Source organism: Pagrus major, chromosome 2 (assembly GCF_040436345.1).
Source record: "Pagrus major chromosome 2, Pma_NU_1.0".
NCBI classification, from domain to species: domain Eukaryota; kingdom Metazoa; phylum Chordata; class Actinopteri; order Spariformes; family Sparidae; genus Pagrus; species Pagrus major.
The window spans coordinates 4,069,312-4,141,400 of record NC_133216.1 but is presented as its reverse complement, the minus strand read 5'-3'; the positions used below and the strand labels follow the sequence as shown (position 1 = coordinate 4,141,400).

Sequence of the window (72,089 nt, the reverse complement as noted above, 5' to 3'; positions counted from 1 at the left end):
TGAAAAATAGAGAGAAAAATGATGAAATAGTTTCAAAAACACAGTAAGTAGAGCTGCAATCAGCGAACAGGCAGCTTATTGAAATATCTTCAACACAAAGCATCAACAAACAGTCAAGATGAGCGACGACAGAAAAGAGTCGGATAATCAAAATAAAAGAGCGTTAAATAAACTGACAAACGAAGTGAAGGAATCCAAACGTAACAAAGCCGGTAAATTCACACTGACGGCTTCAGGTGGTGTTTGTTTGTATCTCTGTGTGAGTGTTTTTCTTTATTATAGAAAATTATCTAATAAAATATGACTTCCAACACTGAAAACTATTATTCAGATCCAGAACAAATTACAGCCGAAGTACAAAACCAGATATGACAACAACTATGGGGGTGGAACAAAATATCATTTAGCACTATAATATACAGACTATAGCGCCTGTGAGGAAATCTGAAAGTCAGTAACAAGCGGGATGGAGTCTGTGTGTAGACGAGCTGCACTTTAATTACCATGGTGTCTTCTCAGTAGACAGATGTGGTGACGAGGGTGCGAACAGTAAACAGTGGAGTCGTCCCTCGACATGGCTGGTCCTGATCGGACCTGCCTGATGGGGCCCCACTACATATTTAGAACTGGGTGGATGTTACTTTATGATGGATGGATGGATGATGAATGTTGTGTCGTATGTCGAGTTAAGATTTTATAACGTCTACAACAACCCAATGGCCGGAACAAATGTTGCCAATAAACGACTTTTCCTGTTCAGGACAAGATCGTGTTTTGGTTTAAAATACCCGGTTCTGTCGCCACAGAGACGGCTGGAAAATGTCCCGAGTATCATAAAAAATATCCAGCGGTTTCATGCTTACAAATGTTAAAACAGATGAGCAGTGTTCTCTTGTTAAAAGTATTCAGTAGTAAAGTCGGCTCTTATAGACATGTCATCTGCATGTATTGTAAAAATGTTGATATGATACGTGAACATACAGATTTAACATTTCCGCGTTTGCAGAAACAAACGATGCCAACATTTTATTCTGGCGACTTGCTGAATAAGACAGTAACAGTATTTGGGTTGCCAGGTCGCCAAATCCCTTTTGACGGCTCATTATAAACTGACATATCTGTGACACTTTATTAATAGCTTAAGAGCAGGTTAATTAGAGAGTAAGCAAGTCCTTAATTAAGGGCCACAAGTTTCTCACTTAATGAGTCATCAGGCCTGCAGTTATAAATTGTAAATTATTAATAAGGGTTCTTCCGCCGTAACACTCATTAGTTTACAGTAATGAAAAAATGTTTTAACAATTCAAAGGAACGCAAAAAAAACTATCATACTAATCCTACTAATCATTAAGTGATTATACTATTAAATTACATAAAGCTGTCCCATGACAAGATGAGCTGTAGTTCATCCATTGTGTTCAAACTGTCTGCTGGAGCTTCTTCCTGCATGAAAAGAGACAAAGCAAATGAATGTAGACGAGCGTACACCAGCCAAATGTGTTTTCAGGTTGCCAGGTTGGTTTCTGTCGTGTTACTAGTCTGTAAAAGATTTAAAACATATTCAAATCATAAAGATTTAGGGTCGTGACTTATCTTACAAACCCCTGATAAACCCTGCCTGGTTAGAGAAATGACTGTGACCTTGTGCCTTTAAAGGTATAAACCTGTTTTAAAACAAAACTCTTGTGGTGTCTGTAGATGTGACCGGACCTGCTGCCAACAGTGACAGTGAATGAGCTGCAGTCGGAGAGAGAAGAGAGCAGAGAGAGCAGGCAAGTGGCTCAAAGATGTCTCTTATACTGCATTATATGTGACCTTAGGTCTATCAGACACTGTCTGTCCTTGTGACTGTGAGTGTGAATGCTGTCTGTCTGTCTGTGTAAAGTACTGTGCACAGACTGGCAGCATGAAACGTCTCTCTTTACCTTCAGGAAGTCACAGTGTGTTTAGTGCTGATTTTAACTGAAGGACTCTCCCTCTGTCTCTCCTCCAGGCGTGATCAGTATCAGCAGCACAGAAGAACTGCAGCATCACATCCAGCTGGATTTATCTTCAGACTGGATAAAGATACAGCAGATTTGTTTCAATGTATAAGCTGGATGATACCTTTAGACAAAACCATGACAAATATACTCAAAAGTGTCATTGTAGAAATGGTGGACGTGCAGAGAACAACACTATAAAACAATTCAAATAAAAGCCTTAATCATCTGGTGGCCTCCCTTTTTTCACTCCTCGATCATTTCCATCCTCTCCTGAGGGATTCGATTCATTCGATTGGCCTTCGATTCGATGGATCTGAAGTGCCGACGCCAACCTGTTACACAAGGTGGTGACTCATTCAAGGTTTTCCACTCATACTAGATAGTTTTTTAGTATGACCACCAAAGAGGATTGGCAAAAAAAAAGTTGCTTTCCATGATGTCCTCGCTAACACGCCTCTTCATAAAGTCTGCCACTAATCCCACATGGTGATGCTGGTGTTGCCAGCTAGTAAAAACCATCTACTTGTTGAAGCAAAAAACAAATATTTGCAGGAAAAGTTATTTAAATGTGTTACGAGGAACTTTTACCTGGTTATGAAAGCTACATAAGCAAACAAGACCATCAGCGAGAATCTGTATAGTTATTAGTTATTCTTAATGCTCGTCACCAGGACAGATTCCGACTTTTCCGGGTTGGATAAGTCAGACAATTAAGTATATTTTTAAGGTGGAGTGCTGAGGATGAATCATATCACACACATCACATCCTCACAGCCCGAGGACAGAAACTACTCTAGTCTGGTGGTTCACAAAAACAGAGTTAACTTTGTCTCACCATCGTCATCGTTTGTCCACAGAGGCCAGCAGATCCTTAAAAGTTCCTTTTAGTAGCTCGAAGTATCAAAAGTAAACTGAGGACAGTCAGTTAGTTCCAGTAAACATTGCACCTCCACCTCAGATCACTTGATGAAGAAAAGAGAGGAGGTAAGAAATAAAGCAACAAGAGAAGGATAGAAGGAGGAAACTGGAGAAAACACAAAACACTGAAGCCTCTGTGAGGTTGTACTGTCAGTCACAGCTGTGGTTTCAACACTAAGATGCTCATGTTTACCATTTTAACCATCTTAGTTTAGCATGTTAGCATGCTATCATTTGTTAAATATCTGAAGCTGAAGCTGACGTGAAAGTCATTAGTTTCAACCAAATTATTGGACAAAGTGACGTCTTGACGTGAACATGGATCATCACAGCTGACTGTGTCGTGGTTTTGGGTTTTTGGTTTAGTTTTGTGTCATGTTGTGTTACTTCCTGTCTTGTTTTCCCTCCCTTGTGATTGTCCTGATTAGATTCACCTGTCCCTGATCAGCCTCCTGTGTATTTGAGTCCTCTCTTTGTCAGTTAGTCTGTTTCATCCCCGGTGTCTCCGTTTCTCCTCGTGTTTTCTGCCCTTGTGTTTCTGGATTCCTGCCTGCGTTCCCCGGAGCTTCTGGTTTGTACTTCTTTTCTGGTTTTTGTATTTCTCTTTGGTTCTTTTTGTATTCGCCTGTTGCTTTTGTTTTCAGCCTGCCTGCCTTTGTGTGTCTTGCGTTTGGATCCTCATCATTTTGCAAACTGTAACAAACATGTTATGGTAATCCATCCTGTAGCTGAGATATTCCAGTCTGCGCCAAAGTGGTGGACCGACCAGCAGACTTGCCTTCCCTAGATGCCGCGAGTATGGCTGGTAAGATTAGGAAAGAAAGAAGCAGTGTAACAAGAGAAGAAAAGAAAAAAGACGATAGAGTTGTTTAATAGAAATTAGCTTTAGAAATGGGTTAGTCCATTTACCAAATAATTCAGTCAAATTCATCAAAACTTGAACTATTTACTTCCCACTGTATAGTTCAGCAGACTGGTCAAAGGTATTACTGTGGGGCAAGTTTTGATTGTGCACACAGATGGAGGGTGGATGTCCTCCATCACAGGGAAACTACTTTGGTTTCAGAAGTCCCAGAAGTGTCTCCGTGTCATTGCCCCCAAAAACCACCATGAGATGTGTCCAGAAAACAACAACAAACAGTCTGGTTTGCGTCCCTGCTCCCCTTCGAGTGGCCTTTCTGACGGCATAAAGTTGACGACTCGCGGCTCAAAACGAATTATTCATCTGTCTGAGCGGTGGGAAAGTAGAGGAGTGCTGTCAACAACATTTTTTATCTTGAAGGTCTGAGCTGTGAGTGGGCATCGAGAGAAGAAAACCTGTGTGATCCTTCTGAGTCACTTTCTGTTAAACCCACAGGATTCTCAGGGCTTTAGCTGTGTGTCAAGTGTTTGTGTGTGTGTGAGTCTGCGTGTGTGAGTGTGTGTGTGAGTCTGCATGTGTGAGTGTGTGTGTGTGGCTCCATCCTCGATGACTCAGCTCTCAACTACTCTGCACTTTGTAGGGATTAACTGAGGCATGTAGCGGACAAACACAGTTTCTAATGAGCACAGAAACTACATTTATCACCCTGAGACCGGATGAAGCCTCACACAAGAAATCACAAATATATATATTTTTAAATTAAACTTAAAATGGCTAGGGCTAAAAATAAATTCAGATTTTGGAGCTTTTGAAGGGAAGGCATTTAAATATTGGATATGTTGCAAATTTATATTATTTATATTTCTTATGCTGAAACTTTACGTTTCTTTAGGTCCAATTTTATTTGTAACAACTCTGTGGGGCTAGGAGAACCATGTTTTAGATCACCTGGTTCTCTCGCCACCAACATGGCTGGAAAACGTCTTGACGCAGTGGTTTCATGGTTACAAATGATGAAACGCCATTTTGAACAGTGGTCTCTTGCTCGGCAGCCGTCTCGCCGAGCTGTAACGCATCCGTACCTTGATATCTGAGAATATCCTTCCAAGAAAAGTGAGAGCATCAGTCATTCCAGCAAAATGCTCGAGAATTATGAGTCTTATCCACCGGGAGCAAGGAAGAAAGTAGTATAACACGTTTATAGATCCACAAAATCCTCAGTGGGAGGACGTTTTTAACAGTATGAAGGACGCAGACATAAACATCAGGGCAGAGAAAAGCATTAATTTGGCGTTTTATTTGTGCAGCTGACAGGATACCACTCAGACTAATGGCTACACTACAACCACAACTACATGTGTGGGCTACACAAATGACTTGGTTCAGGTAAGGACAGTATTGTTGTCATAGTTTAAAAAATGATTAATACATAATTGCTGGTCGACCGGACACTCACTTGTGTTGTGAAGATATGTAAACTGCTCTGTGTTTAATAAAATACGTAACAACTGTATAACATTTAAATGAATCTGATCATACATGGAACAAATGACTCTCTGGATCTCCTGATGTTATGATGCAGCATCATGAAATACCTTCTAACAGGATGAGCCGGGCTGTTTGACAGAGCTGCAGCTGGAGGGATAAAGAAGGCTCAGGCTGAGGGATGGAGGCTGAGGGATGGAGGATGGAGGATGGAGGCTGGAGGATGGAGGCTGGAGACGGAGGTAATGACTTGGCCCAGAAACAGTGTTGCATTAACAGGCTCCTTAGATGGGCAGCCACCACAGACAATCCCATGGCTTCCTGTTTCTCACAAAAATTACATCATCGCCGTTAGTCTCACAGGTCAAATTATCACATGTACTGGAGCTAGAGATGGTTGCCATGGAAGCACACAAAGGTTCAGTCATTTTTTACAGCAAAACAGCAAATCTGGATCATGAGAGTTGTCGTCTTCACTGTGAGTCAACTGCCGTGGTAAATCTGTCTCTGTGACACAGGCAGAAATGTTAACAGACGAGGTAATGATTTAAAGTTTTATTCATGTTACGTTTAGTCACTTTCACCGACCTCCTTCCACACGCTGACTCTCCCAGAAGTAACAGCGACAAGCGACCAAAACGCACCGTTACCTTGAATAAAACTGGGATTTTTCTGGATTCAAACATTGTTGGAAACATTTTAGATAACTGAAGTACACAACTCAACAAAATAAATAACAAAGTTTTGGTCCTTTTTTACACATTTTGATGCAGAAATGTTACATATTATGTATTTAAATTCATTTTCCGATCACTTGGTGATAAACACCCAAACGCAGAAGTTGTGTTGCCCCATTCGAGGTGTGTTGGCTGTGGTTGTGTCTGACTGGTATCCAGTGTCCAGCCCCTCTAAGCCCAGTAACAAGGCCCTGCTGGGCCGCGGCTAAAGCCTCCAGCAGCGCAAACAATGGAGCAGGGCTTTACATGGGGCTGGAGCAAACTGCTGACTGTCCACTAGTGCTAATACACCCCTATTCTGTCCTGTCTCGCTGCTGTCGCCTCTCCCTCACACACACATACATCTATCTCTCACTCTATGGTGGTTTGCAGCGGAAAAAGAAAGTTCAGTGGTCCATATGTTGATATGTACACACACTGATGAGACAGTCCCTCTCTTCTTCTGTCTGTCTGTCTTTCTGTTGATCCCTCCCCTCCTCTCTGTGCTCTCCATCCATCCATCCATCCATCCATCCATCCATCCCTCTCCCTCCCAACCCCGGGACCCCTCCACCCTCTGTCTCTCTTGCTTTCTTTCTATTTGTGATCCACGCTGACAGTGTTAGCTCGGTCTCCCGTGGGCCCAAACAGTCAAAGCGACCCCCAGATCGCCTCAGACACCCACCTGGCTCCCCCAGCTCTGCCGCCCAGCTCTACCAGCCCCACGGCCCGCGTGTGGGCTGCTCCATCGGTGTGTTTCCTCCAGCGACTTCCTGCTGCGGACCATGTGTGAGTGTCTGCGTGGAATATTCAGAGTCACCTGGACGCCTTCCTCCAATGCAGGTCAGGACGAATAAGTCTCTTCCTCTACTACATGGAGCAACACAACCTCCCTAAAGGAAGCACAACATCCTTTTAAAATAACTGTAGAACATTTTAAGTGGGTACAAAAAGTGGAAAGCAATCATCACATAATGATGAATTGGATTATTTGACAAAAGCATTTCCATTTTCTCCTGAAATAGCTGAGCTTTGGGAGTTATTTTGGGTAGGATTACCATCAGATTTAATAAAAAACATGAGCGATAGTTTGTTCAGAATTCAATAAATAACCCTTTTCTGTAAAAGCTCAAACAGTCTGACATGAGTTGAGAATCACAGTCTTGTCGTTGAAGGCAGAACCCATCATCCACCACGATCACGACAACTTTTCTCCTGTTTTCACCTCAAACTGCTTTTTTAAAATGTTGTTGTTTATACTCCTGGCTCCTTCATGTAATATGTCTGTGGTTGGAAAATGTAGTTAGAAGAAGCTCCCTGCATCATATTTTGATTAGTTTGGACGTAGAGTAGCATTTACATACAAGGTCTTCAGCTGATGCAGATACCTGGAGTGGCCTTCAGTGAGGAAACAGGTGAAGACAGGTGGAGAGAGGCAGACCAGATGTGGCTCAATACTTGACTCTTGGTACGAGATATATTATTTATACCTGTGAGTAGTTGTTATTATGATATGGTTGTTTTGTGGTGACCAAAATATTGTAATACTTAAATTCTCACAATATTTTGGATGGATGTCGATCCAGGAACTGATCAATGCTCAATCTAAAGTCTCTAACAGTCACTATAACAACACATAACACATTTAGTACATATGGTACAGAAATGGTACAGCTTCAGTCTCATCCTTTGTGCACTGACTGTAATGTTAGGAAGTGGACCTTCCTTGGTCAGTAATGATTTTCCTGGTTTATGTTGAGTATTTGCTGATACTGTGTTTGATGCTTGATCACTTCTGTCTCTGCCAGACAGCATCATGTAACTCCTTATGATGACATACCATATAACATGGTGTCATGTTTGATAAGGTGACAACATTAACATTTGATAAGGTTTCTAATAGTTAAGTGCAAGTTTTGGTGACGACCATACAGGTCGACTGTGCAAGCAGCTTATTATGACCAATATTTATGTTTTTTGTTCGGTGGCGACCTCTAGTGGTTGTAGTAATTATTACAGCAGCAAAGGAGGAAGTCAGGTGACAGAGTTCAAAGAGTGTCAAAGTCCATGTGGGAGGATTTTTTGGGTGGATGGACGTAATGCACGCTACATATTTACGAAACTTAAGCTACATGAGTGACATATTTATTTTAACCCAAACTGCAATCTTTGCCGAAACCTTACCAAGTAGTTTTGTTGCCTATACCTTCGCAAACTGCAAGTGAAGGTCTAGCGTGCCTGTCGCTGGTAAACTGCAACAATCATGTCATTTTAGGAACAGTAAGTCGTCCTGGGTGTCACAGGATGTGTTGATAATAGCAGCTAATTTAGTAGCCAGAGTCACTTGCAAACAGGGAAGTGTCATTTTGATCTGTTTCAACAGTGTTGTACAAAGTTACAGACGCCTCGATGTTGATTTCCTCTCAGAGGTCTACGTGGCCTTCATGCCTGAAGCAGCATTTCATTTGATGTGTAATTTCACTCTTCACATGAACTCACACCACTGAACATTAGATCGTGATACAGCTGGAGGATGATGCATCGCATTGCTGCATTCCCAGAATTAAAATTACACTTTTATGTTGAATGATGTTCCCAGTTTTCGTGTTTTACTTTAGTTTTCCCATGAATCAAGCAACAGGTCATTGTTTTCCCTCTCAGATGTCTCCATTAATACCCAGAGGTCCAGTCAGAGGTCTCAACCTTCAGTTTGAGTGATGAATATTGTCAAATCCCAAGAGTAGATTATACTGTATAATAATCATTTTAAAAGGCTCCAAGTGTCTAAAATGACATTTAATTAACTACATTACAAAGTTATTAAATTCAGTGTTAATATCAAAATATTGTTTAATGTACTGACCCAGAAATACTTTTACAGAGAACTGCGTACTCCCTCAACCCTTTTTACAGAACATTCAGTAATATTTGATGATCTTCATGATCTCAGGTAGTGTGGATAAATCTGTTCTTTGTTAAATTCATTCAAATATTATTACAAACATAACATGAACCACACATTTCCAGAAGGGATGTATATATATATATATCGTGCATACTGCGGAATTTGGGAAAATGGACTCCTCACATTCGTCTCTATTAATACCTGGAGGTCGGGTCAGCACACAGAGAGGTCGTTCAGTTGCAGGTCAAGGCGAAGCAAACGGAGGAAGTGAGCATTGTGTCACTAGTTACTGTTTAGTTTATCTGCTCGAGCTGATGAGTTTGAGCTTAACAGACGCAAGCTCCTTCCTCTGTGCGTGCGTGTGTGTGTGTGTGTGTGTGTGTTGTTGTTGTCAAGTATCTTAGGAAACCCCCTCACCCGAAACCTTTTCCGACATTCTGATGTGCCCTGACAGAGGCTGCGTCTCCAAGATGGACAATTTTTAGGCATGCAATAAGAGCTTTTGATTGGCTGAAAGGGAGAGGTCGTTGATGCCTCACATCAGGTGCAAATTTGTTGTTTGAAATATCAACTGTCAGACACAGAGGAGGTGAGAGCTGGAAGGGCGGAAGTTTAGTCTTTCAGATGAATTAAACAACCCGAACGCCAGAATAAATGTGAGCTAAGTACGTTTCTGCAAAACCACAGATAAGTTAAAACTGAATATATCTTTATGTTGCAACTTTACGTTTGTTAAGGTTGAATTTTCTATTTCTCTCGCTGTGTTTATGCTCTGATTAGTCAGAAGCTCAAAAACCACTTTGTTAGCGTTGGGAAAACATCATGGTTTAGCTTAAAATACCCGTTTTGGGTTGCTACGACCACGGGAGGAGACGATCCAACTTCCTGTGAAAAGTAGCCAGTTTTGGTTGCTACAAAATCCGCTGAAAATGTCCCCAGGTGTCCTTACAAAAATCCAGTTGTGTGACTCGGAGTACAGTCAGCTGTTTGGCAGTCTTGTTGGCTGTAGCAACGCCTCACCACCTTCACCTCCTGACGTGAGAGTTAGTTAATAAGCATTTACGTTTGTACCACATTTGGTACAAAAGTCAACCCTGGGCGTATCTGTGGTTTGCTGAAACGTGAACTGCAAACATTATATCCTGGTGACTGGGCTGAGTACACTATGGTGGGCCTTTCCGACACAGTGCTACTCGAGCTGCGCTTGTCGCTGGGTTCAGTGCAGTCAGGTTGAACTTTGGCCGCGTGGTGCTTCGCACGACGCAGCAATAAGCCATCGTGGTGCGGCGCAAGCTTTTGGAAATAATGGGGTTCAGAGCGCAGTGATGCAGTTATCACATGTCCAAGAAGAGCCTTGACTCACGACGGTGACGGTGGTTAAACTGTTGAGTAGAACTAGATTTGAAGTGTCTTGATATATAATTTATAATGGAGACCTTGTAGCCAATCAGAAACAAGTATTTTCTGCAGCCACTGTGAACATGAACTGAAGTTGATAACCTCTTTCTGAGACCCGTCATCTCAGAACAGGCATGTTTTTCACTGTAACACACACACACACACACACACACACACATTGCCTGCTCCAGTTTCCTGGCCCATTTAAGCGCTGACGAGGACATAGCTTTGGTCTGGTGGGACCTCGTGCCCCATGCCAACCAAGCTGCCCACCCCCCCCCTCACCCTCCTCACCCGTCAACACACCCCACCCCTCCCTCACCCCTTCTTCATACCTCCTTCACCACTCTTCTCCTCCTCAGTCCTCCTTCAGCTCTGCCAGCGACCGTATTATCATATACTGTAAGCAGGTCACTGCTGTCAGGTGAAACCTTGTAAAAGAAAAAAGTTTGGATTTTACCCTGATGATGAGGGTTTTTGTTTTTTATAGAAGATGTAGTACTTCAATTCAAGTTAAATGAAGAAAAAAACTAAAAGAAGTGAGTAGCCACAACAGTGAAATGCATGCAGAGACTTCCCCCCTCTCTCTCTCTCTCTCTCTCTCTCTCACCCTCCATCCCTCCCCTGTCCGGCTCGGCCCTTATTTCATGGTCCCAGGCCTTCCCCATGTCTAAATCCTGGCTTTGTGTTGGAGCTGGACTGCAACAATGACCATGTTAGCTGACACAGTGCTGGCTGCCTGATCTGTGCTGACAGCATCTCCACCCGACCACCCCACCTCTGCACGGCTCGCTGGCAAGAGACAGATCCACCGCTCATCTGTGGGGCTGCGGTCTGGGCACAGGGGGGTAACGGTTTGGGTGGCAGGGGCAGTTGATTGTGGCTTATTAAGCCCCGGGTCTCCATAAAGGCTTAAGGGATCAGCACACCTATGTGAGCGTTTTTGGCTAACCAAACTTTATGAACTAATTGGAATGACGAGTTTGTAAGTTGTCCAGCTCAAACAAGTAAAACAAAACCAACAAGGGTGACGAGGTGATCCGTTTTCTGTCCCTGCAGCACTCCATCAGAATGAGTTTTATTGTATAATGCTAAAAGTTCATAATCAATAATAATCATTTTGTTCTAAAGACCTCTCTATTAGTCTTCATAAATATGTACAGACATTTGCAGACTTTGCTTGATAGTTGTGTTTACAGTGTCAGTTAAACTCCTTTTATCCACTGAGTTACTTCCACTGGACTGAACGCCTCTCCACTTCATTTCACCTCAGTGAGCCTGAAGTTGTGTCAGTCTTGCTTTGCTCGCATTAGTGCCACCTTGAATACTCTCTCTTGGTGGCAGGTGCTGAATATGAGCCTGGATACAGTTTATGTGGGTTTAACACTTCGGGATCAAGCCCTGTTGTGCAGCATCCACCATGCTGAAGTGTCCTTGAGAGAGACACTGAACCCAGACCAGCTCACTGGGCGACCTCTGAGCTCACTGTAGAGGAAGAGAGTTTAGCTACAACACAAAGAGACACAAAACAATCACAAAGAGGCTTAACTACCACAAAAGATGCAAAAACGACCACAAAGATACGCAAAACCACTACAAAGAGAGGTAAAACATCTACAAAAAGATACAAAACAACTACAAAGAAACTTAAAAAGACTACAAAAGAGGCAAAACTACCACAAAGAGACAGAGAACAACTACAAAAAGATGCAAAACGACAACAAAAAGATGCAAAGCAACTACAAAGAGGCAAGAGGACTACAAATAGATGCAAATGACTATAAAAAGAGCATAACAACTACAAAAATAGGTAGTAGACCACAATGAGATGCAAAAAAAAACACAAAAAGATGCAAAACAACCACAAAATGTCCATTGTCTCATAATCCATCCATGGGCAGATGTCCAGCAGGTCTAAACCCTCTTTTATCTACCTCAAGTGATTTACTACAAACCATCTGTAAATACAGCGAGGGAAACAGACATAGACAGACACAAGTATACAGACAGATACACACTGACACACTGAAATGCAGACAGGAATACACAAAGGCCAGCAGACAAACACACACACACACACACACACACACAAACACGTCGTTCAGCTAACAACAGCAGCTGTTCTTGTGAAAGGAAACGTCACACTCTTTCTAAAATGAGATCCAAGGCCCGCTGTTCCTATTTTCAGTCATTTGGGATAAAAATAACCTCCCAGCAACATCACTTGTTGGAAAGTTCATCCAGGCATTTAGATACCGTGGGGATTTTATTAGAGCCTGTTTTCAGGTTTATTTTGGCTCCTGGGTTTGAAGTGGGATGGTTCAGCTGGGACATAGAGATCTAAATCATCAACAGTCGACTTACTGGAAAGAAATCCCACGTGACACAACACACACCGGCTCCATCCAGTTATCCTTCATCAACATGAACAGAGTACGTCACGCTTTTGGAAACTGTCCCGCTGGTCAACTTGCAGAACTTAACAGCAGATCGATCGCTGCACACTTCATGCAAACTCAGCAGTATACAGCTGGATGGTAGGTGAGGAGGAGCATTATCCAAAGTAGAAAGACTGACCCTTGATCTTATATTTTATAGCCTGTAGCCTATGTTTTAAAAAAGATGCATCATTAAGTGAATATTGCTGATGTAGCCAGGTCTACTCATACAGCTTTCATTACTATATCACTTTAAACTCTTCCTGGAAACAGGGGAAGGAACCTTTAGGGTTATTTTCCTGATAATTGTGCTGATCTCGTGCTAAAGAAGAACAACACTTGGCCACAGATCATTTAAAATCAATGTACCAATTAGTGTTAGAGCTGCAACAAGTTCTCATTTATCGGCTTTAAGTCACCTACCAGCACAGCTCTGTTTTTGTGTATATTTTATGATGGATTTCATTTAGCTGTGCTGGTTTTTGTGTGGCGACATGCTGCAGTCATCTGAGAGACAGAGGGACAAACAGTCAGTAGGCTCACTTCTCAGACAGACAGACTACTATGTCACAAACTTTGTTATCTTCTTCTCCTCCCTCCTTTATCGCAGCCCCGCCTGTTTCTGCCCTAATATGGAGGGCATCTCTCTGCTCTCGGGCCAATCAGGCAGCCGGATGCGTCCGTCCCAGAGATGCCATGGGCCCGGGCCAGGCCTGAGGCTTCAGTGAGGGGAGCAACAGGCTGGCTGGTGACAAGGGGCAAAGGCCTTAGACAGAAAGAGAGGGGGAAAAGATCAGATAACCACCAAGAACAACAAGAACAAGTGAAGGAGAACAGCTGAGGACAGACAGGAAGTGAACATTAGAGAGAGGGAGACGTGAGAAGAAAAGAAAAAAGAGAGAGGCTGAGATTGAAGCTGTGCTGCTGCAGGTGGAGGTCTGTCACCTTTGAACTGCTGGAGGAACCCACGCCGAGGCTGAGGAGTAAGGTAGGCTGGATGGATATGGTCCAATAAAGTGTCTGTGCTGATGACCAGGTGCAGTCTGTTGATACCTGAAGGTGTTGCTCTGTGCAGAGAGGAAAGCAGGTGTTAGAAGTCTGAATGCGACTGAAAACTTAATTTCTGGAGAAGCAGCAGTATTGAGGCACCTTCAGCGGCCGTGCCTTTGTTGCTCTGAGTCTCTACTGTTTGTCTGTTTAATTTAGTTTTAAATCAGCCTGAGAACTTGTTTTATTTTCTGAGATAATGCTTCAACATTCGGCAGCTCAGGAGCTGCTAGGAGCTATGCAGAATAGTTTATGTAGCAGCAGACTGCAGACTGCACATTGCTGACTTGAGAGGATAACAATAGCAAGCTGTTTAAATGCAAAGACAGTTTTAGTAAGACAGCTGCCGCTTGTGTTTATTCCAACATGCCAGTTGCTGGTTACAAACACTTGAGTATTCACTGGGCTTCAGGGTAACTATTTGCAGTGTGGCATGTCACTATGACTCCAAGTTTATAAGAGTGTTTTGTAAGCAGACCGGGGTCGAATAACACTTGAAAATTATTTGTAGCATTTATTCAACCTTTAGGAGAGCCAGATGGGTGCGGCCTCCAGCACAGGACACTGAATCATTTATAAAAAAGCACCTAAACATTAGTGTCCCAGACAAAAATACGTTTAAGAAGCTTTTTGCTGCAGAGCAGAGCTGACAGAGCTGCTGGTGGCAGTAGGCGGTCATTTCAAATAGCCCCTGTCTTAATGTTACACACCAGCGACAGCTGCAGTGTGATGGTCACAGGATCTGTTTGCCCCCCAATTCCAGCTCCACCGCAGAGCTCGTACACTGGCCTGGTATGTTTGTTGGCCCAGAGTGGGTACAGGGACGGCTGGAGCCACAACACACCCACTCTGTACCTCTGAGTTACATAATGTACGCACTGGTTAGTTCTGGGGCCACAGAAAACATATTGGTGTGTACATTATGCCAAACCTTGTGATTTGATAAGAAGACCGAACACGGACCAGAACAAAATTAAAATAAGCCAAAATGTATCCGTATGCATGATGGATTATCCAAACTGTGACTTCCCTACAACACAAAATATTACATTATAATATTAATTAATTTACAGTCAGAAAGATTGTTTCTCCATTTTCTGCTCTGTTGGAGTTCATCCTCCGACTCAAACTGCCCAACAGCAGGACGGACTAGTGGAGCGCAGAGCTTAACAGGGCAAATACACAGCAGTGAAGAGCATGAGCCAATAAAACACATCTTACATTAACATGGCCTGTTATCTTAACTCTAGCATGTACATTCATTTCATGACAGAACACAACTTACTTTTGCAATAAGAACAAGTCCTGTGAATACACCTGCAACTTTTACATCAGGGCCTTGCTTGTCAGGTGTTTTTCCTGCCTCTCTGTATTTCCACTCGTTCAGGTCGACCTGTTCAGACTGATTCACTGTTTTCTGCTGATGATGATTTATTGCTTGTAATTGATTAGTGTGAAAGAAAACACAGAGCCTTCTGATACTTTTGTGAAAGTACTGAGCCTGAATTCACTATTAACTCTTTTGTAATGTCAGCTACAGAGCAATAAGTGACCCTGAACTTCCAGTAAACGCGACAGTATTAACGCCTTACTTCTGGTGACAACTTTAGTATTTTCTTTGTGTAAACTTTTGGAGACTTCTTCTGTCTCTGTACACTTTCAGCAGTCAAGACGATGCTTGAATATGTTTGCGGATATGGAAGTTAAAGTTGTTGATGTCTCTGTATCATAACTGTAGCTGCCAAACTTCTCTTTACTCCAGCTGGCCTTGTTTAAATGGATGCCAGTAACTGAACACTCCACTAATTCTGTGGGTACAGGCTGTCACAGGGATCGCAGGTCTGAGTCTGATGCCACAAATAAAATCTCCGGTTTCAAACTCTTGTGGCATTTTGTTATTGTGGATGAAGAACTTTATTTGGAGGCAACATGTCGCTCAGGAAGATGTGCAGCAGCGGGTGTAGTCTGTGTGTGTGCATCCATGAGCTGAGAGTAAATGACGTCACAGATGAAATGATGGATGATGATAGCAGTTTCCTGGCGACAGACCTCGGGCGGAGGTGGTTGCGGTTGTGGGTGGGGTTAATTTTAGACCAGGAAGTAAGGTCAAGAGTTGATTGGGCAACTCAGGAGGGATACCTCATGAGGAAACACTGCTTGACGTACATACAAGGGTGAACTTCCGTCAGTGTACACAGAGAGCGGAGAGGATTTTTCAGGAAGGAAGACTCGTGTAAACAAATGACTGGAGAGCGCCTGTCATCTAATATTCAAAATACTACTTAAATATATTTATTCCTATAAAATGAGAAATACAGTTGACAGTCTGTGGCAGATGTATATCCTCAGATGACCAGAGCCATGTGTGGTCACCATGTGAAAAGTGTATCTGTCAAAAATCTCTGTTTCCTGTTTACATGGAGGCATTTCCTGTCCAGAGGCTCACGCCTGCGGGTGTGTCTTGTTTTGACCATCTGATGTCTCAAATAGTCAGGAGACACCCTGAGATCTGTCTCACTCATCTTGAATGGTTTGGACGTTGAGCTTTTTGGGGGATGCTTTTATCTAAAGTGGCTCGCAGCTGCAGCACTTCCCAAACATTCAGCTCAGGTGGAGTCAAAGTCCTGACAGTGTCAAGGGTCTGATGTAGCCACCGAGCTCCACAGGCTTTCTCTGCCTTCTCCTGCTGAAGTGGAGCAGCACGCTTTGTCCATCCAATTATTACAGTCTGCTTCCTCCTGAACACCAACAACTTTCACAAACTTTGACTGTAAAAGAGGTGGTGTAGTGGTAGCTGAAGCATCCAACCCTTTTTACTTTTACACAGTTACTGTATTTGATGTAGACGGACACAGATGATCAATATTTTAAGTACATCATTAGTTATTCACTGAAACTTGCCAACATTTGCTCATCTGTAGACTTAAGGATCCGCTCTAGACATATTTTTAAGATGTATAGAAACACATTGATATTGTTTTTCCACAAAAAAGCTCTAATATTTTGTCAAATTCCTCAAAGTTATGTCCTCAGATGATTATGCAGATTTGTGTCATTTCAGAACTTTAACTACTTCAAACAAGATGTCTCCTTCTTCACTGTAAAGTCCTGTAGACTTAAAGGCTCCACATCGCACTACGTCTGCTGAATATTGGACCAGGATTGGCTTCCAAACTATTAGTGATGCCCCAAATCATGCCCACAGGCCTTCTAGTGTCAAACTGCACATAAATTATTCAACACAAGTAAAGCTCAAACTTTCAGCTGAAGGGAAAAGAAGAAAAACTCATCTTTGACCGCAGGGGGGCTTTAAGTTTCTTTGGCTTCTGACACATCACAACAAAAACAGATCTTCTGGCAGCATCAGCAGCACTTTACCAGAAGTGAAAACAGACTTTTTTAAAATGATCTTTTCTTCACCTCTGATGATGGATGTGTGACTGCATGACTAACAGCAGATCAGAAACACAATGCCATGTTGATGTTGGCTCTTGTGAATGAACTGATGACTGATAGCCAGCATCTTAAGAATCCCGTCACCTGATATGTACTTTGTGTTATTTCCTGCACCTGAAGCCTTGAAGCACTTGTCGGGTGGAACGTGAAACTTAGCGGTGAAGCATTGAGTACTTCTCCTTGATCGACTGTGGCTTGGATTGTTTGTAAGTTGGTTTGGACAAAAGCCAATTGAATAAAAGGTTTGTCTTCATCACAAGGACCTTAGTCGGTCTCATTTTTTCCTGAATCAGTATAGCAGACTGGTTTTGACTATCATAAGACTTCATGTTACTGTATAAGGAAACGATTAAATGTCATTTATGTTAAATAATGATGACAGACTGAAGTTCACAGTCATAACAAAGTATGGAAGTGTTGTTTGAGATGCCCATCCTGTAGAAAATCTTAATTTGAAGGAGTAAGTGATGCACTTCATTAAATTTTTTGGATACACGAGAGACAGATTAAAAACAGAGCTGAAGTGGAGATCGAGACTTTTGCAACACTGAGTCCTTTATTTCCCAGAGAAGCAACCAATAGCATATTTTCATCAGAACCTCCTGTCCCACATTTTTCAAATTCCCCAAGTATGTAATGCAGGTTCTCCATTAAAGATTTAAAAAGACGTTATGTAACTGTTTTCACTTGTACTCCTCCTGAGCTCAGTGAACTGACCTTTATCTGTAAAACCAAACCAGTGGAGTGTCTTTCCACAAACAATGTCCTTGTTAGTTTGGATATTACACAGACCTCACTGTAAACAGTTCAACGTGTATAACACTGCAGTTACTAATAAAAAGTCCCTCATAAATAATGTTGACAGAGGTGAAATTCTTTTCACCTTCATTGTATGTTGGTGGAGGCTGAACTTCTGCACATAACACCACAACTATTAGACTGGCTACTACAGTGCAGGTGGGAAGATGCTTTTGCAGTAATTTGGGTGAAGTGTCCCTTAAGTGTAATCTATCTTTGATATTTGTTCATGCTTATTGCACACTGCCAACATGTGTTTGTTATGTTGGAGTCGACCCTCATGTCTGAGGCTCCTGCACTGTTTGAGAAGAGAAGTTAAAAACTGAATGTTTGAAAACTCTTTTCTTTTCTTTATCTCACAAGACTGCAGAGGGTTATTCATTCCAGTTTCATTTCCTTTTTTGTCAGATATTGTCTTTATTCTTCTGTTGGTGATGTTTTGATTTGATTGTCCAGTCATCTTCGTGCCCATGCTCCTCAAACCAATCAAATGTCCGATACTGCCCTTTAAAGGTCACTGTGAAGCTGTCATTTGGTTATTCTGGCAATCAATTCAACAGTTCTGAGACAGAGTAAAAAAGAGATTTACAATTTTTAATGTAAAAAGACAAAAACTGCATTATACTGCTGCTTTATTCTCCAGAAGATGTTCAGTCTGGGTTCCCACAATTTCTTAAACATTAAATTCAAGGACTTTCCAAGACAAATTCCCTCACATTTAAGGACCAAATATGGCATAGTTTACAGAAGCTCACAGACAACTATTTAAAAGAGAGAGAGGCCTGAATGTGTGAACACTTCTCAATTGTGCTGTGTTACAGATATGGCTTGCTTGCCCTGCATCATTTGATTTCAGTCAGTCATGCACGCACATGACCGTCACACTTTCTTGAGGCAGGAGTCGTGTGAAACAGTGACACAACTGCAGACACATGCAGACAGCAGAGAGTCGCGTGTTTACTGACATTAAGTAAAGAAATATCAGAAGAACTTTAATTTCTATTCAAACTTTCAAGGACTAAATTCCAAGGACCAGTGGGAATCTTGTGTTCCTGCTCTCAGAGGACACTAGTGATGTGTTTTTTAGGAACCGATGCAGGTTGTTGAAGTATTTAAAGTCAGTCTGCCGTCTGCAATAGAAACAGTTTCCCTCCGCTGGTCGTGCGATTGTCCTAAAATTAGATCCAATAAGATTTGTGTTATGCACTCCGGCTGCCACCAATTGTGAAAAAGTGTTGCGGTATTTCCTGTGTGTGTGTGTGTGTGTGTGTACCGTTATGTAAGTGTGTGAGGAGAAAACCTATTTTTGTCGATATCTGGCCTCTGCTGATAATACTTCAGGCCACAAATAAATCACAAACACACATCCCCAGCTGTCTCTCATGTGCCGCATCACCGCTGCAGAGTGTGATGTCGAACCAGTGTTATCAGCTTCTTAAAGGGCAGTTAGGTGGTTGTTTTCTTAGGGTTGACACCTGATGCTCCAGTCCAGCCATTACTGAGCCAACTATAACATCATTAACTTGTCCATCTCTAATAGGCTTAGAGCAGCCGCTGGACAGGATTAGAGCAGCAGAGTTTCATGAGGCTGCTGCTGGAAGTCAGAGGAGGACAGTGCAGGACAAAACAACAAGCCAGTCACCAGAGTGAATGTTGGCATTGTGTTTCTGCAAACCACAGATATGTTGAAACTTTACGTTGCTTTAAGTTTCACAAAAAACACTGGCCAGTGCTAAAATGAAAAGGTTTGAAACAAGAGGCAAGTCATGGTCTGTAAGTGGTCTCGAACAGTGGTGCGAACAGGAAATCACAACTATCAGTCACTCTTCTAAAGAGACTGTCCTCATCAGGAAAAGTTGTTGAACTGTGGTGAGGATTTCCTGACGAGTGATTTCTTGCAGTTGTTTGAATGATCACAAATTAGCTATCTGTTGTTACACGGCTACAAAAACAGGGCGGATGATTGTGTGTATGAAGAGTGCGACCTTACACACACAAAGTCTGGTGTCCCAGCAATTATGTCCATAAGCCAATGTGCAAATGCAGGAAGTAGCATGCCCTTTAGTGGGGGTGTAGAGGTCGGAGTGGTGGACAGGCAGTTGGCATCCCATCACAGAAACCGCACAGAAGAAAGTGGTTGTGTTATGAATCTACTGGTACTGACATTCTGGTCTGATTAGGATGAACCTCCAAACTGGGGATCTCTTTTCATTCCCTCTTCATGTCCTTTACTAACTTTGTTTCTTTAACCAGAATGATCCTTCCTGAACGTCAATGATGATGAATCTAAGTCCTCTGTTTACTTTGTAGTGCTCTCTACCAACTTCTGGGGAAAATATCAGGTTCTTAAGCTGCTAAGTGCTTCACTATACACAAGCGGGCTCCTGTCTCTGCCTGCTGTTTAGTGCTGAGTGTTTAGACCTTTTTCTTTGAGAACAGCTGGCTGCTGCAGCCCAAAAATGACACCATGAGAGGCGAGAGTGAACCAAAACAGTAAAATTGTGTTTCACAGATAAACAATGACCTACAACTTGCAATAAAGCTCAGTAAAGCCGAAGGGTGCCGAAGATTCAGGTGATAATTCAAGTGACTCTTGACATGTTATTGTTAGAAATATAGATAAAGGTGATAAAATGCTCAGTTTTTAAGCATTTATTTAACAATGCACCTTTTAGTTTGGTGTTCATGTGAGCTACATACTATATACTGCACTGGTTGTTCTCACTTACCCACATTAAGAGAGAAATGTTGCAGCTGTGCAGCCTCTCGTTGTGAATATGTAAATGTCCTTAATCTGTGTGCGAGCACCCTCTAATAAAGAATGATGACATGTAAAGCTGACAGAGAAAGTAAAAAGGCATTAGTCATGTTGTTGTGACTAAGCCTTTTGCACAGACTCTGTGCTGCAGTTGAAAGGTGCTGTCAGACTGTGTTTAAGCTGTCTTTTCCACTCTATGACCTCACTAACAAACCCGCCTGCGTTATCACTCCAGACAACTTAATCCAGCTCCTTCCAGACAAACTGCAGAGTGGCTGACAGCACCAACAAGCTCTTCAGCTTCCTGGTTTGTTCTCTGATCTTCAAATTCAGAGCCCATCATGAGTCAGACTGAGAGTCTTCAGCTGCATCATGGCTGTCATTAGCAGGATGCTCTGCCTCTTAGCCACTAAATTATTAGGAATTTAAACTTTTTGTACCAATTGAACAGATAATTATTCAGTTTGATTAATAAATAGAATAGAATAGAATAATTTGTTTGAAAATAGCCGAGGAGCATGCCTCATCCAAGACAGGAGGCAAACTTGTGTGAACTTTTTTGTGTGTTTGTGATTTGATTCTGCCTCTTGGATATTTTTAAATGGCTTTTGTCAGTTTGACTTGGTTGGTGCACGGCACAAAGCACCAAAGAGATTTGGGGCCAGTGTGTGTCTGAGTCTGTGGATGTGACTGTCACACTGTAAACACTGTGGATGTGTGAGCGTATGCATCTTTGATGTTGATCTGTGCCACAGCAAGAATACAAACAACCTGACAGCCTGAAGAACTTTTATGTCCACTTGTTATTCTGTCATTTGTTTTTCCTGAAGATAAAATCTGCTTTTAACAAGACCGTCGTACTATATTCACTGTCAACCAGCAGCAACCTCGAACAGGTTAGGGCTGGTCAATATATCGTGTAATGTAAACTTGATGTGACACCTGTCAATATGGCACATACACATATAGACATATGTGTAAAGACGTGTCTGTGGTTGGCAGAAATGTTAAATGCTAACATTTTATCCTGGTGACTGAGCAGCTACAGTGTGAACATATCAGTGATGTGTTGTTCAGCAGTGGATCAGTTTAGTAATAAACAAACAGGAGTCAGGGTTGGAATTTTAGCTTCCCCCTCTTCACTTGTCTGTACCTACAGTACATATGCAGCAGGGTGGGGGTCCGTGCTGATTGGGGAGGTCATCAGGCGTGTGGAGGCCTGCAGATGTGTGGGTCTGATCTATAAAAAGACTGGGCTGCAAGGCATTTCAAATGTTCACCTCCTCCGCCTCCTCCTCCTCCTCCTCCACCATCCCACCATTCCTCTGCTCCGTCCAGGGAGTGCCACCTCCTCCACCTGCTGCCGTCTGTCTGTCACACAGAGCTGCAGTTTAAAGCTGCTGTCAGGTGCAGTAGAAGTATAACACATAGCTTTTAACTTAAAGTGAAATATGCTGTTTTCCTCCAGAGGTGTGACTGCAGTTTATAAAGTCAGAGTTCAGGAAAACTTTACCTTTTGTGACTGAAATCTACCACTTTCATAACAAGACTACTATTTGTAGACCAAAATTTAAACTGCCGTCCTGCACATCACTGTCACTGTCTTGTGTGCTGTACGTTAATGAAAGACAGCAGTGACGACTGCTCATTTGTACTCTGACTGCCACTTTAAGGCCATTAACACAGCAGTGTAGTGGCTGCACCTGCTGAGACAACGTCAGTCACTCAGCACAGAAATAATAGTTAGAAAGCCTCGATCTCATCACGTCGAGCTGAACATCTCTGTTTGACGAGCATGTGACAAAGCTGAATTCACTTTGAAAGAAAATGTTTTCAGCACTTTTCAGCACAAGCAGCATTTCTTCATTGTTTCATTTCTAGATGTTTGATCTGGGAAATTAAATGAAAAGAAATGTCCCGACAGTGTCCAATATCAGATTGTTATTGTAGGTATTTGTCTCACAATAACATCAGACCTTCACAGAATAAAAAAATGATTATAGTCTCAACATGGGGCTCATTATGTTATGTATTATTATATCTCATTATCACTGCAGGAGCAGCAGAGTTAGTGATCTAACAGGAGCTCAGGGTGGTTTTGATGTCTCCCTTCTCATCACTTAAGAGCGTATCACTTCACGTGTTAAGAGTCGATCTGCGTCCTGCTCCTCTGCGACCGATACACTGACGGCCGGGCGGCACTGAATGTGTGTTATGTGTTCCTGTGACCTCCTAGATACCAGATACATCCAACCCACCCAAACAGGCACGACATCCTTGCTGCATGCTGACACTCTACACGCCCAAACACACAGATGGGCTTTCTCCCTCGCACACACACACACACACACACACACACACACATAGCTAAACTAAGGCAGTTAAAAAAGTGATCACATGAAGGCCGGCCTGTGAGGAATGGGATCGCTGGGGGCCGCGGTGACGGAAAGCCAAGTGATTCCTGTTCGAGCAGAGATATGTCGCTGATGGACTGATGGTAAACTGACCAGGGGAGGGCCTTCCACACATTCTGCCAAGTCTTCAGTTAAATTAATGACTTCTTTAAATAATGAAGTTTTGAAACGATTCCTGCAGAGACGGCTCGGTCCAGGTGCTGCTGTTTGTACAACCAACCAAGTTACTGTGGAAATATAGAAGTTTTAACAACTCTGAGCTTAGAAGAGTTTTTGTTGATGTTGATGTGTTTCATAGTCGGTGCTCGAAATGCTGAGCTTCACTGGTTCCCGCTGGCCGTGTTTCTGCTTAGCAGTGCTCCATGGTGACTGGTCGATGGATACCAAATACATTTAAAATATTTGCCGGCCTGGCAACCTTGACTGTCTGAGCGGACAGGAAGCTAGCACTGGAATCTAGTCTGTCTGGCCTTGGTCCGGTCCTTTTTACTGTATTTGGCTGCAGGCCCGCCCGACCCTCCCCAAGTCTGCTTCACAAATCAAAAAAAGTTGGTCATTATATTACTGTTTGAGTGTAGAGCCCCTGCAAGCTCCCTATTATTTTCTTTTCTTTTCTGGCAACACAATTTATGTTCAAGTCCTGACATAGTGAGAAAATTCACTTTAAGTAGGGGGACATTGGCTGGCTGCCACTTTTTACGTTTGCGTACAAAAAAAGAAAACAAATTTGGTTATTATCTCTTATAATTGGATGGACACGATTATTGCTGTCTTACATTGACCCCCCGAGTGACTGGGGCCCAGAGAAGCTTTGTCCTTTTCCCCCACTATGGGTGGGTGACATCCCTGCTAGTCCTAAAACAGAGTGAAATTATTCTTTCTGTTTATGACTTTTATACAGATGTTACTAATGTATGTGCACTGTCTGAGAAGTAAAGAAAATACAGTAAAGTTAGGAACTTCCTTTCTCAGTGCCACAACAAACAAGAACAAACGTCTCATCCTTTGATTGTGATGGCTGTAAGATACAGTGTGAGTGTATGTGAGAAATTTAAGAAACTCTGGGTATATGTCTATATGTATATGTGTGTGTTTGCTTTCTTAAAGTAAAACAGTTCACTGTTTGGCTCCCGGCATCACTTTAATCAGCTGATTCAGATTTAGTTTAAGACATAGTGTAAAGGTTGATGCTGCTGCAAAATCATTATTTTGCAATTGTATTGATTTAGCTGAACATCTTTGGTTATTTTGACCGTCATGGACGTTTTCGAGCTGTTGCAGTTGTATCACTGGTTTCCTAAATGTGTCTAAGTGGAAAGTTTGGATGGTTTGGGCTCGTGTAGCCGGTGCAGAGGCATGAACAAGATGACGGAAAGAATCTCAAGAACGCCGTCCCAGAAGCTTCACACTGACAGCTGTGTCACTATTACAGACTCTTGAACTCCACATACACGAGCTTGACATGAACACCTGATGCTACACTTTCATAAGAACGCTACAGGAGCTAATTTATTCTTATGCGATAGTGTACATTCCTGTTTTGATGGCACGTCAGCGTTGACTGGTGTCATCCTGCCAGACACTTTGTGGATTAAAAACTCACTGAAACAGAAATTTACACAGATGCTGTGAAAGCTGATGATGCCGTTTCAAACTGAACGAAAGTATATCCATCACTCTGGTAGCAATGTAGGAAATGTGGAAGTTCCCAGACTTTGTAAAAGAAAAAGGATAAAATCAACAAAGTGGTCTGTCTCTGGTACACTGAACTCATCACAGACTGCAGCGAGGCGAGCACAGTGAATCTATTCCTCTTTCTATGCAGCTCTTGCAGAATCAGTTTGAGGTTATTTAATAGGTGTTAGTTTAATAGAGTCCCTCTTTATGTGCTTTTATCTAAAGGACAGCAGTTCAAGAAATGATAAGAATGCACTTCATTGCAGTCACCATTTAATTGGATTAAATAAGCGATAAGCAGAATAACCTGAGTTGTCCTTTTTTTTCTGTTTCAGACTCTGACAGAGACCAAGAGGACAGCCATGTTTTCAGCCAGACCAGAGATCCAGCCGTAAGTAAACACGACTCCCTTCTGTTCATGCAGATACATAAAACAACCAGGCGAGGGTCGTTATCTTTAGCGAGAGCTGTTACACAAGAGTGAGCAGGTATAATGTTAAAGATGAAAGATTTGATGCCTTAAACAGTTGAATAATGAGATGATCAACATGACAAACTACGAGTATTCAATGAGAATGAGACGGTACATGTTTTATTTCTATATGCTCGTTCCATTTTAAATGTGCCATCTGTCCTCCACACAGTGATGACACGCTGCACATCAGCTCTGAATCCACAGCCGACACTTCAACTCAGCGGAGCGATTCTTTTATGTGATGAAAGAAATGAGTGTCGACAGATGTTACTGTTTGTTGCTGCACAAGAATGTACTTCACTGAGGATGTTAGGCTCGTCTAATACGCTTACAATTTAGTGCTTCATTGCACTTTATGAGGAGAGTTGTACATTAGTTTTGGTTGTGTACTTAACGTCATATACAAGGTACTAAATCAATCTAGCTTTATGTTTTAAAGTTGGCTGTAGGGTACTGAGTGTGTGTGTGTGTGCAATGTGCATATGTGTAACTAGGTAGTTTATGACATTGATTTTCACACAGTAGCTGATTCAAGTGTTAAAAAAGGATTAAAAAGAGGTATTTGGTTGAGAAAACATCCTCTAAGTGAGCAGGCCTAACTAAAACCTGGACTGGAAATCTGTGGGCTAGTTGGTACGTGTGAGAGTTCATGGCAGCTTGACCACAGATGAAGTGCTAAAACAGGATGTTTTTACAAGATTAACTATGTGAGAGTTTATGAATCAAGCAGCCAGAGGAAGGAGATATGGGAGGCTGGAACATGACAGGTTTCCTCCAGAAAAGAGGTAAAAGGTAGTTTGGTTTGATTTTAGTCCAGCTAACAAAGTCCAGCTGTTGCAGTCATATGAGAAGAACACTAAAGGTTCTGGGGGATCTATATTCAGATTAAATGAAATAAACAAGGTCAGCATGTCGCGTTGCCCCTCCTCCAACCTTCTCCTGTGACGATATCTGTACATAACAGAAATAAATTCAATCATAGTAAAAGAAAGGAGACGCTCAGTGATCTGGGGCCTTTGCGCGTGAAAGTCTGAAATCCTATCTTAACTCAGTTTAGGATGACATTTAGGATTTTTGGTTTTTACAGAATCTGGTTTAACTGCATTTAGAAAAAATCTGGTCTTATTTTTGGATAGGAATTTACCTAATAAAGAGCCATCCAAACTGAGTTAGGAATCCTAAATTAGGGCATAGACCGTGTCCTGTCTTTGAAACATAAGTTGAGATACGAAGCAGCGAGTAAAATGTTCTGTAATGAGACAACTGGAGATGATGCTGCTGCTGATGATGAGTTTAGCTTCCTCAGAGATAAAAGCCATGTTGTCATGTTCTGACTGAAGTCCAGCCATCAGAAACTGTTTCAGATTCTTTTTTGTGGGGCGTCACGACCACATCCTCAAGAGGACTGGCAACAGCAGCTCATGGTCGGCATCCAGAGTACAAAAATCCACAGCTTGTATTTCCTTGTAATTCTTGCAGTGAAAGCTGACTGAACCGTGCACTTCATAACATACTGTATATATAAAAACCTTGGAGCCTGCAGCTTCCCAGCACAGCCAGTTTTCTTCTGTTCAGTAGCCTCACTGGAGCAGTGGAGTGTTGAACGCTGAGAATGTCACTGATTGTTGAAATAAATTGAGAAAATTCAAATCACAGTCCCCATGTTCCTTAGGTTTTCCCCCACCAGTCTCCCAGCAGCTGCAGTACAAAGCTACCGTGGAGGCTCAAATAATGTTGTTAGTTGAGTTAAAGGGTAAAACCGCTCTGACAACCTCGACTGCATGAACATTTCAAAGTGACTTAACGCTGTCTGCTGCTCTCTGGGCAGGTAAAAGACAAGAGGCGGTCGCCCCCCTCGAACAGATCCCCCTCTGCCCCACAACGCAACCCTCACCACAGCGGCTCCACAGACGAACAGGAGAGCCCCGAGAGAGTGGTGAGACACACACACACACACACACACACACACACACACATTGCAATACACGCAAAAACCCTCCTGCATGAATTCAACACCACTAGAACAGCAAAACAGTGACACACACAAGGGAAATCATCAACAGGCTACCTCTATGCATCTCCAAGGATGTTAGAGTGTGTGGATGAAATTGTTTAGAAATGCTCTGGGAGAAAAATTAACTAAATAAGAAAGTTTAAGTTAACTGTACCCTAATTTGGAAGTTTGTCTCAACTGTAAGTCAGGCATGCTCCTGGTGTATGCTGCCACTGTGCTTTACAGCAGAGTCCTTGTGACATTGATCTCAGGATCTCAAGCCTCCAGTCGCATGCAGGAAATTTTTTTATGAACTACATTGCACTTCAGAATGCCGACCTGGTGACCCCAGCAGCCAGCAGCCCATACAAACTGGATCACAATAGTCCCGGCCCGATCTGCTGAGGTCATTGTCCACCACATAAACAACCTTTCATTTCTCCCAGCTCAGCACAGATGCCAGTCGTGGTCTTTTCACACTGCAGCAGGTGACCGCCAGCTGCTGGACGCAAAGTCGGCAACAAAGAACATCTGAATGTGGCAAATCTGAAACCAGCTGCAGGTGTCGGCTGTAAACACTCTGACCCACATTCATGCACTAAAATGTAGCACGTTAGCATTTTAAGAGTTTTTGTGACACAAAGCGGTGCAGCTGCCTGTCGCGGGACAGCGACACCTGCTGGTTTTCAACAGAAATATCAATGTAGCTAACAAGCGTGTTGACACAATGGGGTTTTAAACCACAGTACACAAAAAGACTACGTACACATTTCCTGTGTTTTGTTCCATTATAGTTTAATACTATTGATTACAGGTTATCTGAAAGTTAATCTAATGCCATCATGAAATACTGAAGACATTTATCCAATTAAATATATTTAATTTGATATAAATGGATTTACAAAGATCTACAAAGGCTTTCAAAAGTAGCACCAATTGTCAGATTTTTACATTCTCTTTTTTTGTGTAATTATCAAATTAACAGGAAACAAGTAATTATGTTAACACAGGTAGCTTGCATAAAAGTTAATGAATATTACACTTTTAAAGGAAAATTCAAAATAACTTTTGTTTTATTGACAGAAAGTTGTGATGTTATCAACATCTTAAAAGTGTCATTATAATAAACTGTATTTATACAGCACTTTTCATGCAAAAATGCAGCACAAAGTGCGTTACAAACTAAAAAAAAGAGCAGTGATTATCAACGATAAAATATTGAAATTCTAAAAGTATGGAAGTAAAATAGTAAACAGTCAAAAATAAAAATGTAAAAGCAAAAAACCCAAATAATTAATGGTTATGCCACTAGAGCAGCACTTTTTCAGCCATAGTTAAGTAGATTTTGTGTTAGATTTGTTGCTCTTTTGGCATCATGACATGATGAGCTCACCTCGTGTTGTCTGTGTTGCCTGCAGGTGCAGAAGGAGAAGCTTCATGCAGAGCTGAAGCAGGTGTTGAGTCAGAAGAGAAGTCATCTGAGAGAGTCGACCTGCCAACTGGCCCAACCAGAGATGGACTCAGAGCCCACAGAAGAACAGACGGTAAGCAGCAGTCTGATAAACACTCTCAGACTAAAATAGTTCCTACTCAGTGGTTCAACAGCAACTGGAGACTTCTAATTACCATAAATCACTGATGAAGAAGCAGACGGACGACACTGCACACGAAAATGTCACTCCGATGGTTCATGACGTTCACAATCCACTCTTTCCTTTCTGAGTCGTCTACAAGTTATTTCCTCTGGTCAGTCACCGGAAAAGTGGATGTAGTCCAAGAATAGAGTGACCTTTCCTCTGTGACAGCTTAATGGATAAAATGGATTCAGAAGTAAAGTGTGAAGTGACAAATAACTGTACCGCAAATTCTGCACTCACTCAAGCGAGTGACACAAGACATAAAGCAGTGTTGAAGCTCGTTTATTAATCTAAGAAAAAAGAGAAATAGACGGACGGAAGAACATTCAGTTTCTCATATGATGCATGTGCTTGAAGCTGCATAATTTATATTTTGCATCCACAGAATCGCTGTTGTATTTTTCTCTCATATTTTCAAACTATAGCTTTTATTAAGCAAACAATGTGTGAGTGAAGATGACATATTCTGTTACTGAGACTGATTGTAAATTGTTTATGTTCTTAGAGATATTAAAAGTTGTGTGTCCGTGTTTCAGTGTGTGGAGGAAACCTCTAAAATCGTGGAAATCGTGGTGGAGACGGAGGCGGAGGCTGGAGCCAGCGGCTACAGCGTGACTGGTGGAGGACAGCGAGGGATCTTTGTTAAAGATGTCCTCAAAGACTCACCTGCTGCTAAACATCTCAGTCTACAGGAAGGTACCTGCGGTCACGTTTGACATACTCAGTGCTTTAAAATGAACATAATTCACACAAGAAATAAAATAAAAATATGTAAACTGCAAACTCTGAGCCATGGTGAGTGTGTGTCCTGGGTTTGGGAACATGATGTCCTGATTATCAATATAGTATCGTTGTATATTCAGTACTATTTTCAACCCTAAAGATTAAATATATTATAGTTGTGTCAACTGTCCACTAACGTGATCTCAAGAGCAGAAAACTCAGTAATCATTTGCAAGTAAGGTCCTGGGCACATAACAATAATTGTACTGAACGTGCATGTTTAGATAAGATTTTTTTTCTCATTTTTCACTGTTGATATCCCTTATCAGCGCTAGCAGCTAATGCTAACAAGCATCAGCTCAGTTTACAGCGACCTGCAGCTGTTACGGGGCTGAGAGACGGCAGCAAGTCGGTGTGTTTGCACTGTGTTTACAGTGTCCTGCTTTACGTATCCAGATGCTAATTCTGTCAGTTGTGGATCTGTGCAATCACATTAACCATTGAATTGGGCTTCATACCAAATTATAATGATGACAGAGCAAAATCAAGAAGCAGATATTAAAAGGTTTTTATTTTATAAACAAAATGGAGTACATTTTGAGTACAGTTGGTCAACCTCAGATGAAAGTGAAAAAGTGAACACACCTGTATTTAATTGACATTGAAATGCCACAAATTATTGGCCAAGGTCTACTCCCACAATGTTAAGTATGAAGATCCTTCAGTGTGCAGAGCCTTCTGGTTGTGGGCAGAAGTATGCTTGCTGCACCTGTAGCCACACCCAACAGTGATGTCATGAGGTCTTGGAGTACACCTGTACTTCACTGAGGGAAGGTGAAAAGTTAAACCACTGGAGGTCAGCAAAGACAAGATTCTCAGAGTACTTCTTATTATGAACGGCTGTACTACAGTACAGTTTTTGGCTAATCTTCCAACCACTGGATGCAGGACACTACTGCTCTATCATGAGGTATATTTGTTATCCCCCAGGAAACTTATAGCATATATACGTGATAGACCCCAAATCAATAAAAATGCAAACTGAGATGGAGAGGTGTGAAAGTTTCAGCAGCTTTGACAGGTCTTAACACTGACTCTTTCATTCATTGTGTTCTCTGTGTGAAGGTGACCAGCTGCTGAGTGCCAAGGTCTACTTCGACAATGTGAAGTATGAAGACGCTCTGAAGATCCTTCAGTGTGCGGAGCCTTACAAGGTCAGCTTCCAACTGAAGAGGACCATCCCTGGAGCGGAGGTCAGCGTGCGGCCTCGAGTTCCCAGTTTGGAGGTCAAAGGTCCCAAAGCCAAGATATCCAAAATGGTAATCAATAATATTCCGAAATGCAACTTGTCACATAAATTCTCCATTGTTTATAAATAATGTGATCACTTAGTCCTCTCTTTTATAGCCTCAAATTAGATTTAAAACTCATTTGTAGTTTCTATAAACTTTCAGTTTTATGTATTAAACAGTGTTCTGACGACCTTATTTATATATATAATATGTCTGCGTTTGTATTATAACCTCATTAATATTGTAAAGATCAAAATTCTTATATTGAATTTCTTCCCCAAAACTACATAGTGCCCCTTTAAGTCGTTCAACCTACATAAAGCCAACACCTTAACAAATAGGACAATACTCTACAGACCCAGACCAGACAATACATTGCAGACCCTCAAATGTTGTCGACTGGTCCTCTTAATGTGTGTTTGTTTGTATTTCAGAGTGTGAAGGGCAGCAAGCCGTTCAAGACCAAGAAGAAGAGAGGTGGTCGTTTTGGTCTGAAGAGGCTGAAAGAGAAGCGCAGAGAGGAGCTGGTGGTCGAGGGAACGCCCCCCAGACTGGAGATGAGTGACGTGGACGTGGAGTTTTCTCTCCCTAAATTCAAACAGAGTAAGAGCGTGAAGGTCGAAGCGGGAGGAGCAGAAGGAGCAGCAGCTGCGGGGAAGGCAAAGAGAAGGATCAGGTTGGCCTTGTTTGTGTTCTTTCAGTGTTTGCTTTTCATGTTGAAATTGTCATCATTACCTGCTGTACTCACTAAACAGCACGTGAAGATTTGCTGAGCAACATTATGATGGTAGTTCTAAAGAAAACTGTAATACAGTACTTTTACTGACTCATATACATCAAATGATAATCTTAAAAGTATGTTTTTAGTTATATTACAATGTATTTTTCTTATTTTCTTCTTCCTTTCTTTACATGGTTTTCCCAGGTTTCCCCGCATGAAAACAAAGGCTTACGCTGGAGCAGAGACCGGAGGAAAAGTGGAAACAGGGAGACTCGAGGGACAGGTGAATATCTCTGCACCTGAGATATCTGGAGCTAAAGTGAAAACCAAAGGAAAAGGACACAAGTTTGGTATCACCTTTCCTAAGAGCAAACACACAAAGTCAGGCTCAGCTTTGGAAACTGGATCTCTGGAGCGGAAGCCCCCGGGTATCAACATCCAGCCACCATCAGTGGAGTTCAGTTTGTCTGGTGATAAAGACATGGATACGGAAAAGGGAGGGGTGAAGATTAACGCACCTGATGTGGAGTTTGCACTCCCTTCAGGAAAAGCTGAGGCATCTTGGCCTGCTGTGAAGGGAAAAGCTCCTAACATTGACATCAAAGGAGGGGTTGATGCAGACGCAGCTGTGGGAAACATTGATGTAGACGTGGGCAAAGGAGATGCAAAGCTAAGGATGCCAAAGTTAAAACTGCCCAAAGTGAGACTCTCACGTCATTCGGATGAGATAGATGGTGACATCAAGGTAAAAGCAAAAGGGATGAAAGTGCCTGACGCTGATGTAACACCTCCAAAAGTGGAAATCAAAGGAGGTGGTGAGATTGGCCTCCCTGAAGCAAATATCACCAAACCAAAGATTGAAGGTGATCTCTCAGGAAAGGCTGCATCTTTTCAAATGCCTTCTGTCGATATTTCTTTACCAAAAGTGAAGGGAAATTCTGACATCGACTTCTCACTCCCAGAGTGCGAAGGATCTGGGAAGACAGCAATCAAAATGCCAGCCATCGACATCTCTGTTCCTGATGTTGATTTGGAATTTGACACCGGGCGCAGAATTCCTGACGAAGTGGAGGGCACTTTTAAAGGGCCCAAAATCTCCATGCCAAAGGTTGATATCTCGTTACCAAAGATGGAATCATCCAGTGTTGATATTGAGGGTCCAGAAGGTGGAGGAAAATTCAATCTACCCTCTGCTGACATCTCTCTCCCAAATGTGAAAACAGGGGTTGCAGATGTGGATATGGACTATTACATTGGTGGAGATGGAAAGTTCAAAATGCCTAATTTTGACATATCTTTACCAAAATTTAAGTCACCAGAAGGAGATATAAAAGGACAAGAGGTGGAAGGGGGCTTCAAGTTACCCAAAGTAGACTTGACCCTTCCCAAAGGCAAAGCAGGAACAACTGATATTGAAGGAGAAGGAAAATTTCAGCTACCATCGTTTGACATCTCGCTACCTGAAATGAAGACAGGTGATAAGAAAGTCGACATTGAAGGCCCAGAAGTAAAAGGTGGTACATTTGAAATGCCCACACTCGATATTTCTCTGCCCAAAGGCAAAATGGAAGGAGATATTGAAGTGGAAGGTCAGGCTGGGAAGGGAGGAAAATTCAAAATGCCATCACTTGATGTTAGACTACCCAAAATGGGCACATCTGAGGCTGAAGTCGACTTAAAAGGACCTGAGATCAAAGGAGGGAAAATTGAGGTACCATCAGTTGACATTTCTCTACCAAAAGGTAAATCCAAGGGTGAGGTTGACATCAAGGGAAAAGGAGGCAGGTTTAAAATGCCTTCTTACAATATATCTCTTCCAAAAATGAAGTCACCTGAGGGAGACGTTGTTTTAGAGGGACCTGAAATCAAAGGCGGAAAGATCAAGATGACTACTGTCGACGTCTCTGTTCCCCAAGGAAACATAGAAGGCGATCTGAACATTGATGGCAGTGAACTGAAAGGAGGCATGCCATCTTTAGACATTTCTCTCCCAAAGATGAAGCTACCTGAAGGAGACGTGAAGCTAGAATGCCCTGAACTTCCAAATGTTGACTTTTCACTTCCCAAGGCAAATGTCCAGGGCGACATGGAGGTCGAGGGCAGTGGTGGTGGCAAGGCCAAGTTCAAGATGCCAACTTTTGACGTCTCACTCCCAAAGATGAAAACCAAAGAGGCAGAGATTGATATTGAAGGACCTGAGGTCAAAGGAGGAGCAAAGTTCAACATGCCATCACTCGACATCTCTCTTCCTGCTATGAAGTCACCAGAGGGGGAAGTAAAGATCCAAGTTCCCGAGGCCAAAGGAGGAAAGTTCCAGATGCCTTCATTAGATGTGTCACTACCAAAGATCAAATCACAGGGAGGTGACATCAACATCGAAGGTCCTGAGTTTAAGGTTGATACGCCAGAGGCAGATTTGGACCTGCAGGGAAGTAAGATTAAAGGAGGAAAAATGAACATGCCTACAGTTGATATATCTCCTCCAAAAGGAAAAGCAGAGGGTAAGATAGATATTAAAGGTCCCACGGGAAAAGGAGGCAAGTTTAAGATGCCTACATTTGATGTATCACTGCCAAAGATGAAGATGCCTGAGGGAAATATTGGCCTTGAGGGACCCTCAGCTGATGTCTCTCTTCCAAGGGGGAAAATAGAGGGTGACATGCAAGCCAAAAGTAAAGGAGGACATTTTCATATGCCGTCCATTGATGTTTCTCTCCCTAAAATAAAGTCAAAGCGAGGTGATATCAACATCGAGGGACCAGAAATCAAAGGTGGGGAAATTAAAATGCCAACTATCGACATCTCACCCCCTAAAGGAACATTCGAAGGTGATATCGCTGTCGAAGGAGATGGACGAGGAGGTAAATTTGACCTACCATCTGTAGACATCACCCTCCCTGCAGTAAAATTACCTGAAGGAGATGTGAATTTTCAAGGGCCGAAAGTTAAAGGTGGAAAGTTTGAAATGCCAAAAATCGACCTCTCCCTTCCTAAAGGAAAGGGGATACAGGGAGACATTGATATTGATATTCACTCGGGAAAGGATGGGAATATTGAAATACCATCCTACAATATTGGACTTCCTAAAGGAAAAGTCAAAGGTGACATAAAAGTTGAAGGTCCCAAGGGGGGGACAGGTAAATTCAAAATGCCCAAATTTTCATTTCCAAAGATGAGCCTACCAGAGGGCGATGTCAAAGTCGAAGGTGCAGAGATTAAAGGAAAAATGGAAATGCCGACTGTTGATATTTCACTTCCAGAAGCAAAAGGGGAAGTAGGAATAAACATTGAAGGTCCTGAGGGGAAATTACCTAAAGTCAGTTTTCCAGAAGGTGATGTAAAAATAAAAGGGCCCGAGATAAAGGGCAGGAAGATTGAGATGCCAGACATTGATATCTCACTCCCCAAAGGAAAAGCAGGAGGAGATATTGAAATTGAAGGACATGCTGGAAAAGGAGGAAAGTTCCACATGCCCTCACTTGATATCTCTCTTCCAAAGATTAAAGCTAAGGGACCAGAGGTCAACATAGAAGGTCCTGAACTTAAGGGAGGAAACATCAACATGCCAGACATTGACTTTTCACTCCCTAAAGGAAAGGCTGACGTTGACCTCAGCATTGAGGGTCCTGAGGTAAAAGGAGGCAAATTCAAAATGCCTAAATTTGATGTGTCACTTCCAAAGATGAACCTGCCAGAGGGCAATGTGGATATTTCACTCCCAAAAGGGAAGTTAAAAGGAGATGTTGACCTTGAGGGAGATGCTGGTAAAGGTGGAAAGTTTCATATGCCCTCGTTTGATATCTCTCTGCCTAAAATGAAAGGAAAGGGAGTTGATGTTGATATTGAAGGACCTGAACTGAAAGGTGACATGTCACTCCCGAAAGTTAAGTGTCCAGAGATAGATATCAGCCTCCAGGGTCCGGATGTTAAAGGAGCAAAGTTTGACTTGCCAACTGTTGACATTTCACTCCCTAAAGTTGAGGGTGACCTAAATGTTGAAGGCCCTGACATGAAAGGAGGCAAATTTAAGATGCCCAAATTTGATGTGTCATTGCCAAAAGTAAGTCTCCCAGGGGGTGATGTTGAAATAAAAGGCCCAGACATGAAGGGAGGGAAGGTTGAAATGCCAGACATTGATATTTCACTCCCCAAAGGAAAAGTTGAGGGTGACCTAAATGTTGAAGGCCCTGACATGAAAGGAGGCAAATTTAAGATGCCCAAATTTGATGTGTCATTGCCAAGAGTGAGTCTCCCAGGGGGTGATGCCAAAATAAAAGGCCCAAACATTAAGGGAGGGAAGGTTGAAATGCCAGACATTGATATTTCAGTCCCTAAAGGAAAAGTTGAGGGTGATCTTGATGTTGAAGGCCCTGACATAAAAGGAAGCAAATTCAAGATGCCGAAATTTGATGTGTCATTGCCAAAAGTGAGTCTCCCAGGGGGTGATGTCGAAATAAAAGGCCCACACATGAAAGGGGGGAAGGTTGAAATGCCAGACATTGATATTTCACTCCCCAAAGGAAAAGTTGAGGGTGATCTTGATGTTGAAGGCCCTGACATAAAAGGAAGCAAATTCAAGATGCCGAAATTTGATGTGTCATTGCCAAAAGTGAGTCTCCCAGGGGGTGATGTTGACATAAAAGGCCCAGACATGAAGGGAGGGAAGGTTGAAATGCCAGACATTGATATTTCACTCCCCAAAGGAAAAGTTGAGGGTGACCTAAATGTTGAAGGCCCTGACATAAAAGGAAGCAAATTCAAGATGCCGAAATTTGATGTGTCATTGCCAAAAGTGAGTCTCCCAAGGGGTGATGTCGAAATAAAAGGCCCAGACATGAAGGGAGGGAAGGTTGACATGCCAGACATTGATATTTCACTCCCCAAAGGAAAAGCAGGAGGAGAAATTGAAGTTGAAGGACATGCTGGCAAAGGAGGCAAATTCCATATGCCCTCATTTGATATCTCTCTTCCTAAAATGAAAGCTAAGGGACCAGAGGTAAATATCGAAGGCCCTGACGTTAAAGGTGGAAAGCTAAACATGCCATCATTGGATGTTTCTCTGCCCAAAATGAAATCTCCCGATGTAGATATCAACCTTGAGGGTCCTGATGTTAAAGGAGGAAAGGTGAACATCCCAACTGTTGACATTTCACTTCCCAAAGGAAAAGTTGAGGGTGACATTAATGTTGAAGGCCCTGACGTGAAAGGAGGGAAATTCAAAATGCCCAAATTTGATGTTTCTCTACCAAAAGTGAGTCTCCCAAAGTTTGACGCCAATGTGGAAGGACCAGACATGAAAGGAAAAATTGAAATGCCATCAGTTGATATTTCACTCCCCAAAGGAAAAGTTGAGGGTGATCTTGATGTTGAAGGCCCTGAGGTGAAAGGAGGGAAATTCAAAATGCCCAAATTTGACGTCTCACTTCCAAAGATGAACCTGCCAGAGAGCAATGTAGAACTGCCAACAGTTGATATTTCACTCCCAAAAGGAAAGGTAAAGGGAGACGTTGATGTTGAGGGACATGTGGGTAAAGGAGGCAAGTTTCACATGCCCTCGATTGATCTCTCTCTTCCTAAAATCAAGGCAAAGGGGTTGATGTTGATATTGAAGGACCTGAACTTAAAGGTGACATGTCACTCCCTAAAGGAGAAGTTGAGGGTGACCTAAATGTTGAAGGCCCTGACTTGAAAGGAGGAAAATTTAAGATGCCAAGATTTGATGTTTCATTGCCAAAAGTGAATCTTCCAGAGGGTGGTGTCAAAATAAAAGGCCCAGACATCAAGGGAAGGAAGATTGAAATGCCAGATATTGATCTTTCACTCCCTAAAGGAAAAGCAGGAGGAGAAATTGAAGTTGAAGGACATGCTGGCAAGGAGGAAAGTTCCACATGCCCTCACTTGATATCTCTTTTCCAAAATGAAAGCTAAGGGACCGGAGGTAAATATCGAAGGCCCTGACGTTAAAGGTGGAAAGCTAAAAATGCCATCATTGGATGTTTCTCTGCCCAAAATGAAATCTCCCGATGTAGATATCAACCTTGAGGGTCCTGATGTCGAAGGTGGAAAAGTGAACATCCCGACTGCTGACATTTCACTTCCCAAAGGAAAAGTTGAGGGTGACATTAATGTTGAAGGCCCTGACGTGAAAGGAGGGAAATTCAAAATGCCCAAATTTGATGTTTCTCTACCAAAAGTGAGTCTCCCAAAGTTTGACGCCAATGTGGAAGGACCAGACATGAAAGGAAAAATTGAAATGCCATCAGTTGATATTTCACTCCCCAAAGGAAAAGTTGAGGGTGATCTTGATGTTGAAGGCCCTGAGGTGAAAGGAGGGAAATTCAAAATGCCCAAATTTGACGTCTCACTTCCAAAGATGAACCTGCCAGAGAGCAATGTAGAACTGCCAACAGTTGATATTTCACTCCCAAAAGGAAAGGTAAAGGGAGACGTTGATGTTGAGGGACATGTGGGTAAAGGAGGCAAGTTTCACATGCCCTCTATTGATCTCTCTCTTCCTAAAATCAAGGCAAAGGGGGTTGATGTTGATATTGAAGGACCTGAATTTAAAGGTGGCATGTTACTCCCTAAAGGAAAAGTTGAGGGTGACCTAAATGTTGAAGGCCCTGACATAAAAGGGGGCAAATTCAAAATGCCGAAATTTGATGTCTCGTTGCCAAAAGTGAGTCTCCCAGAGGGCGATCTCAAAATAAAAGGCCCAGGCATCATGGGAGGGAAGACTGAAATGCCAGATATTGATATTTCACTCCCCAAAGGAAAAGCAGGAGGAGAAATTGAAGTTGAAGGACATGCTGGCAAAGGAGGAAAGTTCCACATGCCCTCACTTGATATCTCTCTTCCAAAAATGAAAGCTAAGGGACCGGATGTAAATATTGAAGGCCCTGACATTAAAGGTGGAAAGCTAAACATGCCATCATTGGATGTTTCTCTGCCCAAAATAAAATCTCCTGATGTAGATATCAACCTTGAGGGTCCTGGTGTCGAAGGAGGAAAGGTGAACATCCCAACTGTTGACATTTCACTTCCCAAAGGAAAAGTTGAGGGTGACATTAATGTTGAAGGCCCTGAAGTGAAAGGAGGGAAATTCAAAATGCCCAAATTTGATGTTTCTCTACCAAAAGTGAGTCTCCCAAAGTTTGACACCAATGTGGAAGGACCAGACATGAAAGGAAAAATTGAAATGCCATCAGTTGATATTTCACTCCCCAAAGGAAAAGTTGAGGGTGATCTTGATGTTGAAGGCCCTGACGTGAAAGGAGGGAAATTCAAAATGCCCAAATTTGATGTTTCTCTACCAAAAGTGAGTCTCCCAAAGTTTGACGCCAATGTGGAAGGACCAGATATGAAAGGAAAAATTGAAATGCCAACAGTTGGTGATCTTGATGTTGAAGGCCCTGAGGTGAAAGGAGGGAAATTCAAAATGCCCAAATTTGATGTCTCATTGCCAAAAGTGAGTCTCCCAGAAGGTGATGTCAAAATGAAAGGGCCAGACATCAAAGGAGGGAAGATTGAGATGCCAGACATTGATATTTCCCTTCCTAAAGGAAAAGCAGGAGGAGATATTGAAATTGAAGGACATGCTGGAAAAGGAGGAAAGTTCCATATGCCCTCACTTGATATCTCTCTTCCAAAGATTAAAGCTAAGGGACCAGAGGTCAACATAGAAGGTCCTGAACTTAAGGGAGGAAACATCAACATGCCAGACATTGACCTTTCACTCCCTAAAGGAAAGGCTGATGCTGACCTCAGTATTGCGGGACCTGAGGTAAAAGGAGGCAAATTCAAAATGCCCAAATTTGACATTTCACTCCCAAAGATGAACCTGCCAGAGGGCAATGTCAGACTGGAAGGACCAGAGATGAAGGGAGGAAAGATTGCAATGCCAGCTGTTGACATTTCAGTTCCTGTGGGAAAAGTGGAGGGAGATATCAATATTGAAGGACCTTCTGGAAAGGAAATTGAAGTACCAAAAGCTGACCTATCTGGTAAAAAGGGTGGTGGACTCCACATGCCTACTCTTGACATAAATCTCCCCAAATTTGATCTTGACCTAAGCCTTCCCTCTGGTCTGAAAGACAAAAGCCTCAAAGTGGACACCAGTGGTCCTGACGCATCAGGAGGTTTGGAGATGTCTGGTCTCAAAGGAGATATTAAACCAGCCAAGTTGAAAGTCAGGGGTGCAGACATCGAGACAGGTAGTGTAGAAGGTCCAGGTGCATCCATCAAACTTCCCACTGTCAAACTACCAACAGTTGACATCTCAGCTCCGAAGGTGGATCTAGACTTCGGTCTCACCAAACCTAAATGTGATGATGTGGAAGTGGAGCTTCTGAAAGCAGAGGGAGGCAGACCTTCATCAGGGGGTAGCTTTGATCTACCTCGTCCCAGTTTCTCGCTTCCCAGGTTTGGTGGCAAGTCCAAGAGTGGTGACATGCAGATATCAGGAAAAGGACCCAAAGGAGACATTTCCCTCAGCCCACCACATGTTGAAGGAGAGATTAGGGCACCATCAGTAGAGTTTGATGGGGATGGAAAGGTCAAGGTGAAAAAACCTAAAATCAAACTGCCCTCATTTGGTTTTTCCAAAAAGAATACCGATGTGTCCGTGTCTTGTCCTGATGTAGATGTTAAAATGAAAAAGGGGAAAATTGACATTCCTAAAGCAGATATCAATGTTGAAACCCCAGACAATAAATTAAAATACAAAGGGAAATTCCCCAAGTTTAAAATATCATCACCAAAAGGTCAACTCCCAGAGGGAGCAGTTGATGCTAAAGTGGGGGCAGATGTGGAAGGAAAAGGTGGCTTCCATGCACCTGATTTCACTATCAAACTGCCAAAGTTCTCCATGCCAGGATTTGGCTCGAAAGAAAAAGATTTAGCCAAGCCAAGTGGTTACGTTGACGCTAAGACCACAGTCAAAATGCCCTCTGTCGAACTCTCACTGCCAGCAGCTAAAACACCAGAGACTGAGGTTCTTCTCCCCAAAGCAGAGGTCGATGTCTCAGAGGCTGATATCAGAGGTTATGAGGGAAGCCTCAAAATTCCCAAAATGCCAACGATTGATGTTTCCATCCCCAAAATAGGCCTGGATGTGTCCCTGCCAAAAGTAAAGCATGGTGCAAAGGTTGATGGAGATGGAGGCAAATTCAATACGCCAGATATCCAAATGCCAGACATTGACATCTCCCTGCCCAAAGGAAAGATGGAGGGTCCCGAGGTGGAGCTTAAAGGCGAAGGTGGAAAATTCAAGATGCCCCATCTCAGCATGCCCTCTGTTAATATTTCACTTCCAAAAGGAAAGGTTGAAGGTCCAGATGTTGAATTAGAGGGAGGTACCGGGGGAAAGTTCAAAATGCCTCACATGAAAATGCCAAAAGTTGACATCTCCCTGCCCAAAGGAAAGATGGAAGGTCCAGATGTTGAATTAGAGGGAGGTTCAGGAGGAAAGTTCAAAATGCCACACATGAAAATGCCGGATGTTGATGTCTCTCTGCCTAAAGGAAAGATGGAGGGTCCAAATGTTGAACTAGAGGGGGGTACCGGAGGAAAGTTCAAAATGCCTCACATGAAAATGCCAAATATTGACATCTCTCTGCCAAAAGGAAAGATTGAAGGTCCAGATGTTGAAATAGAGGGAGGTTCAGGAGGAAAGTTCAAAATGCCTCATATGAAAATGCCAAATGTTGATATCTCTCTGCCCAAAGGACAGATGGAGGGTCCCGAAGTGGAGCTTAAAGGTGAAGGTGGAAAATTAAAGATGCCCCATCTCAGCATGCCCTCTGTTGATATTTCACTTCCAAAAGGAAAGGTTGAAGGTCCAGATGTTGAATTAGAGGGAGGTTCAGGAGGAAAGTTCAAAATGCCACACATGAAAATGCCGGATATTGACATGTCTCTGCCTAAAGGAAAGATGGAGGGTCCAAATGTTGAACTAGAGGGGGGTACCGGAGGAAAGTTCAAAATGCCTCACATGAAAATGCCAAATATTGATATCTCTCTGCCAAAAGGAAAGATTGAAGGTCCAGATGTTGAAATAGAGGGAGGTTCAGGAGGAAAGTTCAAAATGCCTCACGTTAAAATGCCAAATGTTGATATCTCTCTGCCCAAAGGAAAGGCTGAAGGTCCAGATGTTGACATAGAGGGAGGCTCAGGAGGAAAGTTCAAAATGCCTCACATGAAAATGCCAAATATTGATATCTCTCTGCCCAAAGGAAAGGTTGAAGGTCCAGATGTTGACATAGAGGGAGGCTCAGGAGGAAAGTTCAAAATGCCTCACATGAAAATGCCAAATGTTGACATCTCTTTGCCCAAAGGAAAGATGGAGGGTCCCGACGTGGAGCTCAAAGGAGAAGGCAGCAAATTCAAGATGCCACATCTTAGTATGCCCTCTGTTGATATCTCTCTTCCAAAAGGAAAGGTTGAAGGTCCAGATGTTGAGATAGAGGGAGGTACCGGAGGAAAGTTCAAAATGCCTCATATGAAAATGCCAAATTTTGACATCTCCCTGCCCAAAGGAAAGATTGAAGGTCCAGAGGTGGAGCTCAAAGGAGAAGGCAGCAAATTCAAGATGCCACATGTCAGCATGCCCTCTGTTGATATCTCTCTTCCAAAAGGAAAGGTTGAAGGTCCAGATGTTGAAATAGAGGGAGGTACTGGAGGAAAGTTCAAAATGCCTCACATGAAAATGCCAAATGTTGACATCTCCCTGCCCAAAGGAAAGATTGAAGGTCCAGAGGTGGAGCTCAAAGGAGAAGGCAGCAAATTCAAGATGCCACATCTCAGCATGCCCTCTGTTGATATTTCAATGCCAAAAGGAAAGATTGAAGGTCCAGATGTTGAAATAGAGGGAGGTACTGGAGGAAAGTTCAAAATGCCTCACATGAAAATGCCAAATGTTGACATCTCCCTGCCCAAAGGAAAGCTTGAAGGTCCAGAGGTGGAGCTCAAAGGGGAAGGGGGCAAATTCAAGATGCCACATGTCAGCATGCCTTCTGTTGATATTTCACTTCCCAAAGGAAAGATTGAAGGTCCAGATGTTGAAATAGAGGGAGGTACTGGAGGAAAGTTCAAAATGCCACACATGAAAATGCCAAATGTTGACATCTCTCTGCCCAAAGGAAAGATGGAGGGTCCCGATGTGGAGCTCAAAGGTGAAGGTGGCAAATTCAAGATGCCACATGTCAGCATGCCCTCTGTTGATATTTCAATGCCAAAAGGAAAGATTGAAGGTCCAGATGTTGAAATAGAGGGAGGTACCGGAGGAAAGTTCAAAATGCCTCACATCAAAATGCCAAATGTTGACATCTCTCTGCCCAAAGGAAAGATGGAGGGTCCAGAGGTGGAGCTCAAAGGGGAAGGCGGCAAATTCAAGATGCCACATGTCAGCATGCCCTCTGTTGATATTTCAATGCCAAAAGGAAAGATTGAAGGTCCAGATGTTGAAATAGAGGGAGGTACCGGAGGAAAGTTCAAAATGCCTCACATGAAAATGCCAAATGTTGACATCTCACTGCCCAAAGGAAAGATGGAGGGTCCAGAGGTGGAGCTCAAAGGGGAAGGTGGCAAATTCAAGCTGCCACATGTCAGCATGCCCTCTGTTGATATTTCAATGCCAAAAGGAAAGATTGAAGGTCCAGATGTTGAAATAGAGGGAGGTACTGGAGGAAAGTTCAAAATGCCTCATTGGAAAATGCCAAATGTTGACATCTCTCTGCCCAAAGGAAAGATGGAGGGTCCAGCTGTTGAAATAAAGGGAGATAAGGGACAGTTCAAGATGCCTAATGTGGACATATCTATCCCTCAAGGCAAAGCAAATATTGACACACCAGAAGTGAAAGTGGAGGCAGAGGGGGAAACCATCAAGCTGCCACATATCAAGATGCCAAAAGTTGATATTTCACTGCCCAAAGGTAAAGGTAAAGATATTGATGCACCTGCTATAGAGATGGAAGTCACAGGAGGAAAGATCAAAGGTCCAGATGTTAAACTTCCAAAGGGGGGTGTGTCAGGTGACTTACCAACCATTGAGGCAGGAGGGAAAATTAAAGGGCTACAAATCACATCACCAGCTCTGGACATCGATGTGACACGAAGTACACCTAAACCGGATGTAGACGCTCATGGTGAAGCTGGTTTGCATGTTGAAGGAGAGCACAAAGGTCTCAAACTCAAGATGCCAACAATAGGTATCAAAGGTCCAAAAGGAGACCTGGAGCTTGATTTAGGACTTTATCGAGGAGATGGCAAGAAGGACAGGAAAAAAGTTGAACTACCTGACTTAGATCTCAATGCGGCAGGAACCAGCGGCAAAGTAAAAGGGCCTAAAGTCAAAGGAACAAAATTCAAGATTGGAATGCCAAAAATGAAGACTGGCAAAAATGTGGAAGCAGAAGCAAAAACATGCAAAAACTGTGGCGATGAGATAGGTGGTGACGTCAAACACAAATGCAAGGATAAAGACAGATTTGAGTATGAAGTTGAAGTGGAAACCCACAATGGACATAAAGAGGACAAAGACCGTATTAAAATTGCAGCACCAGAGGTTACATTACCAAGTGTACAAGGCTCAGTCAATGTAGGAACAGGGGGAGAGGGTGGTCCCTTATCATCTGGAGCAGAAGTCAAAGTCCCCAGGATTCCTGACATAGAATTTGATATAGGTACATCACAGGATGAAGATGATGTCAAAACAGAAAAAGGCAAGAAAATCAAAATCCCTAAGTTTGGTGTCCCATTACCCTCCATCTCCTCTCCCGAAAGAAGAATCTATGGGCCAGAAATTCAGTACGAGGGCCCTAAAATGCCCAAAGTAAAGAAAGCTGTTTTTGTTTTGGTAAATCCTCCTGAAACAGACGAGTCTGCCGCGTGCACAGGTGTCCTCGAAGAGCAGACAACATCTGAGGTGGAAACAGGGGATGTCAAAGTGAAGATGCCCAAAATCAAAATGAAGCCAAGTTTTGGGAAGTCCAAAGATAAATCAGTTGCTGCGAACACAGAGTCAGAGGGAGGGAAGATGAAAATGCCCCAAGTGTCGCTTTCTCCTGGCAAATCAGGGTCGTTTGACATCAAAGGTTCAAGCTCAAGTCTCAACGGTGAAAAAGATGCAAGTCTTCACAAGGACTCCAAGGACGATAAAGGGACACTCAGCGGTAAAATTAAACTTCCAAAGGTGGAGCTCACCTCTCCATATGGCAAGATGGCTGCAGCAGAGGAGGACACAGAAATGAGAATCAAACTGGGAAAGGATTCAGCAACAGAAGAAGTTCGGGGAGACACCCAAGGGCTTAAAGTGAAATCAGGCAAGATGGCCTTCGCAGGTGTTAGTGAGGAACACTCAGACCATGTGGTGTCATCTCATGCCAGAACAGATATGCTGGACAGGGACAGCTCAGAGTCCCCTGCTAGTTTTACCATGGAGTTCAGCTCAGCAAAGGTCCAGGCTTGGAGCGAGGCTGAGAGCAAAAGTAGGGAGTCTGAAGAAAGAGAGTCTTCACCCTGGTTCAAGGTCCCTAAGTTCACCCTGAAGCCACACTCCACAGGTAAGGACAAAGGAAATTCAAGTTGAGATATCTGAAAAAATGTGACATTGACTCAAAAGGCAGACAGTATCCAAGTCAAACATGTTTTATCAAGTATCTGTTAAAGAGAAGTAAATGACTTGATTCCCTTGTTTGCAGATAATTTCCTGAGAAGATATAATGAAGTACTACCTAACTTGTTTTAACAGGCAACTTTTACAAACATAGACTGTATGAACAGTAGACAGAGCCTCCGGGCGTACAAAGTGAAGCCAGTGCAGAAGTGCCTTAAACCTGCTTTCTATCTAATGGCCAGCAGGGGGTGACTCCACTGGTGCCAGTAGATTACCTCAGTAGATAGTTTCCTAATGAGTTAATGGTCTCATCGCTAGTTTCAAGTCTTCTTCAACACAGCATGATGTTTGAAGATGATTTTTTGGTTGAATCTGTCTTTTGCAAGTTTCCTGAATTTTATGGAAGTGCAGTATTAAACTAATGGAGTACTCCTTTAAAAGAGACAGTGAATAATTGCACATATGATCCAAAATTAACAACAACATTTCAACAATTTCACCATATTGAAGTAGAATTACAATATGCACTACATAATACATAATTTATCATTGCTGTCACCTTTGATGTGTTTTGTTTTCTTTGTTTTTACTCTATAAATTATTAATATATCATCTCCTGTTTTGTCTCTGCTACATAAGACTAAGATTCTTTTCATTCTTAAAATCTTTACCCATCCTCCTCTTCTTCCTTTTCCTGCCTCTTCTTGTTTCCTTTCTTTCCTCCTCCCCCAGGCTTCCTCCAGATAACCCCAGAGGGCTCTCCTCAGGCCCAGCGGAAGGGGGAGGTGGGAGGTGAGGTCGACGTCTCGGGGTCATTCTGCCTCCACACCTCAGGGCTCGACTACACCACCCAGGAATTGTCCGAAGCGCACCAAGTCTCCTCCACCGAGGAGGGAACTGTCACCATGGTGACCAAGACCACCAAAATCACCCGGCAAATGGTGACTACTGAAACGCGAACAGGTGAATCTTCGGCAACCACGACAACGACTCACCAGCTGACGGACTTCAAGTACTGAGGATGCTGTAATGATATCTTAAATGTCTTTTAATTTTGTTTTTTTTTTCTTTGGTGAGGTTGCAGTGTTCTTGTAAGCTCAGCCTGCAACGTGGCGAACCTCGATTAAGTAAAAGTCTTTATTTTATATTTTAATAGGTGAGGTATGAATGTGATGAAACGCGTTGACATTTCATCAATCAGCATTATTGTCATTATTACAGCGAACAGAGTAATATATGCTTCCTTTTTTCATTTTAAATGTGACTATTTTCTGTTATTTTTTGAGTTTTGTTAGTTTAGTCCTACTTATTTATCATATTTTGTTTGGTTTTAAAGGTTTCTCTCTGAATGTAAACATGTCGGATTGCTTAATTATTTATTGTTGTTTGTGTGTTTAAAACGGGCTGGAATTAATAATTTACTCACACCAGCATCATGGATTTGACCATGATTTTAAGATGAGTTCAAAATAATTCTTTTTGAACCACTTCAGCACAGGCCAGAGTAATATTTATGTAAATACAACGATATAATTGCTTTTTTGAAGCAGTATCCCTTCAATACGAAATGTAATTATTTTCATATTCACGAAAGTCAGGAGGAGAAATTATATTTTTTGACCTGATAACCTATTTTGTTTGTCTTGACAGAAAAGTGTGAGCTTTTTGAGATTATAGGCTATTCTCATTTTCTGCCATAGTTTTATATTTTAAGCATTTAGCTGGTGCTGTTACCCAGAGATAGTCAGTGAGTGGGCAGGACACTCTGGACTATTTTTCTGCTGTGGGGATCAAACCTGTGACCTTCTGCTTCCAGGTTGCTCTCAAACACTTAGGTCACCCTGCTGCTAAAGTATTTTATATTCATGTTTTTACTGTATACCGCCAGACACCACTGTATATTTAGCGTCAAGATCCACTGCAGGACTGATGCTGATTTTTTGAAACTCAGCTGTGACCTGTGTTGAGTTTCAAAACATCAACATTGATCTGGGAGGAAATTTGGGGATTTAGGGGTGCTGTTGAGTGTTTTAACAAAATCAGTGCAAGGTCACACAAAAAACAGCTCTCTAAAATTATGTTACTATAAGGCTGCTACAATGACAGCCTGGCTAAGAGTGGCGAGCCTTGATCTTGTACAAAAGCCATCACGTGACAAAACATGTCCTTTAAAGGCAGAAGAGATCAACAAGAGGAGTAAACGTCTTTAATAATCTGATATTCTTCTGTTTATCATATGAATATTTCTAAGATATACAGAATAACTTCAGATGATAAAATGATTGACAGATTATTAAAACCATTTTAAGTGCCTTTACTCCTTATTTTTTAAAAGAATGTATCCTCCATTTAAAGCAACATTATGTAGTAATACATATTTTATGCGATTCGATGTCCCCCCACAGTTTCCGAGAGTACAACACAACACACAGTATTTACAACACAACTGTTGTAAATACAAATCCCAGGTTTCTGTAACAATGTGCCAGATGTAAAGTCACGTTACGTGCTAACTACAAACAAAACTCGGCATGTCATAACAATGTTAAGTCTTAAAAACTTACAGTATGTCTTGAAGTAAACATGCATGCAGAAGTAAAAAAAAAAGGGCCGACGTGACTTATCAAAAACTAGCATGTTGACAGCTTTGCTAACGCAGCCAAACATAAAGCAAGTGCAACAACACAAGATGAATAACTTAGCAAGTCAGATTTATTTAGAGAAGCTATCACCAGGATATTAAAGCCAGCCTGAGACTCTTGTCTTGGGCCTCTTGCTGTGTAGACCTGCTAATTTTGGTGGAAAAGCGTCAATAGAGGAGCAGAGTGGCTGAGACAGAGAAACCATTCACCCTATTACAATTATTTTGAAGCTGTTATTTTTACATAATGTTGCTTTAAAGTATAAATTGCATTGCATTGAATTGAATGGAGGAAAAAAAAGTTGTGCTGTACTTTAAATATTTATTTTCTTGTCTCTTCATTGAGACATTTAAGTTTCATTCCCAAATGCAGTGCCAACCATTTGAGAAAAAAAACAGCTGCTTTCTGGCAATAAATGAAAACTTTTTGAAAAACTACTGATTTTATAAACTTCTCATAGCCATTTAGATAACAGTCTCATGGGATACAACCATATGATGAGCTATTTTTTCAAGTGGATGAAAAGCATTTAAGAATGAAGACTTTTTACTTTTCTTAGTTTACTTTACTTGGCTGGTAGATGGAATGAAATTGTGTGATAAAATGCATGAAGAAATCCTGACAAATCCCACATATTTCATTAACTTTTAATACAACAGCCCGTTTTTCAGGGCTGAGGTGAGAGTAGTGACATGTCAAGGTAACACACACTGAGTAGTATCTATGTGTACAGAGATTTTTACCTTTCTGGTTTAATCAAGTCCTCAAACTTATTTTAGATTATAAGGGTTTCAGTGCCAAGTGTTTTGTCAAAGCTGCATTGCAGAGGATGTTGGTTATTTACGATGTTACATCAATAAAATGATATTCCCACAAAAATGTCTGAATCAGTTTCCTGATGTCTTGACCTTTCAAAACAGCTGAATTGGTTATAAAAGTTGTGAACTTATTCATGTTTCATGAGTCATTCACGCACACATCTCTTAGATCAGTAAGCAACTTCAATCTTGCGTATTTATATACATACTGGACTTTATTATATCATTTAAAAACCCATCTGATTTAATCTGTACGTCAGCCTGTCCCTTACAGTAATCAGCCACTTACCCGCATATCAAAACACCAAGGATAACACTCTTACAACAACTTCCATAATAAATTAATATGCTTTGCTCTGAAACTCAAAACCCACAGAGTAGTGTGTGACATGGTCCACTGTTATGAACCTTTTTAAATGAATGAATCTGTTTTCCTATGAAAACACGGTAAATTAATAACTTAATTTAGCATCTTAAATATGCAGCTGTATGTTAGCTTGAAACACTGGATGATTTTTTTGACGCCAATGCCAAACTTCCATAAGTACACTAACAATTTGTGATGTTGGTGCCCCCTAGTGGTGATGTTAAAAAAGGCAGAGAGATAGAAAATGTTATTCCCATGTTCAGTGCAGCTTTAACATCCCACTTTATAAAAGCCAGGTGTGGTCTGTGTTCTTGTGACAGAGGCTCATGGATGTGCACGAGGACTGATGATTCTCACCTGTACAACACTGCAGGAACATCCTCTGTTATATCACCTTCTTCACCTGATTAAGAAGCAGCACTGAAGGCATTAACTGCAGAGGCACAGCACCGCAGAAGTACTTTCAGGAACACATTATTCTCACCTTTGAATTAAATCTGAATCAGTCACCAAGAAAAATGAAAGAGAGAAAAACTGGATTAGAGACACACACACAGAAAGCACATGGATGAGTCTTACTGAAAGAATCCCGGAGAGGAGGGACTTTGGAGGAGAAGGTGATAAACTATGAACACCAGTGCATGACGTCTTCCCATTGTGTGTGTGTGTGTGTGTGTGTGTGTGTGTGTGTGTGTGTGTGTGTGTGTTCTCAATCTACTTATCTGCTGCTGTGATGATGCTGTGCGACGTAGGCTACAAGGGTGAGTGTGTGTGAGGGAAGATTACTGCTGTATGAGGAGTGAACAGTGCCACAGAGAGGAGAGAGGTGAGACTGCAGCGTCACCAGATTCACTTTTACTGTTTTCAGATGATTAAATCACACAGTATCATGTGATGTGACATTTTATAATGCTTATGTTATCTCAACACATCACTATCACACCGGCAGCGACAGCCTCGCTGCTACCCGTATCTTCTGTGAGCAGCACTTTGCAGCGTGGATTCCTATGATGTATTATATAGCAGCAGATAAGTCTACGGTATATATTTTGTCTGCAGTGATCTGTTGTAACAGGAAGGTTTGGACTGGATCCAGACTCTCTAGCATCACAATCAACAGCAGCACTTACAAACTTTAGTACTGTCATACAACACATGAGTGTTGTTATCTCAATGACTGAAGTACATTTCCTGAGCTCATGCTGTCCTGTTATTTGGCTGATAAAAAGGTCAAAATTCACTTTCCCCTTTAGAAATGAAAACACAAGCCAGCCTTGATCTTCTAGTCTACCACGAGATCTTCCATCTTCAGTGTGCTGTTTTGTCTCCACCAGCCTGTTGGTGTCGTTGTCTCTTACTTCATTTAATATAACACCATATTCTCATCACACTCATCATATGAAAGGGTGACTCCAGAAGCATTTCCTGCTTCCATCTTGTACACAAAGACTCTAATTGTCTTCCAGAGAGCCAGAATTACTCACTTTTGTAAAACCTTTGTATGGTCCTGAACGGAGAGAGACAAATACGATGTTTGTCAATTTTAAAAAATAATTTTTCAACTTGAGAAAGTGGCAGTTTGTCATTAACCGAGTGAAGACTGTGAAAATAGGTAATTATAAAGACTACGCAGCCAACAGTCGCATTAGTGACGCTTTCTCGTTGAACGGTCACCAAAACCCACAACTTAAACGCTGTTGAGCTGCTCCTCTATGATGACAGATTTGTTGTGATTATCTTCTGTTTTAGTACTTTTCTGTGCTGCGTTGGTGACGTATGTTGAGCGAGACGATGTAGTTCACTGAGCAGTCACATGAAACTAGATGATATTTCACCATCTTAATGACGAACAGCCACATTATTGACTTGGATAATTAGCTTTTTAATTGACGAACATCATACGTGTGATTCATGGCACAATTCAAACAGGATCAAAGACGTATTTGTCTCTCTCTGTTCACTACCATACAAAGGTTTCCTGAAATAAGGTCCTGTGAGGAAACCGGACGGGGCGTGACTTCAGCTCTCTATTAATCCGTGAGACATCCCTGTGACTCTGTCTGCTGTCTGCATCACTGACACTGACACCTGCTGGCTGTTTGCTGGTACTAATGACAGACAAAGACTTTGCCAATTAATTAAGCTGTTTCCTTAAAATGTTACCAATAAATGAACTCTCTCTTTCCATAAACACATTAAGAAGACTCTTTAAACGTACATTACATTTATGAAACCACTTTGTGTTCTGTACATCGTGACATCCATTGCATGTCTGTCCGTCCTGGTGGAGGGATCCCTCCTCTGTGGCTCTTCCTGAGGTTTCCTCCATCCTTTTTCTTTCTACTTCTTCTTAGTTTTTTTTCCTCGATATAGCAAGTTTTTCCTCACTCGAATCGCGGACAGAGGATGTCGTTGCTGCACAGACTGTAAAGCCCACTGAGGCAATGTGCTTGTGATTTTGGGCTATATAAATAAAATGGATTTGATATGAGGCCTCGGGGAGCGTGTAGTGTCATGTAAAGCATGTAAAGTCAGATGGATCAAAAACCTTTTTATATGTGCAGCAGATGTAATATTAAGTTTTGTTGTTTTTTTTTATTTCTCTCCCCACATGTGGCATGAAAAACCCCGCATACCCTTCCGCTGTCCTCGCCTCCTCCTGCCTCCGTGTGGCACGGATCGCTCCTCCTATGTGTGAGTGGGCTGCAAGTCAAATTAGCTCTCCGTCATCCTGCTCGCTGAGCGCACCCGAGGCTACTGCGGTAAGATGCGGCGACGCACGATGCCCAGCCGCGGTGGATGAGATGATGCGCAATGGCCGAGCGAGTGGAGAGACACTGAGGACAGATTGAGTGCGATGCTCGGCTCTGATTCACACGATGGGACAGACCTGGACGCGTGTTTGACGGATCTGTAGCGCTGAAGCTCCGGTGGTGCAGGCCGAGTGGAGGGATGTGGTGGCGCTGATCCCAGAGAAGGATGCTCCAGAGCCCGAGGAGGGTTGAATAGGCTTCTCCTGTAAACAAGCAGGAAGCGGAGAGACGTTCAGTGAAGGACACTTCGTCCACAGCCTGGACTGGAGACACGGAGGCAGCGAGTGAGGTGAGAAACCATCCAACCTTTCCTCAGGCGTCCCCTCTCCCATCCAGGACATGGAGGCTGGGGATACTGGTTTTGCTGGTACAGTGTGTGGTTTGGTGGTTCATCTCCATCACACACAGCCTGCTGATAGGAGCAGGCTGGCTGTGATGTGCCTGCCCAAAGCCTATTTTCACCGCTTATGTGGCGCTTTATTGAGTCACTTTGGGTAAATCCTGTTGACATGAGGAGTGAATTTATGGATTTGTGTCCACCTGTCTCTCATTATCTTTCCTTTCTTTCTCATTCGGTGGTTGTGTACGGCTGATGCAACAACAAATCTAATTGGCAGCACGGTGGACATGGTGTGAATGCTGGATTTTATATAAAAATAAGGCCTGTCTGTGTAGGAGTGGTATGAAAAGGAGCCACTTGGATTCAAATGTATGACCTTTGACAGACTCACACCCCCTCAAACAGGAGAGCTGTAATCCAGTGAGCCCAACCGAAGACACAAAATCACTTTCATCTCTGTGTGAAATGAAACATTTCTCATTTATGTATTTCTCTTCATCTGCCTTTAATCTGCTTTCTTAATCATCAGAAAATAAAATAATGGCTTGTAATTCTTCTAGGCATATCATATGAAACAATTCAGTGATACGTCTGCTTTAGTATTGACGAGTCTTTAATTTCCTCGTTGCAGGTTGTTTTGTGACAGCTGAGTCAGTCCTCAGTGCCAACAGGGAGGGAGGTGAAGCTCTGAAGACGAGCAGAAGAAAACAAACTTCTCATTATCTCCTCTATCACCGGCTCTGACCGCTGCACGTCTGACCTGGACGTCTGTTTTCTTCTTCAGGATACTCTCAAAAGTTACGGAGCGATAAAGAGCAACAGAAGCACAACTCCAGCTCACCGTCAGGAACACAACTAATTCTGCTTCTTGTTTTTGTTTTGTTTTTTTTGTTCAAAAACCTCAGATGTCGTCAGAATGAACTGTTAAAAGGAGATTAGCAGGAGAGTCAGCTCTCTCTTGCAGGGTCAAGTGAATATTTTCTCATTTGTCGGACAGAATTAGTAAGATTGCATCTATTTCGTAATGCGTAGTGTATTTTTTCCTAACTATGATATTTTTACCTTTGAGCTGTCACGCTCTGAATCAAGAATACTCTCTTGACTCTTGATAGTGCCGCCACTCCCTCTCACCTGACAGGCTGCATTTTGATAAAGCGTAATCGAGGACAAACAGACAAAACATAAATGAGGCCAACAACAAGCACCATGCTCCAGCAGAACAACAACAACAACTACCCCTGTCTGAACGTGTCAGGCTCCACCCGGGAGATGCTCCAGAAGTGCTCCAGGGCCTCTCTGCCCTTCCCCAGCCGACTGGAACTGGGTCTGGGTGACCTGCCGCTGATCCGGGGCCTCCGAGCCTGGGCCCTGTGCTCCAAGAACCGCCGGAAGGCCGGTGGTCTTCTAGGAGGTGGACAAGCTCCAACAGCTCCTCCTGCAGGCCGTGGAGGGTTGAATTCCTGCCCAAGGCCTGCAGATGTGTACCTGAGCGGGGAGTGGGGTCGGATGGGGTACGGGCTTCCTTTGGGGCTGGACGCTGGGCAGGCTGGGATTGGAGCTTTAGTGACGGTCGCCACTCTGAAGACCTCAGAGGGCAGCGGAAAGACGCAAACTCAATGCCTCTTCCTCCGGACTGAGAAAGGGAGTTGTTTGTACTCGACAGCTAAGCCAGGTTCTGGTGCAGCCTCCAGTGTGGTCGGAGGATGGCTGAGAGGGAAGACAGGAGGAGGGGGAGGAGGAAGCAGAGACACCCCAGCAGGGAGGAGGGATCATGGGCCAGCTCCTCCAGCACAGACCGGAGCAAACCGGGTTAGAGTGCGATCTGGCCGGAGATGGAGGAAGTCCTGCAACGCAGCAGGCCGGGAGAAAACAGGTTTGAGCAGAGAGAGGCAGCAGAGCAGCAGGGAGGATCCTGCTGGAGAAATCACTCTGGAAGAAAGGCAGGAAGAGCGAGACAAAGGAGGCCTGGACAGTAAACAGTTCCCCAGCCCACAGCAGGACATCAGGAGAGCCAGGCAGGAGAAAGAGGGAGCACTCAGAAGTCCCAGATGCTGCCACAATGCTTCTCCCAAAACCTGCACTCAGTGTGGCAGGAGAGCATTGAGGAGGGGAAGCCAGGATGAACACGAGGGAGGTGAAAGTCCAAGAAGAGGAGTCCAAAACAGGCTGAACTGTGAGGTGAGGGGGATGAGGAAGGAGAGGCAAAAGAACGAGGAGGAGGAGGAGGAGGAGAAGGGAGGCCTCTGCAGTTTAGAGTTGGAGTCCTCTAACTCTGTTTTGGCTCTACCAAACCCTGACCCAGAATCAAACCACTTTCACGCAGAATCCCACAGCGGCCGTGATGTGGAAGTCGAGAGCACTGAGCTGAGGACACAAACCTCCCACAGCAAGGACGACTGTTCAGAGAAAGAGGAGGATACAAACTGCAGCCTTTCTGAGCTGGATACATCAAGACATAGCAGAGATTTTGGTGACAGAAACCCAAGAGGAAATCCATTTGAAGAAATAGAAGCGACTGTAAATGGATTTTCTGATCATGTGGGGGAGCATCAAGAAACCGACAAAGGATTGGAGCGGGTGGATGTTGAAGAGGAGAAAAGGAGCATCAGTCAGACTCCTGATGACTTCTCAGTTGTATCCAACTGTTACGAGGACGTCTCTGCCTCTACCTGCCCGACCTCCATCAGCACCGCAGTCTCTCCTGAGCCCTCCACTCCTGCAGAGGGCAGCACCTGCACTGCTGACCACAAGATTTGTGGTGTTTTGAGAGAGCAAGAGAACAGCAAAGAAGATCAACTTGAGGGGTGTCAAAAAGGGGCATCAGACTGCAAGATCATGGGCAAAGAGGAACTGGATGTTAACGGATTTAAGCAAGAAGAACCGACCTGCGTGGCTGACGAGGACGACACTGTGAACGAAGACAGAAAACCTCTGTTTGTCTTTGAAAATGTGAAAAACGGTGGCCAGCTAGAGGCGAGAGATGCTTCACCTCTTAGACATGGCGATCCCTCCATCTTTGAGAAAGATGAGGGAATGATAACAGGAAACTGTTGCAACCATAGTACGACTGAGCTTAACGGAGCAGAGCGAGGAGACTGGCTGGTGTGGGAAAATAGAGAAGAGGAGTCACAGGAGGAGAATACAGAGCAGAGAGTTAATCCTGAGGAAGGGGATGAAGCTTCTTTGAGGAGGGAGAGCGCCTACGACGAACTGGACGATGGCGATGGTAGAGGTGATGACGACAAAAAACAACACACCGTGGAAGACATGAATGAAAATACCACACAGGAGGATGATGATAAAGAAGTAAACTGTGCACTTAAAGACAGTTGGGGGTTTCAGGAGTCTGCAGATGGATTGGAGGTTGGAGACACCTGTGGACAAACAAGCATCACCCAAGCAAACGGAGAGACCGGCGCTAACGTCACTAATGTCGCCTGTGCTGATCCCCCCACCTCTCTTGTGCTCTCCCTGGCTAATCCTGCCCCCTCTCTGCCCCCCCTGGGATCCATGGCAACCAGCCTGCCCTGTCTGGAGGCAGAAGAGGAGGAGAAAGAGGAGGAGGAGGAGGAGGAAGGGCTCAGAGTGACGGTGGGAGTTGGAGAAGGAGGCCAGGAAGGGAAGAGGAGGCACGGGAGAGAGCTGGAGCAGCAGGGCGAGGAGGAGAGGGGCTCCACCGTGGCCACTGAGGAGGGGAGGAAAGAGGAGGAGGAGGAGGAGGAAGATGAGTTTGGAGTATTCATGCAGGCCGAGGGAGAGCCGGCCTGGAGCGAGGGATCCACCATGTCTGCCTCAGTGCCTTGTGGGAGCAGAGAGAGTGTTGGTGAGTCTCATGGCTGTTTTTCTTTCTTGCTTTCTTTCTTACTTTCTTTCTTTCTTTCTTGCTTTCTCTTTCTCTTTCTCTTCCCCCTGTGGGAGCTTTAGTCAATCTGTCTTTGTGTTTGCAAAATAGGACAGAGGATCTTTTGGTTAAAGTCAACAAAGCACGAGACATTAAAAGGCTTCAGAAGTAGAGCAGAGTGTTTTAAAGATGTCAGAAACATCCAGATTTAGCGACATAAAAATATCAGCACTTTGTGTGTTGTTTCTGGGGAGTTGGAGCGTATTAGTGCATTTGTAACCTTTTGTACCGTTTCAGGAATGCATATACCTCCACACACTCTGTTTTAAAGGGCCATACCAGTAGTTTTCCATGTTTCAGCCCATTTGCTACAAGTCAAATAGACTCTTCAGAAAGTTAGGACTGAAATTAACAGTCTTGTTCTGTCCTCAACCCAAAGATATTCAGTTTACTGTCATAGAGGAGGAAAAGTCTCCATCCCATAGCTCTTTGCTGCATGCTGTCCCATCCTCCTGCCTCCTCTCCTGTCCAAATCATAAAGGCACAAAAAGCAATAAAAAAGAAGAAATCCGGATGCATTTATAGCAGAATTAGCAGCTCAAGTATAATTATTAGGTAGTCAGGTGAAGCCTTTTTTGACTCAATCTTAAGCTTCTTTACATGCAATTGTGATGTAACACTGACAAACAATACTGCAGACTTTATATAATGCATTAAGCATCCTGAGGAAGTTTACGACTGTATAGGGTTACATCTGGGACGAGCTATTTTGGACGCTGCTGGTTCCGGAAGTAAAAGTCCTGTTCACTTTCCCCATTGACAGCACGATGTGACTCACAGTCGGAGCACCTCTTGGATCCACATGAAACTCTCCCGGTTAAGTCAGGAGTACATAAGATGAGCAACTGCGAAAAATACTTTTCTTTAGGAAAAAGTTGAAGGTAGAAAACTTTTGGGTTAACGCCGTCCCAAAGCGACAGTATTTGATGATCTGGGGTTGAAACTCACAATCAGCTTTCTTTACCAGGAAGTTACATTTTAAATCCAGAAATCTTAGGACTGTATAAACTCAGAAACACCCTGCGCTGGTCCTCGAAAGCAAAAATACTAAATCGAAGTAGACTCATTCAGAATACACTATGTAACACACTCATGAGGCAGACACACATGCACCTTTGAGTCTTTGTTCCTTTTTGTTTTCCTCTAACAGTCAGTGTTAATCAGTCTTCATGTTCCCTCATTATGCTCCTTTTAGCTAATCACCTAAGCCCAGTTCACACCGAGGGGCCAAACGAGGCTAAGCCGGGGTTTACCCATGATTCATTTCTTCTCTATTTATCCACCTGAACACATTTCTGCAATCATTTGAACATATCGGAGTATTAATTAGTAAAAGGGGCGGTCTCCATTGAAAGAACGTGCTTTGTGTGATTTGTAATGTGTTAAAGGACCATTCCAGTGTTTTTGGAATAGTGTAACTTACACTAGTAAAGTGTATTTTTGACACTTTTATTGGCCATGCAGATCATTTTGGTTGAATTTACTGAGGTTTGGAAATATTCCCATCACTCTGGGTAATCCACAGATCTCATTGAACAGTGCACACATCTGCACACCTTAAGGAGACAGTTCACCCCTAAATAAAAGAAAAAACACATTTTTCCTCTGACCTGCGGTGCTGTTTATCCATCTAGATTGTTTGATGTGAGTTGCCGAGGTTTGGAGGTATCGGCTGTAGAGATGTCTGCCTTCTCTCCAATATAATGTCATTACATGGCACTCAGCTTACGGTTTTCAACTCACCAAAAAGTACCTTTGAAAAACTCATCGGCAATGTCTCTCTCCAGAGATCATGACTCATTACTCAAGAAAATCCATAGACCTTGTTGTGAGCAGTTTCGTGTAGGAGCTATTTTCTTTCTACTGAACTACATCCTCAAACCGTATCATTGTTCAACAGGAAATGTGCCTCTACTCAATGCTCAGGATGTAAACATTAATGGTGTCCTCCTTGGCTGAGCTGTGGTGTTAGTCAGCTAAAATATAGTTCCTACGTAAAAAGTTCCTACATGAAACTCAACACTCAAAACAAGATCCGTGGATTTGGCACTTTGAGCACCACAAGCAGAGTGCCAGCTAGTTTTATTATATAGGAGAGAAGGCAGACATGTCTACTGCAGATATCAGGCATGTAGTTTAAATGCAGGTTGACGCACTAACACAAATGTAACATCATGCAGACTTGATATTTTCTGCGATCAATAATGCAGTCAAGCAATAATAGAAAAATGTATAGAAGCCAATAGCCGCCTGAAAACTGGAAAGATTCACTAAAAAATGTTGAGCTATGACATGAAATATATGTGATCTGCAGTAAACTGCCTGAAACATGTTAAACTACAGGTATGATTCATGAATAGTTTTGTCTCTGAGTAAGGTGCTGGACGCTCTCCAGTCAGGAGCTCTCTCTGGTTGACTGATAACACTTTTAATCTTGCGATAAACATGGAGAGTTGTTTCTCGCCCTGATAAGAACCACTTGGCCCTTCAGTGAAATGAGACTCCAGTCTGTCCTGACCTGAATTCCTAACCGATCTTTCGCTACAAAGTATTAATCATTCAGAGCTGGGTTAAGGGAGGGTGGAGGAGGCAAACAGGGCCTGGGACTCTAAGCCCCTTTTAGCCTCAGGTTATGGGGCAAACGGGTGAAAGTCACACACACACACACACACACACACACACACACACAATGAAGACTGGAGTATCTGATAGACACATCATGCAACGTCTGAGTAATAGAAGGTAATGTATGAAGGCGTTCAGGCAGCAGGCATCAAAGAGAGACAAATATTCACTGACATGTTTCCTCACAGCGAGACGTCGCAGTGAGACGTCGCAGTGAGACGTCGCAGTGAGACTTAAGTCAAACACACAAACACTGAGACTCCTGGTACAGCAGGTAACTCTTCAGCAACAGCAGGCAACACACAACACAATGAGACACAAATATTCACCAAATGTCAGGGTTTGGGTGGATACATATCCAGTACTAGGGCTGGGTGGTATATCGACTTTTTCTGGTATATTGGTATATTTTCAAAACCAGCTAACTCCTTCAGTGCAGTGTAGGTTGAGTCGGTCGTCCATGAGGTCATCTGATTGAGGTCAGAGCTGCTGGAAACGTGACGGCTACTCACAACACACACCACAACACTAACAGGGACATCTACAGCAGACACTGTACTGTTAACTCTGTGTGTGTGTGTCTGCAAACAGCACTTGGAACCCACGCCATCACCGGGGAGTCGACCCACTGGACACCAGGCTGGACGGACAGCTCGTTCCACCAATCAGACGACAGCTGGACAGCCTTTCCTCAGGATTTGTCGGATGAACGTCGGGACGCCGTGGGACAGTGGTGGCCGACCAGCGCTGTGGAGGAGAGCAGAGGCCGACTGCTGACCAATCAGAACATGGTACAGTTGTTCTTCTGTGTTCAGCCTTCAGATCTTCTTTCTGTTTCAGTTTCATCCGTTTCTTGAGAATTCACTGACAGATTCTCTGACCGGATCATCATTACTGTGTCAGTGTGTTGGAAATTACTGGCTGTGAATGCCTGAGTGCAGCTGTTGTATCGTCAACATGTGGTGTAGAGTGTATTCAAAGAGTCATTTGTGTGATTAGTCCCCTATGGGTCATATAGTAGATTGAGTGTACAGATTAAGCGAGTTCTCCACCAGTTCAGCATTGCACTACAAAATCTTGTTGGTGTCACAAAAAAAATCAAATTGGTGCAGCAGAACCAGAGATATTAATAGTTTTTACACTGCAATACTGCTGCAGTGAATGTCTGTTATCACACCAGTTTCACTCTTTTAGCCGTTCAGTAGTTTCATTCACTGTGTGAGCAGCTGGACGATGCATTTTGGTAGCGCTGCGTTGCGTTTTGAGAGACGGGGCGTCCCATTGCCCACCCCTATTTGCAGAAAGCCGAGAACTAGGATACTTTATGCAAATTAATGGCGTCCAGCATGACTTTTCACATCTGGAAACTCCTGAAAACTATAAAAACTAACCGTTGTTTAGTTCAAATGAAGACACATTCTGCAGCTGTATGGCACAAACGCATTTCAGAGAACCTTTATTGTAATATACGAAACCGTTTTCAAACAGGCCGCCATGTTGGTCCGGTTTGGTATCCTAGAACCGAAAGCCCACGAGTGCACAACAGTCCCATCTGACAAAAAGGTAAACTAATGTTGTTCCATTTATTCTGATTCCTTGTCAAAACCTGGCACCTACATTAGCTCACTTCACTCAGACAGATTGTTTTCAGAAACAGTCTTCAGCTCTCTAAGACCTGGAAGCAGACTTTGTTTTCTAAAATCAGCTCACAAAAAAGATAAACTGTGCCGTCAGTCTACTAATCCACACATTTCCATGTCACTTACTTTTGTCTACTGTGTGAGAGTCTTAAAACTCATTAAGTGTTTTAGCTCAACTTTTCTCATAACTTTTAGCTCCCAAAATTACTTGTAAATTCCTCCAGAACAGGTGTGTTAGATTTCCAAAGACAGATACGAGCCGACAGCATTGATAATAGCTCATGAACGCACTAGTTTGTTGATCTGGCTGCGTTGCTTCGTGGTCTCTTGGCACCACCATCACTGTGAGAATGTGCATCTCTGTGGTGATTTCAGAGAAGCCCTTGTTCTTTTTAAATCTGACGTTTACTATCGTTGTTTTAGAAACTACTGGAGCTATCCTGAAGTTGGGTCCAAACTGTGAAGTCAAAGAAGAACTCTCAAACTACAAAATTGCTCCAGAGGCCACCAATGACTGTTTTAAAGTAACTTTTCTATCTAAATTCTCTCACTTGTTCAATTTTGGGAAGATACTCTTTGGTTCAGACATTATTTTAAAATTGGTAGCAAGCACGTCATACTTTTGGGCTTTAGCTGGCCTTCTGTTCAGCCCTCGGGCTCAGTATGAGTCTGGACTGTATTTTTTAAAGTATGAGTCTGACCAAATTGTTTGCAATTACTGATGCTGAGAATCTGACAGGAAATCGGCGATCCCAAAGTGCCGGTGGTAGCGGCAGATCCCCCCGGGCCGCTAATGTTGGAGGCAGATTGAAAGTGAAACATGTTCCAAAGTGAAATATTGCTTCAGTAAAACAGGTGCATCTCAGTCACAGCGGTGGTGCCGTTCCAGTGTTTCTAATATGGTCTCATCCGTGCAGAATAACGACTTTAAAAGTAAAATGATGACCTACAAATGTAGGATGTTTTCATTCACAGCAGGTCAGCACGAACCTCAAATGACTCTGTAAGAATATTTGAATAAAAACATCCACTGAGAGGTATTTGAGCTAGATTTCATGATTTCATAATTTGAGCTGTGAAAACACTTTCCTGTCCTCACTTAACATCCAGCTGAGGCCTGAATGTGTTGACAGACTGGCTGAAGGTCCCCCGAGGCTCTAAAGTAAATCAATAACAACGATAAACCTACAGTACACGAGGTGTTTATGAATCCAGACCACTATATTTTATCCTAGATGTGTCCAATATAAACTGGTTATACATTATTTCAGTCAGGTGGTGCATCATTTCATGTGTGTGTCCACTTGAAGCCACTTCGTTTGATCAGAATGAAACAAAGCCACACAAAGCAAAAGCCCTCCTGCCGGTGAAATCAATTCTGCTAAAACATGAATTGTCCTGAGCTCGTGTGGCTGTTTGTACAAATATATTGACTGTCACTCTCAGTAAGACTTTAGATGGATGTGTGCAGGCCCCTTCTGATGGGAGGTGGGGTGACTTTAATATCACCTTTATTGCTCAGGGATTTTAATCTATATGGAGCTCATATGTCTGTGTGAAACTGCAGTGTATCTCACTTTTTATATATGAAGCTGAGTTTCATCAGCTTCATCAGCACACTAAGCGAAGAGTTGGGCTGCCATTTAAGATTATTTTCATCATCAAGAAATCTCCTGAATATTTTTACGATTAGTTGATTTATCATGTCGTCTATAAAATCTCTGGAAAACTGTGACAAATGCTCATTACAGTCTCCCAGAGTCAAGATGATCAATCAGATCTTCTGACTGATTTTTGCATGAAAAATGACTGAAACAATTATTAGGTTTTCAAAATAGTGGGAGATTAATTTTCTTTCAATCAGCTAATCAATCAATCGACTTATCGTTGCAGCCTTGATCCAAATGTTGTTGTTTTTTTAAATCATAATCATCCAGGTGGTGAATAAATCTTTGAACAAATCATTAATAAATGAATAAGCATTTACACAAAATTGTATTCAATTATTTTGTTAATTTCAAAGAAATGCACCCAAAACTCTGACCTCCTTGTCCGAGGTGATTATGAGCCTTGTCCCTTTTTCTTCCAGTTTCCTGTTACCATGGAAACGCAGCCCATCCCAACATAACCCCGGGGGTTGGGTGACTAAGTTTTTAGGCTTAAAATTAGTCAGTATTTTGTAACTCACATTAGACCGGTCGATGCTCTCAGAGCTTTTTTCTTTTAAAAAGCAGCCGGCAGTGAGAGGAGAGTCTCCCGGCGGACGTTCACCGCAGTGGAAAGATGCAGATGAAAAATGAGCTCTGCCCAGAGCTGCAGTGGAGGAGAGTGTCGGGAGAAAACTGGTTTTGAAATGAGTTGTTTCATATGCTAATGGTGCCATGCAGAGACTTTTTTTGGAAAATCAAGTATTAACTTCAAATGTGATGAGCTGAAGAGGTTTGGGATAAATCTATCTGGATCACGGATGCATCATGTCTGTGGGTGGCATGTTTCAGGCTCCAAGGGACAGTTCACTCAGTCATTATCTCCCCCCCCCCCCTGTGCTGATGGAAAGTGATGTTTCATAGTCCACAAAACATGTCTGGAGCTTCACAGCAAAACAGTGTTGCAGCATTCTCCTAAACAACTGAAGCAGCTGGAGACTTGTTTTAAAAAAAACATAAACAACAAATCAAACATAAAATGGCTCCATACAGCTCATTAATCCAAGTGTCCTGAAGCCTAGAGAGCCCAAATTGATTTGAAAAGACTTTATTGACACCCTGAAATCTTCACTGTAGCTGCGAAGCTAAAAGCGCGCCCTTGTCTCAAGTGGGTACGTGAGCTCGATCGCTTGTCAAGGATACAATAACATATTTTCAAGTAAATTTGGGATGTCAGGCTTTCCAGAGACTTGTATTACATCTGATGAGCTGTATGGAACCATGTCATGTTTTTTCTCTTGTATTTCTTTTTACTTTCCATCAGAAACTATACTGACAGATGAGGTGTCTTTGTGTCTCCCGTAGGCGGCTGTCTTTGCCGAAGCCTTCCCCTCGCTGCCTGCTTCGTCCTCGAGTGACTCCTGTGACCTCGATGCTGTTCCCACACTGACCCAGCTCCTCAGGGCCAAAGCCAGCCAGGACCAGGGGTGAGCTGAGCCCACTGTGTGTGCATTAACACACCCAAATCATTGTGATTTACTGCATATGAATTGATCTGCCGCAGCATTTACTGGCCTTGTTGACACATTCCTCTGATTTGTAACAGGATATATGAGATCCTGCAGAATAATCTCACATGACAGGCTTGTAATCAGCTGTAGGAGAATGGAGGATTCTCTTCTGCCTCAAGCTCATTTCTACTGCAAATCTTATCTTGACTATGACTTAAATGCAGCAACAGTAGAGCAAGTTAACCTGAAGTTTAATAATAAACAAGAGAAAAAACATTTATTCTCTAATGTGGGATATTTTATCTTTATTAAGGGAAAATTCCCTCATAAATCCACTCAAGTATACGACTTCTGGTTATATTCAAGTGGGAAGACAAAGTTTTTCATCACGAGAATTAACATTTTCTACAACAGGAATAATTTGAAAATGAAACTCAAATTGAAACTAAAATGTATTTTGGTCAGAAAATAATTACACAGACAATTTGGGATAAAGGAAAATGTTATTATACAGACAGAAAAGGTGTCGGCTGATGCTTATTGTCCCTACTCTTTTTCCATCAATCCTGATCCTTTCTTTCTTGTAAAGGTAATAATTTGTTTTTGAACATAACTGATGCTGATTTAAAATCTTCCAGGTATCTGACTTTTAGATAAACTACCAAACTGATTTGTTTGTAGTGTAATTGGATGAAATAATCAATTTATCTTTATCTTTAGCTTGGATTTAAGCTGGTTGTGTGGTGCTGTGTGGGGAGCATACCAGGTTTTTGAAAATGTGACCATTTGTGGCCACCAAGTGGTAAATGTGGTGAACTGCAAGCTGGAGGAAGACCGTTCTGAAAACTGTTTAGTATTCATCATGACAGGCCTGTGGTGGCCCTGATATCGAATCACAATGGCAAATAACAAGAAACAAGAAAGTGCAAATCAAATTAACAAAAGAGAAAACATGACAACAAATAGGGACGACAGAACAGAAACCACAACAGCAGCAACGTCTACCAGGAGAGATCGATATATGATTCATGATGTTTTCAGTAAGTTAACCACATATGTTATGTGTCTCAATCTATCCAAGTAGTTGTTTTTACAGATGTTTTTGTGCCTATGGCGCCTTTACTTCCTGTTAAAAAGATGGACAGTGAGTACGTCCAATCAGCGACGACACTTGTAGATAGCAGGTAACGACCTTTTCCGGTAGAGGTTACTGTCTTTGTGATTTCTGATTTTATTTTTGGCATGTTTTCCCCTTTTTTAAATTGATTTCGATTTGTTTTTGTGTTTCGTTATTTGCCGTTGTGATTAACACTTCAGGGCCGCTGTACATGTCAAGCTGTAGTGTGTTTGATGAGACATTTGTGTACTGGAGCAGCAAGTTTCCATTATTCATTATTCATAAACAAAATAATTAATAAACAGTTCTCAGACAGAATTTACACCATCAAGTCATGCATAAATCATCTAAGGACATCCCTCAGAACATGGAGGATGTGTTGTGGGGGTTTATCTGATTCTTAAGCTCCACTGAAGAGTTGGTATAGAAAATAAAGTTAAAATATAAAGTGAAATGTTTATTTTTGTCCTGCACAGTTGAGTTTCAGCTCTCCAACTTTAAAACACGTTGGCCTCTCTACGCAAAAGTTGAGGAAGTTCACTTAAAGTTGATATAGATTTAAAAGAGAAAATGTTGTTTTACACACATTTCACGTCTAATACTGAATTTAATAATTTAAAACAAACTAATCCGACACTGAGACGCTGTTGAATCATTACTTCTTGTGTGTGTTGTCCGTGTTTGACCCGGCAGCCTGTTGGACAGTTTCCACGACTTGAACAAAATGATTTGCCAGAGATACAAGAGAGCTAACGGCGTGTCTCGTGACCTCCTGCTGAAGACTTTACACCTGGAGCAGCCGCACACTGTGAGTACAGACTGTCAACACTCACACTGACAAACATTCACAGTGCAGCAGTTTTTAGAAAAAACAAAGTCTGTCTCGATCACTTGATCCACATCATGTTGAGGTGTTTCAGAATTCTGTCAGAAAACACTTTAAAAATCAAATGTTACAGTAAACGCTCTCTCTCTACACTCTCATGCTTTCTACACATAACTTCATGCAGGGGAAGAAGCACAGAGCGCTCAGTGTTCACTTTCAATTTGTGAAGCTTCGGTGTTGTTAAATGAAATGCGTCAGCGCAGCCTTAACAGCATGTAAAATGAACTGATAGTTCTGTTTGACTGACGGCCCCGAGAGCTGCAGCTTCATTCAAATTAAGTGGCGCCGTTACATGCAAAACACTCCTCACACTTCACAGTCGTAGATAAATTAACAGAGCGGGCAGGCGGGCCGGTCGCACAGTTGAACCAAAGCATTCTGGGAAAATACACAGCACCTGCATGGTATGTAAATGTGTGGTCTACTGCTGCAGCGAAGCAGAGCAGGAAAGACCACACTGTGAGAGAGGCTCCTTTACTTATTGTGTTATCTGTTAATCTTGTCTTTTCTCAACTTAATTACTTTATTTCATGTTTTATGTGTTAAACATAGAATATTGTACAAAAAGAGGCCACTAGAGCTCGACAGTTTCCATATAAATGGTTTCATTTGTGAGATAATATCAACATCTTAATCTTCATGTTCGTGTGATTAACCACTGATAAAATCTCCTTTGTAGCAGTGTTAGTAAATAAAGTAAATTTACTTTGATGTTAGTGCTTTAAAACACACACACACTCACACACTCACACATTCACACACACATTTGTATGATGGTAGAGGCTCCATGGCGATTCTATGCTCGGCTATTCGCACGCACTCTCATCACATCGATATAACAGACATCAGGTGCAATGTGGAGTTGACCCGCCGTCCTCCTGAGCCGCAGCCACCCCGAGTCAAGTCAAACCAAATGTATTTATATTGACTATAATCACAGATCACATTGCCTCAGCTGGCTTTACAACCTGTACAGTGTATGACACCCTCTGTACGTGGAGTGACCCCAACAAAATCTCTTCTAGCCAGGAAGAAAAAGGGGAAGGAACCTCAGGACGAGAATCAGAATTATTTGTAGAACATTAGTGAGTAATGATGTATGAGGGAGCTTCAAGGGGCCGAAGATCCAGGCACCAACAGCCAGGAGAGGGGGGGGGGAGGTTCCTGGGTGGCCGATGGTGGAGAGAGGATCCTGGGCGAAACAGACGAGGAGGAAAATAATGAGAAACAAAGAGGGTAAAGAGAGAGGAGAGAGACACACACAGCTTGAGGCAGACAGACATAATTAATCTGTGGATTATAATTTGATTAATTGATTACATTATTTAATCAGTTGTCAGAATTAAGCCCTGAGGGGGCATCGCTAAATAGTTTTTATTTAAAGCACAAAAATCTTCCAGGTACATTTTCTGTCCACCAATAAATTGATTGATAAACTTCTCACCTCAGCACTTGTGGAGGAAACCACCGGCTCTGATGTCACATCCGCATCACTGAGTTCTTATCTTTGCAGGAAAGCAGACCTGCTCCCCGGACAGTCAATCGCCGCCTCTCCCCTGGCCTCCCCTCGGCCAATCAGCACGCTCAGAACGCTGCCGCTAAGCGACGGCTGTCGTATGACTACAACAGAAACGTCATGGAGTAAGTGTGCGGGCTCAGCTCTGGTTGGACTGTGATTCGCCAGGTTTTAGAGACTCTGGATTCACAACATGTCGACTATCTGCTCGTCAAACACTGACTGACCCTCTGACTCTTTGCACACTCCCTGCTTATTTAAGCCTGAGCCAGTGAGAAGACGTGACCTGGATGAAAACGGAGCGACTCACTTCAGTTCACTTCACTGCTGTTGATGTAAACTGGTGGAGTGTTTCCATTACACATATGCCACCGTGTTCCCACCGACATCCTCCCATCTTCATTCTCCTTCTCGAACCCTGATTACAGCAGGTTGTCAAAGAGTGTTTGGAGCGCGATGACCTGCAGTTACAAGTTATTCATCATCATGTTGTTCCTGTTATTTTATTACCTGAGAGGATTTAAATTGTACCTAAATAGAAATAATTCTGTGTCGCAGCTGCTGTTTTGGCAGAAACTGTCTTACTGGGTTGAGACAAACAAAAACACTGACTTGCAAGGAACTAACTCAGACACATAAAAACATGTATATCACATGATTTCTGCTTTCATTCATGATTTTGGAAGGTCAGCATGCTTGCTAGCTTATCTGTACGGAAACAGGCACTAATGGCCACTTGAACATGCAGTCAGCTCGGCTGCTGTAACTAGCAGACCTCACTTTTTACCCACTTCCCCTCTTCCTATCTTTTGCTTTTTGCAAATATTCTTATCCAAAATATTTTCTTTGCTCCACAACATCAATATTTGTCCTCTAAGTTAACCAATAAGATGGTTTTCTCATTCTACAGCAGCTCTGACAGTAGAGCTGATGTTGTGTTCATGTCATGTGGAAATGGAAGAGAGCAAAGAGAGCGAAGGACTCCGACAGTTCAAGATGACAATTGACATTAAATTTGCACTTTAGAATAACAGTTATTTAGCACTGAGCTGCAGTTGATGATCCAGTTCGGGCGTACAAAAAGAGATCATTTATATTTCCCACAGAATAATTCACTGTGAACGAGCCATGCATGCGGCAATTTTGTATTACTTAAAGGAACAGGTCTCTGAAAAATGAATATTCAGTCATTAGAGTGAGTAGATTATGGGTGAACTGTTTCTTTAATGCCAAATCTGACAATTTAAAGCTTTCAGAAAATCTAAATTTTAAGTTGTATTTTACAAAGTTACATCCACCTGGTATGAATGTCACTGTAAATCTTTAGCCAGCCGCTCAGAAATGCTGTTTTTGTTTTGTTAGAAAAAAAAAAAACAGGCAATGACATTATGATCCTTTTTGGTGGCTTGAACTTGTAACTGCTGGGAATCTTTATTCAAACATGACGTGTCATCTGTCAGTTTTCTCCCCTACAGCAGAAACCAGCGGTGTAAAACGCTGCGTGGACGCCTACAAATCTCTACAGATCTCAACGTCAGCTGGATTCTTGCAAAAGTCAAAGCTCAGTCTTGTTTTTGAATGATAGAAGTAAGAGAAAATCATGTGATCACACTGGAGGTCAAGTGTTATTTTTACCTGCAGAATGAGTCTTACATTTTTAATTTACATTTTGCAAAATGATGCATGTGCTTTCATTGTGTATTTGCGACAGAAAAAAAGCCAATGACGGACAGGAATGAATCTTCAAATTGTTTTGGTTCCTCAGAGAAACAAGTTTGTCTTCCAGTTAGTGCCAACAGGAACACCAATGAAAGTGCCAATGTTTACGAGCTTACAGAAGCAGAGCAGACACATTCAGGGGGAAACGTCGCCTCCTGTTTCTCAGACACACTCTGAAGTGGACTCACAAACATCTGGCACATGATGTTCTTCTCTTTTCTGTCTTTGTCTTTCTGTCTGGCTTCCCGTCTGCCTCTCTCCTCTTTCAGTACACTCACAGTTGAGTCCACTTCACGGGCAAAACTTGAATCTAGCTGCCAATCAAAACAATGTTTTTATGAGAATATTGTTCACATTCTGACCATGTCAATGATGCACTGTACATTTTTAATTTACACATAATATTACATAGCGTCACCCCGGAAAGTTTATTTCCCTGTATATTCCACTCGTCAACTCGATCATTTGTGATGATGTTCAGAAAGAATCATGTGTGTGTGTGTGTGAGAGAGAGAGACTGTGTGTGTGTGTGTGTGTGTGTGTGTGTGTGTGTGTGTGTGTGTGTGTGTGTGTGTGTGTGTGTGTGTGTGTGTGTGTGTGTGCCATATGTGCAAAATTCCTGAAAAAGAAAAATATTTTCTGATCTGTTCAAATGAGGGAGAACGAGTTGTCGCCTTGTTAACTGATGTAATAAAACGATACTGTGTGATGGCTGACGGCTTCCTCGTGACGTTCAGACGTATGTGACATGTTCATTTTATAAAACGACCAATGAAATGAAAATGACCAATATTTGGAACCAAAATTTTGAATAAGCAGTGACGGTAGGTAGCCAAGTTCAATTCACGTCTGTACTTTGAGGTACTTTACTTGAATATTTCCATTTTCTGGTACTTCCACTCCACCGCCTTGTGGAGGAATATTATACTTTTTACTCCACATTTATATGATAACTGTAGTTGCTTGTTACTTTCTTAAAAAAAACAACACCTTTTCCATTGCTGAATACGATGATCAGCCACGACCATATTTGGTTGCTCCCTAAATACAATCTTGCTGATTCTTAGATAATAAGTAAATCCTGGGCAGGATTATAGGGTCAGACTCATGGCTACGTTTTATCGGGTACTCGGCTGAAACGAGTATTCGGTGCAGATAATGTACTTTTCATCAGCATCATCAGTAAAATGTGTTAATATCTGTACTCATGTTGAAGGAAAAAAAATGATGACAAAAGCTCATTTCTGAGGCTGCTGTGTAAATAGTTCTCTAATAAGTAATAAATATAAAGACTTCTGATCAACGCAGCTCAATTTAAAACATTAAACCAACTTTTGGTTAGTCCCACCCACATCGAAAACAGATACTTGCTCGGCATAAGTGTTAACATTTCATCATAATGCTGTTGTGTTTCTCTACAAGAAACATTTTGCAGGATTATTCTGACTTCATGCTGCTACTGCAAAATGCATCTAGGAGCCGCCAGCTGTAGAAAATGTAGGGAAACTGTCATAGCAAAGTACTGAGACATCACTAAAATCCTCCACATGCTGTGTACCAAACTGGAGGAATTTTGGAAGAGGAGGGGTTCAAAAAACTATTTTGCAGAAAGTTTAAAGTCGCTGCTGAGCTGGTAGAAACCTCCCGGTCACGAGCTTATGATTGCTTTTTTGCTTGAAGGCAGACGAGCGGCGTCACCCAACAACTATCAATACACAGACAAACAAACAGATAAATCAGGACACATTATGACATCTTCAACCGGGACTCAAAACAACATGTTATGTAACGGGTTAAGATGTGTGTTTGTGCAGACAATCACAAGGTATGTATTGAACTTGGCTCCAGTTTAGATCGAGTGATACTGATGTTTGTGATATCTTTACATATCACTGGATAAATCTGGCTACATAGTCTAAATTCTCAAAGCTTGGGATTTCTTTGAATAAATAAAATGTATATTCGGTTGCTGGTTAGACTGTTTGTCTGCAGCATTGCTCAGGAAACTCCACGACATCAGAGTGTGAAGACATCGACTGGTTAATAAAAGCCAACGTCTCTCCTTGGTGAGATCAGAGAAGCAGCTCTGTGGTCCACAGGGAGTTAAGCACTTTATTTGCTGAGTCAGAGCAGCTGCCTTCCTGCTGCACCGTGATAGCAGAGCTTTGTACTGCGTGGTAGGAAACAGGCCTATGGGCAGCAGACCGCCCTGACCTCACCGTTTACACCGCATGAATCAGCCGGCCTTTTTACATAAACACCACAAACAAGACGCAGATTACCTCCAGGAGAGACTAACAGAGCATGCTGGGAGTGTTTCAATGTGCCTGGCAACCTGACTGTTAAAACAAATGGCAGGTCACAGCTCGACGACTCAGGGACTCAGATAGGAGCAGCTGGAATTTAACTTTCATTAAGCCTGACTTCAGGGATAATTATAGGAGAAAGGTTATTCAGTAAGATTTCGTGAAGTCACTGCTCACAGTCAGGAAAATCACCACAACATGTTGTTCTTACACTCTGGTTTTTCTACAGAATGAACAAATGAGATTTAATGTTTTCATGAGTGAGATTTTGTTACCTTTGGACAGAGCTAGGCTAGCTATTACCCCCTGTTTCCAGTCTCTATGCTAAGCTAACCAGATGCTGGATGTAGCTTCATACTGACCGTGCAGATATGATGGTCTAACTTTTCTCATCAAACTATTAGCTGGAAAACTAACAAGCAGTGTTGTAAAAAGTCAAGATATTGTCAAAGTCAACCATATGAATAATACTTGAGTAAAAAGTCTGAAATGTATCTGAAGTAAATTATACATATATTTACATTTATGTATACACTGTATAGTAGGAGTTGACCAATTATCAAATCCAATATTCACCATTTTTCTAAATATTGTAATGTGTGATTCATTTTTTGATCTGATGCTGCAGGTAATCTGCAAAGTAACTAGTAACTAAAGTCAACAAATACAATGTAGTGGAGTAAAAAGTACATACTTGTCTCCAACTTGTAGTGGAGTGGAAGTAAAATGTGGCAGAGAATAGAAACAAGTAAAAAGTAAAGTACAAATACCTCAACTTATTTTTACTTAAGTGCAGTACTTGAGTACATGTACTTAGTTACATTCATACATATCATTGCAGATGAGTATATTTCCCAAAATGTCTCAAAATTAGCTTGAAGTGATCCTCATGTGGGAATATGTTCACTGCATGTAGCTCACCCAGAGTATTC

General features: G+C 42.5%; 1 protein-coding gene across 1 annotated transcript; it reads left to right on the top strand.

Annotated features, from left to right (window-relative positions):
- Positions 1-13,552: 13,552 nt before the first annotated feature.
- prx (periaxin) lies at positions 13,553-46,418 on the top strand. Its single transcript, XM_073483344.1, is given in 12 exon segments — positions 13,553-13,695; positions 25,193-25,248; positions 27,161-27,268; positions 28,744-28,869; positions 29,499-29,658; positions 30,811-31,004; positions 31,412-31,653; positions 31,903-37,280; positions 37,283-37,567; positions 37,570-37,614; positions 37,617-45,257; positions 46,043-46,418. Coding segments are annotated over 9 exon segments (14,262 nt in total). The 5' UTR covers positions 13,553-13,695; positions 25,193-25,248; positions 27,161-27,268; positions 28,744-28,839; the 3' UTR covers positions 46,330-46,418.
- Positions 46,419-72,089: the final 25,671 nt, after the last annotated feature.